The 72,089-nt window shown below is 38.6% G+C and overlaps 1 protein-coding gene across 1 annotated transcript; it reads left to right on the forward strand.

Moving 5' to 3' along the window:
• Positions 1–3,104: 3,104 nt before the first annotated feature.
• On the forward strand, positions 3,105–41,691 carry GASK1B (golgi associated kinase 1B; the record flags this gene model as incomplete). Its single annotated transcript, XM_079713046.1, has 4 exons — positions 3,105–4,014; positions 20,558–20,772; positions 38,237–38,463; positions 41,484–41,691. 4 exons carry the CDS (start codon positions 3,105–3,107, stop codon positions 41,689–41,691), a joined length of 1,560 nt encoding a protein of 519 aa, XP_079569172.1.
• Positions 41,692–72,089: the final 30,398 nt, after the last annotated feature.

A 72,089-nucleotide genomic window follows, 5' to 3' on the forward strand; every position in this document is an offset into this window, starting at 1 on the left:
GACAAACATTTTGGGGGCGAGAGGAGGAGTCAACCAAGTTTACTAGGTCAGACAACTCTTATCTACTTCCCAAGCATCTTGCCACTAAAAAAACCTGCTTTGGAAACAGCTAGCAGAGTCTTCTGCTTAGTAGAAACTGGCCTTGCCAAAGACTTACTTTTACTTTTTAAAGAGTTCAGGTCAGTTATTCTTCTGAATACTGAAAATAACAAGATAGTTTTACAAACTGGCTTGGTTATAGTTTCCTTTCAAAAAGTTAATATTTACTATCTAGAAAATAATTCTGGGCTCATGGAAGTGTGTTTTAAGAGTATTGCTACCATATGATCCAGCAATCCCACTCCTGGGCATATATCCAGAGGAAATCATGGTTTGAAAGGATACATGCACCCCAATGTTCATTGCAGTGCTGTTTACAATAGCCAGGACATGGAAGCAACCTAAATGTCCATCAACAGTGAATGAATAAAGAAGATGTGGTACATATTTACAATAGAATACTACTCGGCCATAAAAGAGAATGAAATAATGCCATTTGCAGCAACATGGATGGACCTAGAGATTATCACACTAAGTGAAGTAAGTCAGAAAGAGGAAGACAAATATCATATGATATCATTTATATGTGGAATCTAAAAAAAATGGTACAAATGAGCTTATTTACAAAACGGACTCACGGACTTAGAGAATGAACTTATGGTTACCAGGGAGGAAGGTGGTAGGAGGGATAGATTGGTAGATTGGGATTAACATATACACACTACGATATATAAAACAGACAACCAACAAGGACCTACTGTATAGCCCAGGGAACTCTACTCAATATTCTGTAATAACCTAAATGGGAAAAGAATTTGAAAAAGAATAGATACATGTATATATATAACAATCACTTTGCTGTATACCTGAAACTAACATAACATTGTTAATCAACTATTCTCCAATATAAAATAAAATTAAAAAAAAGAGTATTGGAGAACAAAGGAAATCAATTTGATGCTTAAGTTCTCATGCAGTTTAGCCAGAATCTATGGGTGCTTCTAGGAAGAATCGTCTGAGTTTGAGTGCTACAGGAACAGTTCTAGTATAATTTTTGGTATTTGATCACTTGGAAGTTTATCCTTTCCCTCTATACATATTCCAAAGCCTTGATCTTTTCCACATTGTTAAATATAGTCTTTTTACAACTACACACCATACTCTAATTCCCACTCCCTGCCCTCACCCCCCTATAACAACCTTCTTTTCCTGTGGGGAAAACATTCCCTGTCCCCTGCCTGCCTGCGTGCCTTCTAGACTCTATTTGCTGTAGAAGCAAAAACAATAAGTCTAAGTGAGACCCGGAGGTCATCAACCCCTGCCTTTGTGCCCGGACATGCAAGCCACCTAAAGCAATCACTAACCTGTTTTTAAAAGAAGCCTCCAATCAGGGAGAATCCACAACTTCTTTTTCTGAACTGTTGCGCCGAGCAACGGCACACTATAAATGTCTCTTCCCACCGATGTGCACTCTTATCGGCCTGTTCTTTTTTCTCCCTCATTTGCATTAACCCTTTCTTGCCTTTTTATGAACTTCTGGGCCTTCTCTTCTCAGAAGCGGTGGGAGGCCAGTGTTACTCTGGACACAGCCAGGATGGAAAGGTAAGTCCCTGGCAGCGGTGGTGCTCTAATCCCCGGTGGCTGGGATGGACAGAGAGGTGAATGCATTCACCTCATGAGGTGTTTATTTCACTGCTGCTAAGCGAACACTCTCTAATGCTTTGTAACACCCAAAAGACTGACAATTCTGAGTCTGTTTCCATACAGGACACTAGAGGGCTCCCAGGAGTTAAAAATAAGTGGAAAAATACGGCATTTGCTTTTTTTTTTTTCCCAGAATTTAAAATTAAAGTTTATTTTTTCCAATATTAAAAAAAAAACGCTTACACATCTTAAAAGTGGGTTGTCAGCAGCCAGTGAACAAGTACCCGTTTTGCTTTGCAATCAGGAATTTTCAAGGGAGCTTTGAAAGCAGAGCTGAAATATTTGAAATGTGGAACACTCTTGACCATGAAATATGCTCTACTTACATGCCTCAGCCTTTAATAGTTCTTTGCATTAGAGTCAGGGATTACATTCTTCCTGGAGCCAAGCACGGGGCCAGCTGTGTAAGTAAGGTTGCTTACCAGTTCTTCTTTTTAATAATGTGAAAAAGTAGAGCTAGAGGGCTTTTGGTTTTCTTCTTTCAGCTGACTTTGGTGAAAAGAAAAGGAATAAAAAGCAGTTAGATGTGTGTTTATGCGTGTGTGTGTGTGTGTGTGTGTGTGCGTGTGTGTGACTGAATAAATGTAATTGCTTCCAAGATACATGGGCATGTATAGCTTTATATTATGATAACCCTTAAAGTAAGATAATGGAATATATTATGAAGAAAAGGCTGTACCGTACGATTAAGAGAACATGTTTCTGAATTTGAATGTTAATACTTGGTGCTTCTGTCCAATTAGTTAATGCAGGACTTTTAAAAATAAATAGAAGATAGCTACAGATTTCTAAAACCTTTGGTTACTTTTCTTAAATTATTTCTGAATTTCAAAACGAAAAGCCTGAATTTATCCAATTTTAATGCTTTCCCTTCAGGATCAAATTAAATGACTCTAGCTACAAGTTATAAAATAGTCTTGGATTTTGGTGGTTGGTTTTCACTAATTGAAACTGAATATCAAATCTATACGTCTATCTTGTTTCTATTTTTTTTAAACCTCACTTAAAAAATCATTTCGTGGTGATAGTGATGAAAGGAAAAGGTTCCGTGTTTTTCTTTCCTCTTGTGGAGGAACTGACCGAGTTTGAGACTGTGACTCAGTTCGCTCTGTTTCCATTCATTCCCAGGAACTAGCCAGACTTCTCCTCGGGGAGACTGGCGGGGTTTAGAAGGTTTGTTGTGGCCAGTGTCAGAAGCCTTCCCGGCTCCATCAGCAGACCTTAACTTCCTCCTCGACCCACTGGAGACCACTTAGACACCTGAGTGGAGGCGACAGCTGCGTTCAGCAAACCATGCATCATGCCAGAAGGAGCCAACGGCAGACTTTAAACTCTGTGCAGCATGCGGACGAGGCTCAGAAATGAGCTGTCCGGACAAGCCAGGGCAACTCATAAACTGGTTCCTCTCCTCCCTGTGCGTCCCGAGGGTGCGGAAACTCTGGAGCAGCCGGCGCCCCAGGACCAGGAGGACCCTCCTGCTGGGTACGGCCTGCGCCATCTACCTGGGCTTCCTGGTGAGCCAGGTGGGGCGCGCCTCTGCCCCGCACGGAGGGCGCGCGCGCAGGGGGCCGCACTGGAGCCGGGCCACCGCCGAGGCCCCCTTCCCTGAGATACCCCTGGACGGCACGCTGGCCCCTCCCGAGTCCCAGGGCAATGGGACCACGCTGCAGCCCAACGTGGTGTACATCACCTTGCGCTCCAAGCGCAGCAAGCCCGCCAGCATCCGTGGCACCGTGAAACCCAAGCGCAGGAAGAAGTATGCGGTGGCTTCTCAAGCCCCGGGACCCGGGGCTTTGGTCGGACCGTCCCTTCGGCCTCAGGAAGCTGCAAGGGCAGCTGATGCTGAAGTGCCCGGGCACGTCCGGGGAGGAAACCTGGCCAAGGCTGGGGAGCGACCCTGGGGGTGGATGCAGGGTCTGGGAGCGCAAGGTGGGGACGCAGATGTGCAGCTGCCCCGGGCCAAGGGAAGCAACATCAGGATCTATAGCGAGAACGCCCCGTCGTGGCTGAGCGGAGAAGACATCGGCCGGATGCGCCTGCTGGCCGACGGCGCGGTGGCGGGTCTCCAGCTGGCCTGGCCCAGGAGCAGAGCGCACCTGCTGGTGCTGCAGGGGACCGGCCAGCCCGCGGGGCCCTCCTGCGGCCCCAGCCCCTGCGGGCTGCTCAAGCAGCCTCTGGACATGAGCGAGGTGTTTGCCTTCCACCTGGACAGGATCCTGGGACTCAACCGGACCCTGCCTTCTGTGAGCAGGAAATCCGAGTTCATCCAAGGTAACCGTTTCCTGGGCTTCTTGTTTGCAGCTGTTGGAGACTGGGCTTGATTTTCTCTTTTCCCTCAGCCTCTTTTTCTAAATGATTTTCTCCACCCGCGTTTCCCATTTGGACAGCAGCAGCGTCTTTCCATACGCTTGGCATCCTCGATTTTCTCAGCTTTGGGAGGACACGAGAGTGCCCGGGCTATGCTGTGCTGTACACGCGAGAGAAGCCCCCGCTGTGCAATCTGTGCTCTCCGTTTCCCTCGCAGCGCTTCCTGGAGGCTTATTACATCTGATGAAAGCCAGTGACAATTTGTGTGATGAGGGAGAGAGCCGGGGTGGAGGCAAAGAGCTTGCTGACAGTCAGGCATATTAGTAACTGGGTTTGTATGGAAGTAAGTAGAATCCTGTGCACTGGAAGTTTTTAAAAATAAAGGCAAAGAGGGTTATCTTTCTTCGGCAGATGGAATCTTTTTAAGAGGCCCAGGGCCAGACCATGTTAGATTTGACCTCTTCATCTTTCACGATGGACGTAACCGCTTTAGTTTACAAAGAAAATGAGGCCAAAAGAGGTGATTTGTTCAGTGTATATACCAACCAGCCACGTGGTCCCTCCAAGTCCACGACTATGCTTTACTGAGCCTGAGTGCCGAGAGGTGCCATCAGGTGACAAACATTGTGGCAGGTTCTGGGGTGTGCAGCCTGCCAATACAGCTGCAGGCGTCAGGGCTGGTGTGTGACAATGCTCATGCCATAGAAAGGATTTTCTATGAATCCTAAGGCTATTCCAGCGTTCCAACACAAAGTAGGTTGGGTCCTTGGCTGTGTTTGAAAGCAGAGTGATCCCAGAAGTTGCCACTCTGAATCCAGGCTGGTCCAAGAGGCTAAAAAGGACCCCAAAGAGATTATAAGCTCAAAGGCTATTTCCTTACCAAACGTAGCATTTCAGCCCAGTTCCCATGGAGTCTGGACTGGAATGGATTAAAGCCTTGGCAGTGGCCAAAAGCCAAACTGCATTTTCAATGGCTTCAGGGGTATAATTTAGTCTTAGAATAGGTACTTCTTGAAGTACCACTGGTTTATTTAGAAAGACTTGGCATTCCCTACTCATCCTGCTTTGTGGCTAAGTGCTGCAGATTCACAGGTGTGTTTCGATGCCTCAGATTCACAAAGTCTTCCTCCAGGATGATGCTGATGTGAGAAAGCCTCTCAGACCTTCTATCAAATGGTGGTACAAGCTCATTTCTAGAGGGTGCTCACTATCTGCTAAGCACTATGCTGACTGAGACATAGAGTCTCTATACATCTTGACTCCTGTGTTTCTCATAGCAGTACTAGGAGATAGGTGCGATTCTTATCTCCACTTGGGAGATGAGAAAGCTGAGGCTTATTTAGGCAAAGTAACTGGCCTCATGTTAATGGGTAAGCTGGGTTTTGCGCCCAGGCCCAGCAAACTTCAAAACATCAGCTCTTAGCCATTGGGCTTAGGTGACGCTACCACTTCTGTCCAGACAGGTGCACCCTGGAGAGAGGGAGGATGTGGCTGGGCATGGAGAAGCAGGCACACACTGAGCCTGTCCTAGACCAAGCAGGGCAGAGGGTCCCCCTGGAAGGCTCCCTTGCCATTCATTCATGTCCTAAAGGCCCTGAGAAGAGGTGATGCGTGCTTGAATGTATCCTGAGGCACGGTACTCTGATCTGTCCTTCCAGCTTCCCTGGGAGCTCCTGGACGGAAGTTGAGAGAGGAAAGTAGTGGTTAGGAGCCTGGGCTCTGGAGCTGGACCGCTGGGTTTGAATTTACCAACTGTGTGACCCAGAAACGTCACAGTATCTCTCTGACCCTCCATGTTCTCAGCTCTAAGTGACAACAGTACCCACCTCATGAGTTTGTTGCTAGATAATACAGGGAACACACGTAGACCTGGTGCTTGACACACAGTAAATCTTCAATAAATACTGCTATTTGTGTTCCTACACGAAGCACATGAGGTTCCATGTTCACTGAGTTACTCATATAGCCTCCAAGCCTCACCTATCATTTCTTTTTTTTAAATTGAAGTCTAGTTGATTTACAGAGCTGTGTTGTTTCAGGTGTACAGCAACGTGATTCAGTTATACATATATATATTCTTTTACAGATTCTTTTCCATTATGGTTTATTACAAGGTATTGAATATAGTTCCCTGTGCTACACAGCAGGTCCTTGTTGTTTATCTATTTTTTATATAGTAGTATGTATCTGTTAATCCCAAATTCCTAATTTCTCCCCTTCCCCTTTGGTAACCAATTTTGTTCTGTATATCTGTGAGTCTGTTTCTGTTTTGTAAATAAGTTCATTTGTACCATTTTTTTAGATTCCACATATAAGTGACATCATATGATATTTGTCTTTCTCTGTCTGACTTACTTCACTTAGTGTAATAATTTCTAGGTCCATCCATATTTCTGTAAATGGCATTATTTCATTCTTTTTTTGGCTGACTAATATTCCATTGTGTATATACCACATCTTCTTTAGCCATTCATTTGTCAGTGGACATTTAGGTTGCTCCCATGTCTTGGTTATTGTAAATAGTGCTGCAATTAACACTGGGGTGCATGTATCTTTTTGAATTAGAGTTTCCTCTGGATACATATCATTTCTTCATGTGACAGGGCTAGGATTAAAACCTAGGTCTCCTGCTGGCTTAAAATTTTTGGTGTCAGGATACCTCTTAGGTATTTAATTCTGTTCTCTGAATATCCAGCATCTTTGGGAATGAAAAAGGCAGTGGCACTAAATTTGAAGGAGGCATTTCTAATTCCAATGTAGACTGGTGTTCCTCTCTCTTTGCAGAAGTAAGTGATGATGGAAAGAAACCAACAAGGTTGTATTGACATGACTCTCAATATGATGAGTTAAATAACTAAGACTGTATCTCAAGTAATACCAGAACTTTCTTTATTCTCTCTTTGATACTTTCTACTAGAATGTAGTTATTGAGAGTCATAAAATCAGACCAGTTTCCTCAGGAGGCTAGGACATTATTTATAGTTTAGAGCACTCTACACAATATAATTCTACTCATGCAGACATTGTACTGATGTAAAGTACATAAATAGATCAGTTCTGGTCATGGTAGAGGATTAACAGTCTTAGGTTCTTGGTATCTCTCTTCACTCACCTACCTCTAGTCTTTCCTGACTTGTGTCTTTCTTCCCTTGATTTCCACAGATGTGTGGCTCTTCCCTCTAGAGTCCTCCTAGTCTTCCCTTGGTCCAAGCTTAGCTTTATTTGCGCCTCCCTAGCTACCTAAGGGGGTGATAGATCTTATCTTGTTACCCAGCATCTGTTTCTGGCTCATTCTATATCATTGCTTTATAATTATAATTGCTTATTTAATCATCTCTTCTTTCCCACTAGGCTCTAGATCTATGAAGGCAGAGACATTTCCTGTCGTGCTCATCATTGAATGTCCAGATCCCAGTGGAGCGTCTGGCACATAGTAGTTGCTCAATAAATATTTTTGAATGAATGCAAGAATGCATTTTTGGTCTGTTTCACTGACTCCAAACAGTAAATCTGTACTTGCTTCTGGCTTCAAAAACTCAGGACAAGTGCTACCATTTTAGTCCTAAATCCAGGCTGGGATTTCTCCTTGAGATTCTTATAAATAACTCATTGAAAAGGTAAAGAAAAATATCCTTGACAGCCTCTGTATTATGCAAATAATAAGGTTTATGGAGCTTATTCTTGTGAGGACCATAAATATAATATGGTCTGTGGCTTCACACTGCAATGTAATTTGATAATGAGTTTTCTGTAGGAGGAAAAATAGAACTCAGCTTAGGTAATGCATTTCTCTGATGATCTGGCTTGGTCTGGGAGGAGATCTTTTCATATCTGGGAGAGTGGATAGTCAGCCAGTCCTGTAAATAATCTGCCTTAAGTGTTGTTTCTGTTCTCTGACTTTTGATGAATGTTTGTGAAAATAAATTCATGCTTAGTACCAAGAACATTGCTAGTCTCTTGTGAGTCGAATATAGATATTTGACTTATCGCAGTTAATCTTTCAAAGAAACCTATGCAGGAGACACTTTCTTACCTCAATTTTGAGAAGAAAGAAAGATAAGAAGAAGGCAGCTCAAGGTCATACAATGAGTTAATTGTCCAGAAAGAATTCAAGCCCTTGTCTTGTAACTTCCAAGACTCCCCTTTATCAATCTGCTTTCCTCACCAAATCCTTTTGGGGGGCCTTAAGGTGTGTCTTCTTTCTCCATCACCATGACCTATTTGTATACCTGGTTATCTCACACAACTAGACCTTGATGACTTGTGTACTGATGCACAGATACGGGCTATGGGAACCTCTTATTTCTCAAGGAGACAACAACTGTAACCATAGCAAGAGTAATATTGAATGTTACCATATACTGGCACTGTTTTAAGTACCATGCACCTATTATCTCAATAAATCCTCCTAAACTTTTTATAAGATGGGTACTCTATGAGAGACCTTTTGTGGATGTGGAAGTAAAGGCCCAGTGTAATTAAATACCTTTGTTGAAAGTCATGTAAATTACCTGGATGTAAAAAGGAGACATATGATGCAAAGGGAGATGTAAAAGAGCATCAGAGGCTGTGACTGAATGATATGCCTGCCCCAGCCTCTCGGATGAAACTTTCTGTTCATCCAGACCAAAGACAAAAGGTCCCAATGATAAAGCTCATCTTCAGGTATTTATTTGTTTGTTTGTTTGTTTGTAAAACTGACACAGGTGATCCTATCAGCCCAGAGCCACTAGCTCAGGTTCCTCTGGGACAGGTTCTTGGTTGTATAACTTGAATTCTAGATGACTCTCCTTGAATCCAAAAATATATATGTGAAATTAGCAGGTTTACTGGCCCTGAACTGTATACTGGACCATTTTCTGACAGGTGTCACTCCAAAGATAGCCCAGAAAATGAGAAGGTTGTACTTGGGGAAGGACAAGGTTGTAATTAGGTAGGGAGGGCCAGGAGGGTACCACCCGACAAAATCCAGCCATGACCACTGGACCAGAGTCTCATCCTATGCGTATCTGTGTGGGAAATACAAAAGTGAATTGAAATATAGCATCAAAGATCTTGTAAAGAAATCCATGTTTGCAATAATGATGTATTTTTCAGTTGTAAACTTATAAAGAATCTAGTGTTATGCCTCACAGCATGTCTATACTGCATTTGATGTCATTTGACTATTGCATTACTTAACAATTCCACACAGCAGATAGTATTGATACTTTATATATGGGAATCCTGAGGCTCGGTGAGGTGTGAAATTTGCTCAAGGACGCATAGCGGGTGAGCAGTGGAAGTGGAATTTGTACCGAGTTCTGTCTGATACTAAAGTATCCTCACGTTGCTTCTCTTGACCTACATGACCTCTCAAATATAACTTGATATACTCATGGGATAGTGACAACATGTGATTTCTGGTTTACCATTATGCCAATCTTTCTATTTAACTTCTTTTTTCAACTCAACCACTTAACATTGATAATATTTTCACTCAAAGGAAGTATGGCCATACTACCCTGAACACAGCTACAAGGGCTGTTGTTGTTGTTTAAATACAAGCCAACGCTTCCCAGATTTTCTTGTTTTACCGTAAACAGTCGTGTATATGCAAATACGACTGAATGTATTAGTATGTTTTCTGCCAAACCGTCCTTGCAAAAATCATCAATCATGATAGAGGTCACCAGATACTATGTGATACTGATACATTTAAATACTTTTTTAAACAAAATATTTAAAAATATGTATCTAAGACAAGACAAAGCAGACTATGTCTATGTAGAGAGCAGAAGAACCCCAGCCCCCCTGTGATCGTCAACTGAGCACTTTGGCCAAGCTCCCCAGCAGTCTGCACAGAGATGCAAATGAATCCCAAGGGCTACCATTTTGGTAGCACTTAAGCATCCTACTGTCTTTCATGCCCAGCATGGGAGATGCATTCTGTGTGCTTTATTTTTAGGATGCCGCTTTACGGCCATAGAGCTGTCAGACCGGATTAGGTAGCCTCGTTCCAGGAACTCTGTGTGTCAGGGCTGCTTGGATGACAAACTGCAGGCCCCTCACCCCCTTCCATTTAAATTCAGTGTAGATTCCAATGTGCTCACTGTTCTCTGAATTGTATTACCTCGTCTCATCACAGAGCAGGAGAAATACAGTGGGTGCTTTCCTCTCTCCTCTTGAGTCCGTGTGAGCCATGCGGTGAGCTCCACGATGCTGGTACGGCTGCCAGAGCAGGGGAGTGGCAGCTGCACAATTCATGTTGTGCCAGGCTCTCAGGTGAGGACAGAGCTTTTGCACAGCAAAGGAAGCCATAAACAAGACAAAAGCGCAACCCTCAGAATGGGAGAAAATATTTACAAATGAGGCAAATAACAAAGGATTAATCTCAAAAATATACAAACAGCTCATGCAGCTCAGTATCAAAAAAACAAGCAACCCAATCAAAAAATGGGCAGAAGACCTAAATAGACATTTCTCCAAAGAAGACATACAAGTGGCCAAGAGTCACATGAAAAGATGCTTGACATCACTAATTATTTGAGAAATACAAATCAAAACTACAATGAGGTATCACCTCACACTGGTCAGAATGCCCATCAAAAAATCTACAAACAATAAATGCTAGAGAGGGTGTGGAGAAAAGGGAACCCTCTTGCATTGTTGGTGGGGATGTATATTGATACAGCTACTATGGAGAACAGTATGGAGGCTCCTCAAAAAGCTAAAAATAGAACTACCATACGACACAGCAATCCCACTACTGGGCATATACCCTGAGAAAACCATAATTCAAAAAGATACATGCACCCCAATGTTCACTGCAGCACTATTTACAATAGCCAGGACATGGAAGCAACCTAAATGCCCATCAACAGAGGAATGCATAAAGAAGATGTGGCACATATATATAATGGACTATTACTCAGCCATAAAAAGAAGTGAAATTGAGTTATTTTTAGTGAGGTGGATGGACCTATAGTCTGTCATACAGAGTGAAGTAAGTCAGAAAGAGAAAAACAAATACTGTATGCTAACATATATATATGGAATCTTAAAAAAAGTTTAAAAATGGTCTGAAGAACCTAGGGGCCGGACAGGAATAAAGACATAGATGTAGAGAATGGAGGTGAGGCCACGGGGAAGGGGAAGGGTAAGCTGGGACAAAGTGAGAGAGTGGCATGGACGTATATATGCTACCAAAGGTAAAATAGATAGTTAGTGGGAAGCAGCTTCATAGCACAGGGAGATCAGCTTGGTGCTTTGTGACCATCTAGAGGGGTGGGATAGGGAGGGTGGGAGGCAGACGCAAGAGGGAGGGGATATGGGGATATATGTATATGTATAACTGATTCACTTTTTTATACAGCAGAAACTAACACACCATTGTAAAGCAATTATACTCCAATAAAGATGTTTAAAAAAAAAAAGACAGGTAGGGTAAAGACCTCCAGGAGATATGTTTAGGGAAGCCTGCAGGCACAGAGAGGGATGTGTGTGTATAGGGGGGTGGGTAGGGGGACTGCAGAAGGTTCTAGAAGTGGTAATGTCAGACTAGTTCTTCAAAGTCACTGTGGGTGGGTACAGAAGGGTGGAGAGAATCGAGGTGTGAGAAGCTTGTGAAGGCAGCGTGTGTGTGGAAACTGCAAACCGTTCTGGAAAAAGGGGAATAGGGGCTGGCGGTGGTGAGTGTAGAGTGGGTGGGTTTATGTTATGGAAGGACATGGACTTCATCCCACAGATAATGCGAAATCATTGAGGGGTCTGAAGAAGAGAGGTGATGTGATGAGCTTCCGACTGTAGGAAGCTCACTCCAGTCAGGAATTCATGGCTTCTTCAACTACCTTAACCAATATTAAATGGCCCAGGACCAGGTCCCCCTGATGTGACCAAGACTTTACTGGCAAAATGCAATCGTTTGTGGAGTTTGGCAGCGACTCCATCATCACAACCCTCTGAAATCAAGGTCGGTTCCTGTTTTTCTAAAGGGAATATTGAGACAGGAAGTGTCTGGGAGCTCCCATTTTTACAGCGGAAGTCCAGGGCAGACCTAGAAAGCAGAAGTTCCCGTCCATTAGTCAAAGCTTCAGAACAAAGAAGGACACTTTGTTTTTATTTATTTTTTTTAACATCTTTATTGGAGTATAATTGCTTTACAAGGGTGTATTAGTTTCTGCTTTATAACAAAGTGAATCAGCTATACATATACATATATCTCCATATCTCCTCCCTCTTGCGTCTCCCTCCTACCCTCCCTATCCCACCCCTCTAGGTGGTCACAAAGCACCGAGCTGATCTCCCTGTGCTATGCGGCTGCTTCCCACTAGCTATCTATTTTACGTTTGGTAGTGTATATATGTCCATGCCACTCTCTCACTTCGTCCCAGCTTACCCTTACCCCTCCCCATGTCCTCAAGTCCGTTCTCTACATCTGCATCTTTATTCCTGTCTTGCCCCTAGGTTCATTAGAACCATTTTTTTTTTTTTTTTAGATTTCATATATAAGTGTTAGCATACGGTATTTGTTTTTCTCTTTCTGACTTTCTTCACATTGTATGACAGTCTCTAGGTCCATCCACCTCACTACAAATAGCTCAATTTCATTTCTTTTTATGGCTGAGTAATATTCCACTGTATATATGTGCCACATCTTCTTTATCCATTCATTTGTTGATGGATACTTAGGTTGCTTCCATGTCCTGGCTATTGTAAATAGAGCTACAATGAACACTGTGGTACATGACTCTTTCTGAATTATGGTTTTCTCAGGGTATAAGCCCAGTAGAGGGATTGCTGGGTCATATGTTTTTAAAGTAGAACCGATGGTTTGGATTGTTTCAGTCGTCTGTGGCAGAGGAAGTCACAAATGCTTCATGCTTAGCTAATGCTTGAGGAAACATGGAGATTATTTTAACAGTCCAACCTCGAGAAAACCAGTTAGTGAAACAGTTAGGAAAGTAACTAAATACATTTATATTTTTGTTGGAAGAACGGTATTCGAAATCACCCAGAAATTGGATTCCTAAGACAAGCCCTTGTATTGAGGATTTGGTTGGCTGCATGGAATCTACACGTATAAAATCTATGGAATTCTGCTTCTCTGCCACCTTCCCCTTTTAAAACCAAGTATAGGTTGATTCTTTCTAATATCTGACAGTGCTATATTTTCAGTGTCTCTGGATCTCACACTTTTCATGCCTTGGGGAACCCGTTGCCTCAGTCAGGGTGGCTGGTGGACTGGGCTTGAGTCCTCTGGAGACCAGAGATGCAGTCAAGAGTAGAATCAACACTCGTGACTTCTTTTTCCACCCCACGCACTCAGCTCCTCTTCAGACATGGCTCTTCTCCTTGTTAATGGCCAGAGCTGCTCATTTTGCTATGCTGGGGCCCGGCAGTTCTTCGTTGCTTGGCTTGACTCTGAGAGCTCAGCCTTTATTTTAGTCCTTCCTTCACTTGGTCCCTTTAAAGCACTCTTCAACTGGCAGACACATAACCTGATTGTCATTACACGCGTGCTTGTCTGTTTCCACTAAACTCCCAGCTGTGGCCCAGGCCTTGCCTGGGACTGGGATCTTGCCGGGCCTCTGTTTCTGGTATGCCTCACTCTGAATTCTTTCTATCCCAAACACAGGAACCAAATGCATCCAAATATTGGGGGACAATGGTAAATATGTGCTTTGGGAATAAGTGAATTAACAATGTTTAAAAGCCTGAGCATCTTATCCTCCACATTTCCTCCCCGGCCAGACTGTCACAGCATCCTATTTCACCCTCCCTCACATTGACTGACTTGTCCACATTTTCACCATCCTTAAGCCAAGAGATCTTACCTGCTTTCTTCACTTTTAATAGCCAGAACCCTACTGTGAGAGGCACAGTAGAAAAATAGAGCAGATAGTACTTAAGGGATCATTAACAATCAGACACCTGCTACCTTCTCAGTGGAGTACGCCCACATCAACACTTGCTTTTAGATTAGAGATCTGCAACATTCAAGTTTTCCTTCAATGCATTGGACAGTTGCAATGGAACATGACGGAATTTGTTTCCCATAACAAAGATGAGCCTCAGGTTTTGGCTGGTCTTTGTTTTCTTTAGAGGGTTTTGGAGTCATTTTTAATGAAGGGCTCTGAGCTGAACTGTCACTTTCCTTTTTGTCTTGTTCACAAGAAGCTTGGAACTTGGCCCATGTGATAAAATAGGCTTGTGATTTCAGAGCTCAGGATGTTTTTGCCCAGTGATAGATGCAGACATTCACTGATAACTCCCCCTGTAGTTCAACAAAACTGGTCATCGGTTCAAGGTGAAGGACACCTGATAAACCAGGGCAAAGGAGATTGTGTAGAGCATTCATTCTTAGTGGACTTTCACGTTCGTCTTCCCACAAGAATGTCTTCTTTGTGCTTTTGAATAAAGAATGACTTGGGAGAACATCAAAATTCAGGGGAGATGTTCAGATTTTGGAAAAAAATAAGTTTTACTGGCAAGTCTCAGGTTTTTAAAAGACAGCTATATAACCATTAATTCACATGAACACTCACATTTCTTTTAAAACCCCACTTCCTCCCCATTCTGACAGGTAGAATTTTCTCTCTTCACCGTTAAGATTTCTCTAGAGAGCCCAGTACTACCTCATTCTGACAAACCCACATGCGAAGAGATGAATGCCCCTCATCTCTGAAACACTTCAGGTAAGTTGCTTTAACCTGTTTGCTGCTTTCAGAGGGTACTTTTCCGTCATCCCTTCAGATCTATCAAGGTTCCTTTAATTCTGTTATCAGCCATATTTTATACAAAGTGCAATGCACCTCACAGTAGTTGCTCACAGCTCTGAGATCTGGAACCAGCCTGGGCAACGTGCACAAAGACTCTGCAAGGAAGGACATCCAGCCTGGCTCAGCCTGAGAACTGCCTCTTAACCTGCTCTCCGGAAGCCCCTTTCCCTGCGGTGACTGACGCCAGGCATGGCAGGACAGAATGTGTTTCTGTGGCAGTCAGAATATTTTGCTGAGGGGAGATGCATGTGGAGGAAAACAGAGAATGTTAACTGAAAACCAATGATTCCTACCTGTTGAAAGCTCCCTGTGGCAGTTTGAGAGCCATGTAATAGAAAATGTATCATTCAAAAAAATTTTAAGATTTAAAGGAGAGAAATGGTAAATGAAACACAATAAACCCATACACTAGATTAGGGGTTGATTCACTACAGTCTGTGGGTGAGAGATAGCCCACAGCCTACGTTGTGTGGTCCCTGAGCTACCAATGGCTTCCCCAATTTTAAATGGTTGAAAAGAATATCCAAATAACAAAAATACTACTAGGACACTTGAAAATTACAAAAAATGTAAATTTCAGGGTGTGTAATACAGTTTTATTGGAACATAGTCACCACCATTTTTTTATATATTGTTTTGACTGCTTTCGTATCACAATGGGGTTGAGTACTTGCTAGTTGACATTGTATGGCCCTCAAAGCCTGAAATACTCACCGTCTGCCCTTGACCAAGTTTGCTACATTATTGTATCACAGTTAAAGTGACACTGTTTAAGAATATTTAATTGTAAGAGAAATGTTTGCAATGTAACATTTAGTGAAACAATTATGATAAACTATATACATAAGGTGATTCCAAATAGCTTATTTTCCTTGTGTAATTTTTGCCTCTTTTCCTTGCTGGAAATGTAAACTCTATGAAAGCAAAAAATCCCACAGAACAACAAACAACTGAAAACCTGGCATGTATGTCTGTATGCTTTAGGCCTAGAATAGTGCTTGAGACATAGTAGATGTTCAATAAACAAATAAGGGCTAGAAGGCTGATGAATTATGTGATTGTATAATGCATGCATATAAAAATAGTCATAGCAAAACCTTTCCAGGATATGCATATATGTTAGTCACAAGGCTGAGAACTTTAAACGCATGTTTAACAAAGTTTGTTTTGGAAAGTACAGTATTGCCCACACTTTACAGAGGATGAAAGTGAGGTTTGAAAAGGTTATATAACTTGTCCAATGTTACAAAGCTAAGAAGTAGTAGGATCAGAATTCAAAAGGTCTGTTGGGTTCTAGAGTCTGAACTCTAACCATAAGCTCTACTCCTTAAATTTCTAAAAACAATTTACTTTTTCAGGTGGGAAAGAAAGGGATGGGAAAATACCAGATGTAAATATACAAATAACAGGGGCTTCCCTGGTGGCGCAGTGGTTGAGAGCCCGCCTGCTGATGCAGGGGACGCGGGTTCGTGCCCCAGTCTGGGAAGATCCCACGTGCCGTGGAGCGGCTGGGCCCGTGAGCCATGGCCGCTGAGCCTGTGCATCCGGAGCCTGTGCTCCGCAACGGGAGAGGCCACAGCGGTGAGAGGCCCACGTACCGCAAAAAAAAAAAAAAAAAAAAAAAAAAAAAATATATATATATATATATATATATATATATATACAAATAACAGAACTGGTTACTAGGGTAGGAGATTGTAGATGAGTGCTGTTTCTAGGCTAGACATTTTTTTATGTTTGTTTATTTGTTTTTTGTATTGAAGTAGAGTGGATTACAATATTTTATTAGTTTCAGGTACAACATAGTGATTCAATATTTCTGTAGTTTTACATTCCATTTAAAGTTATTAAAATCACAGATATATTTTCCTGTACTGTATATCTTTGTTGTTTATTTGTTTTATACACAGTAGTTTGTGACTCTTAATCCTATAGCCTGTATCTCACCCCTCCCCACTTCCCTCTCCCCACTGGTAACCACTAGTTTTTTTTACCTGTATCTGTGAATCTGTTTCTGTTTTGTTTCTGTGTTCCACATATAAGTGATGTAACATAGAATATTTGTCTTTCGCTGTCTGCCTTATTTCACTAAGCATCATACTCTCTAGGTCCATCCATGTTGTTGCAAATGGCAAAATTTCCTTCTTTTTTATGGCTGAGTAATATTCCATTGTGTACATATACCATATCTTCTTTATCCATTCATCTGTTGATGAACACATAGGTTGCTTCCATATCTTGGCTATTGTAAATAGTGCTGCAGTGAACATTGGGGTGCATGTGTCTTTTAGAATTAGTGTTTTTGTTTTCTTTGGAATATACCCAGAAGTGGAGTTGCTGGGTCATATAGTAGCTCTGTTTTTAGCTTTTTAAGGAAACTCCGTACTGTTCTCCATAGTGGCTGCACCGATTTACAGTCCCACCAACTGTGGAGGAGGGTTCCCTTTTCTGTACATCCTCACCAACATTTGTTATTTGTAGTCTTTTTGATGTTGGCCATTCTGACAGGTGTGAGTTGATATCTCACTGTGGTTTGATTTGCATTTCTCTGAAAATTAGCAAGGTTGAACATCTCTTCATGACCTGTTGGCTGTGTGTAAGTCTTCTTTGGAAAAATGTCTATTCAGGTCTTCTGCCCAGTTTTTAAGGGATCTTTGTTTTTTTTGATATTGAGTTGTATGAGCTATTTATATATGTTGGATATTTACCCCTTGTCAAACATATAATTGGCAAGTATTTTCTCCTATGTAGTAGGTTGTCTTTCCATTTAGTTTATGGTTTCCTTTGCTGTGTAAAACTTTTACGTTTAATTAGGTCCCATTTGTTTATTTTTGCTTTTATTTCTTTTGCCTTAGAAGACAGATTTTTAAAATATTGCTACAATTTATGTCAAAGAGTGTTCTGCCTGTGTTCTTTTCTAGGAGTTTTATGGTTTCAGGTCTTACATTTAGGTCTTTAATGCATTTTGAGTTTACTTTTGTACATGATGTAAGGAAATTTCTAATCTCATTCTTTTACATGTAGCTGTCTAGTTTTCCCAGCACCAGTTATTGAAGAGACTGTCTTTTCTCCATTGTATTTTCTTGCCTCCTTTGCTGTAGATTAATTGACCAAAGGTGTGTGGGTTTATTTCTGGGCTCTCTATTCTGTTCCATTGATATATGTGTCTGTTTTTGTGCCAGTACCATGCTGTTTTGATCACTGTAGCTTTGCAGTATTGTCTGAAGTCAGGGGGCATGATTCCTTCAGCTCCCTTCTTTTTTTTCTCAGGATTGCTTCGGCAATTTGGGGTCTTTCATGGTTTCATATGAATTTTAGGATTATTTGTTCTAGTTTGGTGAAAAGTGTCATGGGTATTTTGATAGAGATTGCATTAAATCTGTAGATGACTTTGGGTAGTATGGCCATTTTAACAATATTAATTCTTCCAATCCAAGAGCATGGTATATCTTTCCATTTCTTTGTATAATTTCCAAATTCCTTCATCAATGTTTTATAGTTTTCAGCAAATAGGTCTTTTACCTCCTTTTTTAAGTTTATTCCTAGATATTTTATTCTTTTTTATATGATTGTAAATGTGATTGTTTGCTTAATTTCTCTTTCTGAGAGTTCATTTTCAGTGTATAGAAAAGCAACAGATATCTGTATATTAATCTTATATCCTGCAACTTTACTGAATTCATTTATTAGCTCCAGTAGTTTTTTTGGTGGAGACTTTAGTGTTTCCTATATATAGTATCATGTCATCTTTTAGCTATACATTTTAATGTTATTCCACATTTCCTAAAATGAGTAGATTTACTCTTAATTACTTTTAAAATATGAAACAAATGTTTCTAAAGGGAAGGAAAAACAGCACAGAAGTTAACTGTTTCAATTGTTTATGTGCATAATTTCCTCATTTCTCTGAGGGCCTTGTGTACTGAGGAAACTGGCACTTTGTCTGTCTTGTGTATTGATTTGTGTTGTTGCATTTCAGTATTTTTCAGCTCCCTTTGAATACTTCCCAGCCTTGAGAATGCAAAGTGCTAGCTGTGTATCAGTTTGTTCCAAAGACACTGAGTGATAGAGCCTCTTGGTGTTGACAGTTAGAAGTCTGAAGTGCCCATATCTTTGAAAGCTGTGTTGTGTCTCTTACATTTATTTGGTTACACTGGTTTATGTGTGTCTCCCACTATATGATGGCCTGTTTTTACCTAGAATTTATTATTATTTTTTAAAAATTGGCATAGTATTTGGAGCATATACATTTAACATTATATTTATCTAATACCTAAGAAGATAATTGGGTCCCAGCAGCCCCAAATCATTTCGTACAGTAAAAGGAAATAAAAAGGAGAGAGATAACAATTAAGTTCTTTATATATGGCTCATGTTTCTTTGTCTATTTTTCTTTCAACTGTACATCAGTGACTGTGGCCTATTTTCCACAATCTAAAGGACTTGCTACTGGCCCTGGCCTAAATTGCAAGGCTAAAAGGAGAAAGATTTTTCTTTTGAACAAAACTGGAATGTAGGTGATTAGAATGAGTAAGTGAATGTTATTAATATTATTAAGGTCATTGTAACACCACGTTCAGGAGTAGTTAGAGGAGTGACTGTCCTTGCATTAAAGACCAGAGATTAGAGCTCTACATGAAGACAAATAAGCAAGGTGGGAAAATAAAAGTCTTTAACAAAAAACAGTTATAGATTGAGAACCTCTCAGGTCATTTGAAAGAGCTTTAAAAATCCCTGTGATGTGTCTTGACATTCCAGCCATAGTTTCAGAGGATTCAAATGCCCAGGCCTGTTAAGAATGAGTTAAATGGGATTTTTCAGACCTTTGTGACTTAGTGGTTTTTTTTTTTTTCCCAAGAGATCATTCTGAGTTTTAAGTTACAAGAAAAGCTGCTCTTCATCATCTTTCAGTGACTTTATTTGACAGACATGGAGCTTGAGAGGGATGCTTTGGCTTTAAGCTTACAGTGTCATTTAATGTACAGTTCACCAATGAAATTTCTAAACTATCAAGAATGAGACAAAAACATTCGAATGACAGATGTTTTTGAAAAATATTCTATGCACAGGAAGTTGAAGAAATGACATTTGCTTAAATACACTTTGTGAGGTTTTATGTGAATAAATGACCCATTACCAGGAGTGCTGTTGTTTCTATCAGAAAAAAAAAAAAACCCAAAAAACCCCTCTTGCTTCCTTTTTCTTTCTTTGGAGATTATAGTGACTGGTGTGAAACATACAATTTCACTTTTAAATTTGCAACTTCTAAAAATTCTTTTTCTTCCTGACATCATAATATGGCCTCAGAAAATCAGACAGTTGTTATAACAAATAGAGAGCCACTCCACTCAGACACTGAATAGATAATTATAAATGTCTGGATTCTTTCCTTTTTCATGGTGGCTGCTTTTAGATGTGGAATAAAACCACATTAACCAGAGGACGTTGTTATTGGTGGTTAGTGGCCTGTTACTGCCACATCTATAAAGTATCTTGTTTAAAAAAATCTTCTCTTTCCTTGTCTAACAATAACTTTCCATCTTATAAGACTCCTATCAGGAAGCATCACTGAGGTATAAAAACAGTAAATATTCAGAAGGGAAAGTGATCATAAATGTCATCTAATCAAACTTTCACATGTGACAGATGAGAGTGTGAAACTGTGAAAGACTGAATGACATCCAAGAGTACACACTGAGTCAGTAACATTCTAAAAGTGTGTTTTTTTGTGTTTTTGGATTCTATAGATGGCCGCCCATGTCCTTTCATTCTCTGGGACTCATCTTTATCTCCAACGAGTAATGAGACCCACTCTTCTGTTAAGCTCACCTGGGGAACTTATCAGCAGTTGCTGAAACAGAAGTGCTGGCAGAATGGCCGCGTACCCAAACCTGAATGGGGCTGCACTGAAATACATCACCACGAATGGTCCAAGATGGCTCTCTTTGATTTTTTGTTACAGGTAAGTTCAATCAAGTAAGTGGTTATCTGAGACTGATGCAGAGTTACAGAAGTCTGCCACTAAGGAATTTTCTGTACCTTGGGTTTTTATAAGCCAGAGTTTAAGTTCTATAAAGCTGTATCTGGCAAGCCCGGTGTTCTATAAGGTTGTATTTGGCAAGCCTGGTACCACATCACGAGATGTTATATCCTTTTGGGAAATATTCAGAAATGTCCCTTGGCCCTCATATTAATTTCTGAATAAGTAATTCTTCAGTATTTTACTCATGGAATAGTCATACCCGTCATAGATACAATTTACTGAGATAACCCATCAACAGCTCTTCAAGATAGAGAGTCTTACCCCACTTGGGAGGTAAGTAAACCAAAGTTTTTTGAGGTTAAGTAACTCACCCAAGTTCTCACAACTACTAAAATCTGGGGCTTGGAATCCTGGGATCTGTTGACAGTAAAAGTGTCTTTTTTCTATTATTCCACACTGTTTCAATGGTCACTTGGCCACATACCTTACAGCCACCATTTCCCCTGTTTTTTTCCAGTAATTCTTTGTAAATATGTCATTAAGATTAGACATTGGAGAATAATAAATATTGGCCATCTACATAACTGAGTGACTTGATGTTTTATAGGTTTTTTAATAACTCTTACCTCCGTGTGATGTAGATCTCATGACTCTCCCTACCCCCTCATTCCAATTCCTGCCTTCCCCTTCTTCCACCTTAGAAAAACTGGTTTTCTGTTTTTGTATTGTTAAGTAGTATATTTGTGGCAATTTAGGACTACCTTCCTACAAAAACGTAGGAAGAAAACCAGTTTAGTGCAGGTTAGGGTTTAGGAACTTCGAGAAGAAGAGATGATCTCTGGTGTCTCTGCCTCAGAGCCACCAGTGGGAACTGAGCCGAGAGCAGGCCACTTGGTTTGGCAAGGAGTCACCGAATATTGATGAAAAGGGCAGCGGCGAGACTCAGGCTGGGCTCCGTATATGTATACCCTCATTATTCCATTTAATTAGCACACTATCTCTCTGAGGTAAGTACCCTCTCTCCATTGTACAGGTAGGGCAACTAAGGCATAAAGAAGTTCCTGTCAAGAACTGTGAAGGGTCTGAGGTCTTGCCCTGCTTGAAAGTTAACAAGTTAACCAGCCATAGATGCTAGCAGAAGGCAAAAGCCTCCCGGGTCAGCGACAAATGACTTCATCACTCACGTTCCTCTGCCCTCAGGTCCCACTGGGGCGATGTGGAGTCGCCCCACTGAACGCTACACCCAGTGGGGTTTTGTACTTTTTTTTTTTTTTTTTTTTTTTTTTTTTTTTTTTGCGGTATGTGGGCCTCTCACTGTTGTGGCCTCTCCCGTTGCGGAGCACAGGCTCCGGACACGCAGGCCCAATGGCCATGGCTCACGGGCCAAGCCGCTCCGCGGCATGTGGGATCCCCCCAGACCGGGGCACAAACCCGCGTCCCCTGCATCGGCAGGCGGACCCTCAACCACTGCGCCACCAGGGAAGCCCGGGTTTTGTACTTTTTGAGGAAACCTCCAGTCTTATAAGAGGCTGCTGACACAACTGCCCAACATTTGCCCCAGAAGGAGACATTATCTTTATTATCCTGGTCAGGAAACAAATCAGTCTTCCACCCCAGAGGGAGACACACTTTGTATCTTCCAAGGCTGTTTGCTATACTGACATCCTTGAAGAGATAGTGCAGAAGAAAACTTGATATGAGATGTGCAGAAATGCCATGGAGAACTGTTTCTCAAGAGTTAACTCTCTTGTTTGGTGTTACTTAGCTAGTAAGTTCCCAAATAGAGATTTTAGCAAGTTTGGCTAACTGTATTTTTCATATTTTTAACTATTATTACATAACAACTACCAAGTTATTCTTAGTTTAATGGAAGATGTTGGTGTGATAACATGTAGTAGCAATACAGTGGAGAATGGAAGAAGGTTGCTAGGGTGAAGTAGGTAAGGGTATTCACTATGGGGAGTGGTCAGTATAGATGTTGAAGGTCCTGGGGATGATGACTATGGTAGGGGGTGGGGGAGGGAGAGGAGATTCATGAACTTCGTGGTGAAGTCTACGAGAAGGGATAGACCTTGAGGTTTGCAGCTGATGAACAGAAGAGCTAACCGATAATGATTAGATGGCAAACCCTGTTAGAAGTTGTCTCTGGTGACATTTGTTTTAATTTTGGAACCTTCAGCTAAATCTCAACCTACCATCTGTCTTTATCATGCTGCTTTCTGTTAAGGGGAGCTCCAACCATCGTTCAACCAATGAAGATATATTTGTGTGACATCTGCTGTGCATTAAACCATAGAAAACCACCGCAGGGGCAGCGAAGTAATATGAGATGGTTATCCCCACTGCTGCACGCCAAGTTTGGTTTTTAAAACATTACTTAGTTAGGAGACTATACTGTATAAAGCAAAAATATAGATCAATGTAAGGATGGCTGGCCGAAAATAATATAAGTTCTTACTGTTATGCAGTCAAAAGAAGAAGAAACTTTTGCCATAAAATAGTGAAGGAGAAAGTTCGAGTGGGATCGTAGGCTGGGAATGATAAAGAGGTTGGGGAAACCATAAGAAAGAACATGGGATTGGCAATGTTCCTATGATACTTAGTGCATCCTAAATACAGGCATACCTCAGAGAGATTTTGGGTTTGGTGTCAGACCACTACAACAAAGCCAATATCACAATAAAGTGAATCACACAAATTTTTAGGTCTCCCAGTGCATATAAAAGTTATGTTTATAGTATATTATAGTATATTATAATCTCTTAAGGGTGCAATAGAGGGAGGAGTCTTTCTCATCCCCCATAATTCATGAGGATAAGACATTTGCAAGACTTTAACCTGGAACCATCCAAGATAAGACACCAAGATTGGAGTTCCCAGTTTTGGCTCTGGTTAAAGCACTGAATCTAAAAGTCAGAAGTTAGTTTGACTGTTAAGAGTTCATTTGGTCACTGTTTACAAAAGTAGATCAAACTATATATACAAGGGTGGCATCTGTGAGAATGGATTTACATTTTTGACTCATCCAGCATTTATTTGTCCCAAAGTCACAGACAAAGGCTAATTTTCTCTAGATGTTGCAGTGTTTCACAATTCTACCAGTAATGTGCGAGAGTGTCTGCTTCCCTCTCTCTTACCAACTTTGGGAAGTGGAAAACTAATAAATGTTTTTGCTGATTTTATGGAGGATAATGGGGTCTTGTATATATTTCCAGGTCCTTCATTACAAGTGAGGTTGAGGATAACATATTTTCATACATTGATTAATTGTGTTTTTTTCCTGTGAATTGCTTGTTCAAATCATTAATGTTTTTATTGCATTCCATAACTTTTTTCTTATTGATTTATAAAAACATTTTTATGTGATGAAAGTTAGCCATTATCCAACCCTAAATGTCTCAAATAATTTTTCTTACTTTGTTGTTTTTCTTTTGACTTTTTAAAAAATTTATTTATTTTTGGCCGCCTTGGATCTTCGTTGCTGTGCACAGGCTTTCCCTCTAGTTGTGGTGAGCAGGGGCTACTCTACGTTGCAGTGCGTGGGATTCTCATTGCAGTGGCTTCTCTTGTTGCAGAGCACGGGCTCTAGGTGCACGGGCTTCAGTAGTTGTGGCATGTGAGCTCAGTAGTTGTGGCTCATGGGCTCTAGAGCGCAGGCTCAGTAGTTGTGGCATGTGGGCTTAGTTGCTCCACGGCATGTGGGATCTTCCCAGACCAGGGCTCGAACCCGTGTCCCCTGCATTGGCAGGTGGATTCTTAACTACTGCACCACCAGGGAAGTCCTCTTTTGACTTTTCTAATAGATTTTACTCCAGAGAAATTTTACATTTTTTGTAAGATCTTATTTTATTTATTTTTTGCCTCTTATATTTAGCATCATACAATGTTTATAGAGAGATGTTTATTGAAAATGTTTACTGAGCAAATAAATGAACAAATGAACAAGCTTAGGCCATTTTTCATGAATACCATAATAAATAGTTATTTTTTATACAATAATGCTTCTCATCAATTACACTGAAATTTTTATTTTAAAGTCAAATATATGCCTTATTTAAATGGTGTTTGGGAATATGTTGGATTATACTCGGTGGATTTTGTGAGCAGTCTTAGAAAAGTTATGCCTGAAGCAAACTGAAATCACTTGCTCTGATGCTACAGCAAGGGCAAGGGAATACAGAACGCAGTTGTTAATTTTCTGTACACAACATTCTTTCTGTTTCACCCAGTTAACAAATCGACATTCCCAAAGGCTATGGCATTTTACTGGGTCTGTTAAATATGATAGAGGCACAAGTAACCTTTTATTCTTGAAGCGTGGGTATCTGAACTGAGTGGATAAAAATTCTCCCCCATTAGGATGACAAAGGGTAGTATTCTAGAGAGCATTTGAGTTTCCAAGATTTGGTCAAATTCCTTTCAAAAGATTAAATAAAATAACAGAAGAAGATTTAGGAGGTATAAAACTTGCTTTTTGACCTCAGATATAGTCTGTATAACAGTTAGAAACTGAGATTCTGGAACCAGCCTGCTAAGTTTGAATTCCAACTGCCAATAACTAATTTTTGAACATTGAGAAGCTACTTAACCTCTCTTTGCCTTGGTTTCCTCATCTGAAAATAGGAATAATAATATTGTTTTTATAGAGGGCTATTTGAGGATTCAGTACTTCTATACACATAAAGGATTTAGGATAACGCCTGTTACACAAGAGGTGTTCAGTGAGCATTTCATATTAGTTAAGAAATTGATCATCCAGAAATAATAGTAGAGGTAAATATAGATATAAGAATTAAGTAAAATATTTTATCATTATTTTTACTTATTAAATTATAAGTTATTCCCAAGCCATTTCATTTTTTCTCCCGTGTAATATTTTCAAACTTACAATTAGATTTTAGCCTATTAAGTTTTAATTATTTTTGACTAGTCTGTCTTCTTTAATAAGCTATGAATTTCTCAAGGGCAAGTCCCTGCCTTATTCAACTTTGTAACCTTTCAATTAGCAGCAGTGTGTCTGAAAATGTCACAGTTACTCAGGGCATTGTTTTTTTTTGATCAAAGAAAACTTACCTAGTTATATCAAAATATTAAATCCAAAGTGCCAAATGAACCAAATACAAAGTGGATAGCTAGTGGGAAGCTGTTGTATAGCACAGGGAGATCAGCTTTGTGCTTTGTGACCACCTAGAGGGGTGGGATAGGGAGGGTGGGAGGGAGAAGCAAGAGGGAGGGGATACGGGGATATATGTATATGTATAGCTGATTCACTTTGTTATACTGCAGAAACTAATACAAAATTGTAATGCAATTATACTCCAATAAAGATGTGGGAAAAAAAGGGTTAAAAGTGAAAGAAATAAAAGCGTACTTGCAGTAAAGAAGTAAAGTTTTGTTAAAGGCAGATCATGAGATGTTTAGAAAATGAAAAATCAACTGAATGGAAAATATTTAATTTTTTTTCTATTTAATAAAGTTCTCCCTGTATTTATATTTTTTGTTTATTTGATGGGAAATTAAAGGGTATTTCCATAGAGAGGGACCAACAGAGAGGTGACTTGGGAGTTGTTTACAGAAACTAACACTACATTGTAAAGCAACTATACTCCAATAAAGATGAAAAAAAATTCTACAAGTTTTCAGTTCACTAAATTCATAGAGAAATGGCATAGAATAGCATTTATAGAAAACAGACTTGGGTTCGAATCTCAGCTTCTGAAATAGACAGCTCTGTAACCTTGGACAAGTTTATAATGTCTCAGAGCTTTAATTTCTTTATTATATGAAAACAAAAATGATTTTACTTCTCTTGGAGATTTGTTCTGAGAATACCACGAATTATTGCACATGAAGTACTTGTCCTGGTATCTGGCTGTCAAGGGCTGAATGTTTGTTCCTCTCCAAATTCTGTGTGATTCTGAACCCCCAAGGTGTTAGTGTTAGGAGGTGGTGCCTTTGGTAGTTGAGGAGGTCCTGAGGACAGAGCCCCACGAATAGGATTGGTGATTTTAGGAGAGAAGCCCAACTGGGCCCCCCAGTCCCTTCTGTCACGGGAGACCCAGTGAGGAGTCGGCAGTGTGCAGCCCCGAAGAGGGCCATCACCAGAACCCGAACACACTGGCACCCTGATCTCAGACTTTCAGCCTCCCGAACTGTGAGAAATACATATTTGTTGTTTATAAATTTGTGGTAACCGCTCAAGGGACTAAGACACTGACGGAGAGCAAGTAGTCAATAGACCAGCATCGTTATTGTCTAGAACCACCCTGTTTGTAAGAATCTGAATTTACTGTAAGTATATATATGTATATATAGCTATGATTTCCTGAATTTCTGAATACTGCAAGGCTTTAGTGGTAGGGACCATGTAAGTCTGTCTTTGAATTTTCTACAGCATAGAGCTGCCCATGGTAGCCTTTGGTGCTGTAGGAAACCATGAGGGCGTGGAAGGCAGTTTCCATGGACTTACCATCCCGGTCAAGTTGGGGTGAAGGGTATTTTTTGCATAGATGGGGGAATTGCAGACAATACCTTCTTCTGTGTTTGTTAACTGCAGGGTCCTCAGCTGACAGAATTTGAGAAGCTAGCTGGGATTTTATTCTCAGATTCTGTTCCGTGAGGTCTCCTCATCAAGACATATAAAACATACCAAAGAACAGCAATGAACCTAACAAATATCATGTTTCCAACTTCCAGAATTATCCTGTCAACTTCCTGTGCATATTTGCTTTAAGAATTTCCTTTAGAGATAGAAATACATTAAAGTCAGTTAAGCTCCCTTCGACCATGTCTTCATGTTCCTTCCTGCACTTTCTCCCTGAGCTGGTCACTGTCATGAGATTAGTATACACCTTTTCAGCCAATTTAAAAATTATTTTACACACATAATAAGTGGATATCTGTGTATGTGTTTTTTAATTACATTCTGTAAATGCAGTTGACTACATGCATTTTCCTGTGACTTGTCATTGCCATCTTTTAAAAATTGCTCCTACTTTTAACAATTAGAGAGAGGCAGGGTCCAGCCAGTCTGTAGCTTTAAGATGCCGGAAATGGGGGGTGGGAGGTGGAGATTAGAGGGGCTTCTATTCTGGAGAGTATAGGTCTGCAAGGCAGCAGCCAAGAAATTTCCCCAGGATTGGAATTGGAGTCTTAATGCGACAAATACCACATTAGTGCTTTTGGACTCTTTAACATTATATGAAAGGCTTTGTTTGGCTTCATAGGTGTTGTATTTAAATAATTTGCTTTACAACCATCTGTTCTATTTTTCCTATGAGCATATGTTAGTACTTTTCATTTTACTTTATAAACAAATCTAGGAATTATAAGCATACAGGATACTGCTTACAGGGTTCAATTAAATTCAACAAACTTGGACTGAGGGATTTCTGTGTTCTAGCTAGAGAATTCCCACCCAATCTGTGGGCCTCAGGCATCATTTCAGATTTTGTGTCTTGAATCTGACACAATGTCATCTCCAGGCCTGGGAACTATTGTTCTCTCATTTCTCAGTGTGATTCTTTCCCAGAAAAGATGGCCCCCTTTGTTGATTCACACACCCAGTTCCATCTAGGAAGTTGGTAAAGTCTCCTCCTGCAGAAATAGACCTGTTAGATCATCCCTCCCACTAAGAAGTTAGGCCATCTCAAAACCTCGTGGAGATTAGGAAACCAGCACTATTTCAAAAGGCAAATAGTTTCACTTTTTATGGCCCTTACACGGAATGTACTTCTGCTGCTAAAAATTCTCTACAAGAACATGACAGGATGGAGAAAGTAAATACAAAGGCCCTGACCTTTGTCAGTCTGTCTTTTGGGCTTCGACATCTTTTCTCTGGTGGAGACGTCTTAGAGACCACATATTCTCACTCCACAGAATTTAAGCTATTTATTTGATTTTTCAAGGATGCAACTTTGAAGATAAAGAGCTGCCACACCAACCCTAGTCCGTGACAGAGGTGTAGCTTACTGGCAACGTGGCCTCTACAGCAGGAAGGTATTTCTCTGGATCCTGGCCCACTTCCTGTTAAGGGTTCTCTGTGTCTCAAAGCATCTCCTTCCTGGGAAGAAGCACAGAGTTGCTCAGACGTCTGCTTCCAACTTCAAAGCCTTTAGAATTTTATGTATCCTTTCCACCTACTGTCTAGCATTTATTCTCAGAGCTTTCTGGCATGGATTATGCTAAAGCCTCATTTGTGTAAAATGTGGGCTGGTTGACATAGGTCTTTGCTCTTGTATCTGTCGGAATCAAAGGAGAAATGTCTGGTCAAATACATTATATTCATAAACTTCATATTGCCAAGTGACAACCAACTGAGCATTTCTGGGTCAATTCTAATGTAATTGTTAATCAAAGCACAGTCTATTTTCCTCAATTACAGGTCATTTTTGCTTATTTCAACCCTTGCCATGGAATTTTTAGGCTGTGCTGAAATTGATTAATGCATGGTCAGTACACATCAATCCTAAATCTTGTTGTATCCATAGCTGGGCTGGAGAGATCAGGGATTAGAGGAAGCCTGTGTGATTCCATAAATAATCTTTTGAGACTCAAAGATTGTTTAATGCACTGTTTGAGCTAGCTTTTGGGATTGGCTTCGCCACTGATCCTATGCCATGGAAACACAGACAGTTTGAAACCATCCTTGACTGCTGTTTTCCAGGAAAACAGGAGGTCTAAGCATTGAATCTAGATAAATCTGCCAGGAGGTAAATAAGGAAACAGTGGAAAAAGCAAACCAACAGTATTGCCATGTCAACAATGAGAGGGCAAGCAACTATTTATCTGGCTCAATATATATATTTTTTGTATGTAATTATTTTTAAAAGATTCATGGTTTGTTTTGCCCAAGGAAGTAGACTCAGAGAGGTTTAAGGGAGAGCTGGTCCATAAACATTCTATTAGTGCCAGGCTCTTCCCAACCATATTCAAAATGTTTATGGACACAGATAACTAAAGATAAATGGGACTTTTCACATTTGTTACTGATTGTGGTCATATTGAATGGGAATGTTTGGGGTGATGGCTTTTCTGTGGCCCTTTCAGGGGGGTCTGTGAGGTCACAAAACTCAGAGTTTTTGCTTTTTTTTTTTTTTTTTTTTTTTTACAATATTTACAAAATTTGCAATCATGGGTGAATCTGTTGGTGCCTTGGGATGAATCGAAGCTGGCACCAGACTCTACCAAGAGTTGTTCTCCTTTCGTGGCCAATGGACCCCTGTGAAAAGGCACATGGAATGAATGCCTGATGCGCTTAAGAAAGTCCTTGATGAAGCAATTAAAAACTGTTAATGTTCTTAAATCTCTACCTGTAAGTGTACATCTTTTTAATATTTTGGGTGAGCAAGTGGAAAGTGTATATAAAACACTTCTATTGCTTCCCACAGTGCAGTGGTTTTCTTGAGGAAAACTGCCTATACAATTGTTTGAATCAGGAGCTCAACTCATTGCTGTTTTTTCTGTTAATACCATTTTAACTTGCAAGAACAATTCCATTTCTCTTATTATTTTTTTAGAGATACAGCAATTTCTTGTAAAAATATGTTATGTTAATATGTAATTGGTGTATCTGTGTTATTTTTAAATGAGTTAATATGTAACTATTCAATATTGTTCAGTTTTAATTTCTATATGATAAATAACCCACATAAAGGAGGATTTTGGGGGGCTTCAATACTTTTAAGAGTGCCAAAAGGTTCTGAAATAAAAAAGTTTGAGAACTATGGCTCTAGGGTAACTTTTCTGAAATAAACTCACTTTTGCCTGTATAGTCTCTGGTAACTTCAGCATTATGACGTTTCTGTAATTCTAAGATTCTTTGATTTTGATTTTAACACTCTGAGCTTTTTACAAGACACTGGATCAGGAAAACATGGAGATCTGGCCTGATTAGAGGTCTTTTAGTAATTAGCTATCTGCATTAGACAGATTTCAGTAGGAACTGGCGTTCATTCCTTCATTTTTTCCAACAGACATTTATTGAGTATTTTCATTGTGCAAATCATGGTGTTGGTTGATGTGGAAGATACACAGTGAATCATACCTAGAGGCATTCGATTGGAATCTCTGTGAAAGCAGGAATCTTGTCTTCTCCATGATGGGAGGCAGTGTGGAAAAGGCAGAAGTTAGTAGAAATCCACATCATTCTCTAGCTGTGTCACCTTGGACAGGTTACTTAGCCTCTCTGAGCCTTTTCTTTATTTGTAATGTGATACCTAACCTTTTGGTTTATTTTGATAATTAGTAACTGCATGATATAAAATGCTGTTGCAGTATCCTGGGATTTCATATCTAAGCTACATAAACGGCTTTACTTTATAGCTATTTGCCAACCCAGGGAGCATAGAAACAAATACATTTTCAAACAGGAAATTCTATACATATGTGTAAAAATAATCTTTTTTTAAAAAAGTCTAATTTAGTAAAGCAGAATTTGTTTATTTATTTTCTCTTTTTTTCTTCTAGTTTTATTGAGGTATAATTGACAAATATAATGCATATACATAAGTGTACAATGGGGTGATTTGATTTACATATACGTTGTGAAATCTTTACTACAGTCAAGCTAATTAACACCTCCATCACCTCACAAAGTTACCGTGTGTGTGTGTGTGTGTGTGTGTGTGTGTGTGTGTGGTGAGAATGTGTAAGATCTACTCTGTTAGCAAATTTTAAGTGTACAATACAGTATTATTAAATATAGTCTGATCCTAAGAACTTATTCATCTTCTAACTGAAAGTTTGTTCTCTTTGACCAGCATCTTCCATCTTCCCGACTCCCCAGCCCCTGGCAATCTACATTCTACTCTCAAGCAGCATTTATTTTTAAAGAACCAGAAAATAATCAGTCTATCTTTCTTATAAAGAGAGCTGATTTCCATAAAAAATAAGTTTCAATAACTTTGGGGTATGTTACATTAGGTTGTGTTAATCATTGTTAAAGAAAAACTATTCTATGGTGCTTGTTAAAGATGGTAAATCCGCCTTTGTTCAGGACCATCGCAATCCCGCACTGCAGTGGGATAGTACAGTGGGGAGAGAGATGGGGCTGAACCCAGAATACAGCAGTGCAGGTGGGAACTTATAGCCAGGGGGCAGAGAAGGGGTCATGGGGTGAAAAATGGCTAAGAGCAAACATCCGGGGGAAGGGGAGTTCCAGGTAAAGTGGCCTAACCAGATTCTTGCTAAAGACAGGTACTCAGACAGCACCTTTGGGATGGTGGAAGCTGAGGACCCAGGTTAGGTATTGAGCTTGATAAGGTAGCTGTAAGGGTGAGGGCTTCTGGTTAAACTGACTTTGCAGGGTTCTTGCTGAAACTTGATTTTATAAGGAAGTGTGTGAAAAGCCTAGGAGAAAGTTCAGGGGCCTGACTTTTGTCAAGCAAAGAATCTTTGTCACCATAATCAGAATTGTGTTTTAGTATAGTCATTTAGTTTATCTTTATTCATTTTTGTCACTATCCTTATAATAAAATACTACATAATAGAGGAAAATAAAACAGATAGAAATTCCATAAGAATGCTAAAAATGAATACACATCAAGTCAAGCAAGGGAAAAGCTTTGAATAAACTGTTCCCTGAGATGTAAATATACATCATTTAAAAATTATTGGCAACCCTGTTTAATGTTAAATCATTAAAAATGCTGTTTCATTTCATTGAAAGAAAGTATTTTTAAGAATGTGTACTTATATTAAGGTTATTTTATTGCTGTTTTAAATATTTGCTTCATATGGATCCATTCTATAAATCAGAATTTCATAAAATATTTACTGTTTTTCTTAGTCCAAGTGCTCTTTGTAAATCTTTACAAGAAGGTGGGTGTGGCTTGGACAGGCTATTTTCATGCAGCTCTGCTTGTGCAAATTACAGAACGTGAATTTTCTTTCTCTAAAAATAGATTGTCACTTGCCTGGTGACAAGTGACTCTTTCCAGAGTCTTTCTGTGGCAGAATGATGTTTGACTTCTGGTATTTATTCAGAGGTACATGAATTCAAATATTGCATCTGTAGAAATAGATCCAAATGTATTGTAGCATTAAAAATAGTTTTACTTATATATAAAAAGACACTGTTAGTCTTTATTTATGATTCAGTAATGGGACAGAAACTGGAGAGTCTGCATAAAATTGGTATACACTGCTAGTTATTTTTAAGTGTGGAATTCTGGAGTATAGGTGGTGTAGAGCCATGACTGCTGTTTACAGAGGCCGAGGCACAGGGGAACTGATGCCCGTAGTTAGATATATGTACCGCAAACGATTTTTACTTTTCTCATCGTTCACCAGCTACTCTGCTGGTCAGATTTGCATGCATACTCATTTAAAAGGCTACCTGCTGCCATGGTAGCACAGAAGAAAAATGAAACCTATTATTTCATGAGGTGAGAGTTCCCTAGCTATACAGGTGCAGACTGGTGAGAAGGCTGCTTTTGCTTTGTTGAGCTCCCAAGGTATGGGCCTAGGTCTGTGATCACAAGTACCATAGGGGCTGGGGTGCTTGTCTGAGGTTGCCCTTCTCTGTGATCTAGTAGAGATCCACACACCCACTAGACCACAGGGATCCAAATCTGGTTCCACTGATAACATGGCAACAGTGCATTGACTGACATCAAGACAAATCCAAGTACAAGGATTTTCCAACGTGAGTTATTAGCTGGCAAGTAAGGAAGTCCATATGCTTGTGTTTCTCTTCCTAGGGTGGGGCTGACAATTCTCACTGTTTTTTTGCCTGTTTGAGATAAAGTAAGTACTGAAAGTTTTCTCTCCGTGAATTTTCTAAAAACAAATAAGGTGTCAAGTGAGATCACTGGAATTCAAAGGAATCTTCCAAAAAACTGCAAATTACAATGCTATTGTTATTTCTGTCACATGTGTGTGTTGTTTTTCAAATGCCTCTTGCATGCAGCGTGTTCCATGGACTCCCCGTGAGCTGTGAGACTCCGTGGTCCACAGTTAGTGAAACTGAACCATGTAAAGACGCCAACCAGGAGCAAACGAGGAGCACAGGCAGTGCTGCTCTTTGCTCCCTGCCCATCTTTCCCACTCAATTCACTGGATGCTGTTCTAAAAAGACCCACATCTTACTCTGCCAGAATCATTTTGTTTACTTGAGTCTTCCCAAAGAAGACAATGTTTTGGAGGAGCTTTGTAAATAGTCAAATGCAAAGTGGATGCTATCGGGAGATCGAATCTCCATGTAAAGATCGAATAATCCATGTAAAGAATTAAGTGGACAATTCCTGGCACATACCAAACACTCAGTAAATGACTGCTATTATGTTTTTCATTATTAATATTAGCAGCATGTTTAGAATATTTTTATTGCCTTTGTTCAGGCAATAAAATTAATCATTTAATTGCTTTGCTCTGAGGAAAAAGAGATAAGAAACTCCCACAGAGCCACTTTTTGAAGACACAGGTAGAAAGGGTGGGGTGCAGAAGTATGGAGAGTGATTGATTGGATTTCTGCATATTTCTACTGGGCCTTAGAGAGCTAGTCAGGGCAGCTGAGGCATCCTGGTTTGGGATCTGGGTACATAACTTGAGTCATTCTTATGATACTTTTTCTTACAGACAAAACTCACACTACCAAAAGGAAAATGGGATTTAAAAAAGAAACTTGAGAAGAAGGCAAGGTATCTAAAAATATCCCCATCAACAAAATATTTGGCAGGAACACCTGAATTTTCTGAGTATAATTTTAGTTAGGTAAACTTTGAAAAGATATATTTTCCTAAAGGAGGAAAGAGTAATTTTATAGAAAATCATCATTGGCAGGAGTCTTCAGATTCAGAAGATCAATTTTGCAAAAGATTTTCCTTGTTTTAAAGAGTAAGGAGATGCGAATTTGAACAAGTTGCAGTAATGGTGATCAACACCTAACTGCTTAACTGACAAGATTTACCCCCAAATAGGCTTCTTTGTAGGATTATTATCTAAGAACATAGACATGTAGATGGTAACTATGGTGCTTGATCATGCGACACTTAAATGAAATAATTGTTTTAATGTGTGGACTAAACAAGTACATATATTAAAACCATATCTATGGATATATAGATGTCTAGGATGTGCTTTATTGGGCCTTAAAAAGTGGGTAAACTCTCCTCAGTGTAAGTGGAAATATATTCAATATATAACTAAATTAAATGCCAAGCAAAATGGTGTTGAATTTAAGGGAGTGGATTATGGTTTTGTGGTCAAATTATTTTAGGTATATTGAATGTCAATTTGAAAGGGAGACTATAAACAGAATTCTGGGAAGAGCTAGGAACAAGATTTAAGAGCTGCTTGAGCCCTTGCTAGACAAGGTTATTAATACAAAGACATAATTTACTATAGTTGGATGCTAAGAAAAACAAAGTAAAACTCAGAGTATTTAAAGCATTGCAGTCTGATTTTCTATCTGTAGGTGTACACACACACACACCACACACACTCAACATGTGTTAACATACCCACCAGGTACATGCATAGATCTGAATAAAAGGAATGAGAAACATTTTTGGAAGAGAAGTTAAGCTGAACGCACACACCCACTTTCAATAACAAGGTCTGTGAGACTTGAAGGGCACAACAGTCTGACAGGGAAGTGGTGAAATCATCACAGACTGTTGAGTGATTCAAAATGAGATCAGACAAAACACTTTAAAAGTGCACTGTTTGAAACAGTCCAATGTTAGAAGATAGTAAAAAGATGCCCTAAGTCGGTCTATCCCACTTCTAACTTTTAATGCTTTATTTTAGTTTAAAAATAGAAAAGTATAATATTTACAGAAGTACTAAATTTAGGCCTGAACATTAAAGTGCTTATTATTTAGCAATAGCATATATGATACTCATGTCCTTGTTGTAGAAACAACAGAAATACTGCTATATGTCTTGGTCCTTTCCCGCTGCTAGAAATAAAAAATGAAGAAAGAGCTTAGGGTTCAGAGCACCATTTAAGAACTGGCTGGCAGATCTGTTGTTAAAATTTAAGTTCTATTCTAAACACACATATCCAACACAACACACACTGATTTTGTAGCCAAAATGAAAGAGGATTAAGTTTTCCCCCCTGTATATAATGTCATTATAATTGGATAAAAACATATGAAGATGATGGGAAAAGTGTAAAGAATTCTTTGAGAATTATTAGCTAATGTATATCAAAAAGAGACATTGGAAAGTGACTGGCAATATATTTTTATAGACAAGCCCTCAAAATTGGTCAGCCCACTCTCAAAAATCATCTCGAGTCCAATAAGCAAAGTTTTAAAACCCCACCCCAAAAACGGGGGACATCGGGTGAGAAGCAGCCTCCAGAAGAGTTAATTTTACATTCCCCTGACCCCCCTATGGTAACTTAAAAACTGGTGAGCACATACAATCTCTCTATATCGTTTGGTTTCTCTTATATTCAAAGGCAGTCAGGTTGCTACATAAAATAAATCAAATTGAGAAGAAAGTGCTCAGGACATTTTTCTAATAGTTTCCAACTTATACTTTTTTCATTTAACCTGCAGTCATGTGGTTGGGCATTCTTGCCCACCTTTGGGAGACTTTGAACCAGCCCTGGGAACTCATCATGCCCTGGAGTCAGCCGATGTGACATTTTTGGATAAACCACTGGTTAGGTTCATAACCCTATGGATTGGCTGCCTGGAGCCAGCTCTGCCAGAGCCCTTCCTGATCTATAGACTCTTTCTCAACCAGCAATGTATCCTCTGAACTGTGCAGGTGCTCGTGGTTCATGGGCCACCCCATCCCATGTAACTGCTTTTATATAAACCTCATAGAAAATTGGCCTATGCTAACTTCTCTTATAATTCCTGCTTCCCAAAGTGTGCTATTTGATACCAAGTCTACTTACCTGCAGAAAACAGAGAGGAGGGTACTTTGTCCAGTTCTCAAAGTTTGCTGTGGTAGTGAGACAAGATTAAACCACTTCATTTTCCTCAGGAAGTAGTGCTGGTGGAGGGGTGCTGGCCATGGGTGACATTTGCCTTGGTGCCTGGCCCACTGCTAGGGCGTAGAAGATGTTACATAAACATCTGTTGCATGAATGAATGAAGAGTTGTTTCAAAGTAGGCTCAATTTTGGTACTACTCTTTCTGCATCTGTTCCTTAGCAAGTGGCCACAGCCCCACAGGATCTGCAAAAACCCAGGAAGAAGAGAAAGGATGGGAGTTTAGTGACAAAATAATAAAAATGATACTCTGTGTTGAGCCATCTTTTGAATGTTGAGCGTATGTACAATCTTCGACTAGCCTTAAACTATTCAATGTGACGTATTGGGGGAAAATCGTGGCATTTTGAAGACAAACACAACTGTGTCTGAATCTTAAATTTGCTACTTACTAATATTTAAGTAGCAGAGCAGATTATTTAACCTCTGTGAGGCTCAGTTTTCCTTCACTGAAATGGAGAAATTACCTTTTGCCTTGGAAGCTTGTTCTGAGGTAAATCACTTCATATAGTGTGTGCGTTGTGTCTCAACAATAGCAATGACAGTTTTCTTTTTTTTTGGAGTATCTTCTAGATGCCTGGGTCAGGGCTGGTGTGTATCCAGACACTTTCATTAATCTTCCCACTAAATGCACAAGGTGAATAGTTTCATTCCCATTATGCAGATAATTAAACTGAGAGTCAGTAACGTAAAGAGATCTATACAAGGTCGCGGAGCTGAAGAGTGTGAGAGAAGAGACTTGAGTTTAAATTTATCTAACTCCTGAGCCTAGGCTTTTCTCTACCCTGATTAATAAATATTATTTCTTCCCTTGCCCAAAAGAAATGGAAATAACCCAATTCTCCCTTTCCTAGTTAATCTGTTTGCCCTCTTCTAGAGGGTAGTAGCCCTATTACCCACAATAAACACCAATAGGCCCAACTGTTCTGCTCATTCTGCTTACTTATTTAAAATCTAATTGTGGGCTCCATACATAGAGTGTTCTTGGCTATCATTACTGGATCGCACATCTTTTCAATAGATTTCTTCTCTGTTATTTCAGGTTAGACACTGCAATACTGAAATCCAGAGAGGTTAGGGGGTGCAGTAAACTTTTAGAGCCTCTGAGATAACTCAGGTTCTCTGGATGTGTCAAAGTACAATCGTTTCTCTCTTCTGTCCCGAGTAGCATCAGAGCAGAGATTGTTCTGGCCATGCATCGGTGTATGATGTCAGTGGGAAGTCTGAATATTAAGGGTGGAGATGCTTAGCTTGGATGATCTGCCTTTGGAGCTGTTAGCAGATCTGGCAATGCTTAGACCCATCGCTGAGTCAGAAGGATATGAACCTTGGACTTTAAGTGTTGCCTTTAATTAAATGAGCCTGGCCCCAATTAGATTCTAGCAAGTCAAGCTATTTAGAAAGCACTCATTCTTTGGAAATCTTCTGACTTTCCCAAGTTTTGTTTTTACTCAGCATCTTGGGTTTGTTTCTGTTTTCCCTTTTCAGATTTATAATCGCTTAGATACAAATTGCTGTGGGTTCCGACCTCGTAAGGAAGATGCCTGTGTACAGAGTGGACGGAGGCCAAAGTGTGACAACCAGGATGCCGTGGCTCTAGCCCACATTGTCCAGCGAAAGCAGGACCCAAGGCACTTGGTCTTTATAGACAACAAGGGTTTCTTTGACAGAAGCGAAGATAACTTGAACTTCAAACTGTTAGAAGGCATCAAAGAGTAAGTTTCTTGATGTAGTAACATCTGCAGGACATTACATTTCTCTTGAATAAGTAGTAAGGTCTGGAGAAGACTCACATCCTGTGTCTGATCAATTTAGCCCTTAAAGAGAATCTGGGGATGGAAGCCCAGAGAAGGGAACAAAACCCAAGGGGAACAGAATTAGGGTGCCGCCAGGTTTTACCGTCACTGACCTGTGCAACCTACAAAGGTCCTGTTATGTTTCACCTCCATCATGTTGCTTGACCCTCACTGTGAAAATCCATGTGGGTGAGGTTGGAGTCATGTGGAGGTCTGTGGAATAGGAAGCAGCAGAGCAGGGGTGAGCAGGTCACAGGGCTCCATTACCAGGGCACAGGACCGGGGAACTAACAGACGAGCTGATATTGACAAGGCAGGATGTCCAAAGGCAGAATAAACTCAGTGACTTTGATCAGCGCATGGGAAGTCAGAGCCAGTCAGCTGAGTAAGACATGGTAGTCAAGGATAATGGCTGTTTAATTCAAGTAGGAGGGTTTCTGAGCATTTGAAAATCCTTCCATTGACATAGATTATGGGGGAAAGTATCTTGAGCTTACACTCAAGAAGTATTTGGAAATATAGGAAACTAAGACACTCCATAGTGGCAGGAATCTCACTGCAGAGTCTGAGCTATTCACCCCCAACCATGGAAGTTGAGGCTACATTTCAGTGCTCCCCCTAATAAGCACACTTCATAGTCTTTGTACCTTAGTGAGAAATCAGGGTCAGTAAGAAACTGGGGTGTGTGTCTGAACTTGAAGATAGAAGGGTGCTTTAGTGAAACAGTCAACCAGCCTTTTGTGAAACTGAGTGACTGCTGGGGACACATGAGCGAGCCTAAAATTGAGGGTAGAAGCCAGGTCTTCCAAGTCCAAGTCCAGTAATTTTTCTGCAGTGACTCTTGGTGTTTCTGCTGTTCCTATTTCTGTTGTTAATAAAACTCTGAAGCATATTTCAACAATTCTTCCTAGCTCCATGAATTAGGTAATGTGGATTTTATGGTCTTTTGACACTAGAGACAATGAGAGTTTCAGGAGCCCCACTTTCATGAGTTTTTGTTGTGTCTTTTCCTGTTAATACTTATTCTTCGCATCTCTTTGTGGATTGAAGGTAGAATATGTGGATTCTCTTAGATTCTCTCTTCTAAGTGTCTAAGCTCAGGAAATTTTATGTGTAGGAAAGTTTACATACCGGAGGCATCACTTAGTGAGCTGGTATTATGGGGTCTTCTTTAAATCCCTGCATTTCCTCTTAGAATTAAGTGTATGCCTGGAGAATCCATCTATCCTATACATTCATAAAAATATGAATAACGTTTTATTTATGCTTTCAAGGAGGATTTAATCTTAAATGCATTATGAGGAGTAATGAGTTTAAAGTTAAATCTTCTTTGAATATGTAATTTACCCATTCAACAGCAAAACTGAAGACTTTGCTAACCCAGATTTATGCATAGAATATTTCTATTAATCAGTGTAATGCAAAGTCAGGTAATTTTTTTTGATTTTCCTTTATGTAAAGGATTAGTCGCTAAAGAGATCCATGGTTTTAGCAGTTTCATCTCGTACATTCTGCCACAGCTAAATTAGTTCAAGGGCCATAGAATTTATAAATCATGGATTATTAGTACTTCATAGAGCAAAAATTCTTACTTAATTAGTACTATGGTCACTCAATTATATAGGACATGTCTTTGGGGAGCTCAGAGCATCTGATTAGCATCCTTTAAGCATGTCCAGCTCTGTGGCCTTTGGTCTCTCTGCAGCATCAGAAATGCTGGAACACGTGGATTGCTGTATTCCTGCTTCCACAGCTTGCTCCACTGACTTTTGGAGAAGGTGCTTAGAGGTCTGAAACTCCTGGCAGACTGTACTCTTGAAACAAGTATATGTACTGTTTTAGTTTTTTTTTTTTTTCTGTATGCGGGCCTCTCACTGTTGTGGCTTCTCCCGTTGCGGAGCACAGGCTCCGGATGCGCAGGCTCAGCGGCTATGGCTCACGGACTCTGTTTTAGTTTTTATATGTTCTGTTTTAGCTTTTAAGGAACAACTAAGTTTACTGTTACACCCCAATATTTGTACTGTGCTTTCATCAGCATTTTAATGAAAGCTTGGAGAGAGGCCAAATTGGAGATGCAGCAAAACATTGCAGGTAATTTTGAACCAGAAATTTTACTAAGTCCTTCAGATAATGTATATGCTAGACCCCTGGCTTTATTCTTCCTAAATGAAGAGCGGAAATCGCAATGCACTCTCTTTAGATAATTCAGCAAGGATCCTTCTAAATTGACCTCAGGTTTTCCAGAGAGATGCTTCATTGTGGAATGCCCTGGGTCTCAAACTTGAGTTTTGCTAAATTTATTTGAAAACAATTTAGTATTCCGGTTTAATAGAATGTTCCCAGATTCTTAGAAATCCTGAAGTATTATCTGAACCAAGGGCAGTTCTTTATTTAATTGGGCATTTTGGAATGATTTCTTTCTTTTTACTACATACATTTTGGATTATTTCTCATTAAATTCAGTCATGCATCTTCTCCTCTAGAAGAGTACTTTACTGAAATTGTCAGCATTTTTCTTCTTATATTTCCTTGCATAAAACCCCATGTTGACACTTATAAGGTTACGATTCTACTTGACTGATTAAAGTGGTTTCTATGGGTGTAGTGGAGCTTAAGATTGAGCAAAGTATTTTTCCAGGTAATCAGAATCCATTCTAATTCCATGCCTCTCTTTGCCTACATATTATAACCTTAAGTTAGACATTGGTATTTATGTCAAGTTCTCAATGGTATAGAAAATGAAGTCCCCTTGAAACCTATTCTTCTAGTATGTAATTATTAAGAGATGTGTCAGCTTGACAGTGACAAAAAATGTTTTGATTCTCAGGGTATTATCTGATAGTGTGATTTCTGCCAGATTAATGAAGGACAGAGCCATTGGGTAAGGCATAATATCTCCAAGCAATTACGAAGAATGAAATATCATTTTCTCGTTTTAGGTTCCCTGAATCTGCAGTTTCTGTTTTGAAGAGCCAGCACTTACGGCAGAAACTCCTTCAGTCTCTGTTTCTTGATAAAGTTTTCTGGGAGAGTCAGGGAGGTAGACAAGGAATTGAGAAGCTTATCGATGTAGTTGAACAGAGAGCCAAAATCCTGCTCACCTACATCAATGCACATGGGGCCAAAGTGTTACCTATGAATGAATAGCAAAAGGTCTTGTGGCCAGAGGTCTACATATATTTATGCATTTTTGTTTTGGGGTCAAGTACACAAACCTCAAGTCCTTTTAGGGATGAGGCAGTAGTGACGAATAAACAAAGTAAATGAATTTAATCAAGTATATATGATGAGCCTGAGCACTATAAGCAGACTCTAAAAGCTTTTACAATTATACTGCGAAAAAAGGTGTACATTTCCCTTTAACACCATGACCTGTCAGTCGCAACATCTGAGCACAGAAAGGTTGCAATTATTATCCCAGCTAGTCGTGTTAAAATACCTGTCGTGTTGGTTAATAGGACAGTGTGAATCAGAGGTAGTGACTCCTTTAATGATTTGCTGCTCTGATGGGAACAGTTCTGGACGTCCTTCCGTTGCTAATTGTTAGAACATGGAGCAGTCTCAACACTACCCACAGGCAACTCTATGTTGGAAAATGGAGGCATATGATCTGCAGAAACCTCAGAGTCTACAGTAATTCTTAGGAGAAATGGTGGTTTATTTGTAAACCCCCCAGTGTATATTCTATTGTACCTATAAATGATCAGCCAGCTCTGTGATCCTGAGCTCAAGAATTGCATTTTCCATTCCTTTTTAGAAAGGTATTTGTTGCCAGTATAGAAACCATCCATATCTGAAGATTTATACGTTAGGTAGTTTTGCTCTCTCAGTTTTGCTCCAACTTACATCTAGTGGCTTAGACATTCAACAGTTATAAGGTATTTACACATGTGAAACTATACTTATAGAGTATCTTTTTGTTAAGTGGATGCTCTTTTTACACTTTTTATCATCTTTACCAAGGATATACTATAATTTCTGTATATTTCATTAATAACAGTGGGTTTCTTCTAATTTGCTCTGGGTAATTATTTTTAAACCAAATTAATTGATATTGTCCAGATATTGACCATAGGACCGGATACTGAATGTGTTTAAATATATTGTTTGGCTTATTCTAATATGAAAAATATGAACAACATCAATTAAAACCCCACGCTGATCAATTCTCCTCAATGAAAGCACATGACTAGAACTGAAACAGCCAAAATTATTTAGGCTCAAATAATTCTCTCCGAACTCTACCCACTTTTTAATGAGGTAGAAGGATGTGAAGGCATAGTATTCCTGTGTTGAGTCTTCATGTCCTTGAAGGTGTCCACATAATGGTGTTTGATAGATGGTCACATAGAGATTTCAAACCCTGAACAAATCAGTATTACCCTCCCCCCCATCCCTTATTAAGAAGCTACTCTACTGACTTCTTTCAGTTTAAAAATACAATTTAAGAATGTTTATAATGCATTCTATCCTCTGTTTTCTCAGTTCTGCATGTTATTCCTAAAGTGCACTCCATTTTCTGTGTTCTGATCGAGGGTCACTCAATATCACTGTAAATTAGAACTATTGAAGACATTTTGATAAAGGCTAACATATCTATAGATTATAATTTACACCAATGAATGGGGCAGAATGTCAAAATAGCGTGTTGAACACAAGAGAAGACAGACCAAGGGAAAAGGAATCATTCAATCATCTAATTATAACTTTTCTAGGGTTGCATTCAAGCCCTATTCTCAGTACCTTCCCTTGCTGGCTGACCCTTGGAGAGCAGGTCTTCAGACGATCTTCTCTTCACTGTCCCCTCTGTAGCCCTGAGTGCCTCCCCTGGTCCTAGACATTCAGTGTATGCTTGGACGCTCATGAGTCTCCACTTCTACCTGCTGTATTTGGGCTTTTTAAGATTGCTTTATGTCTCAGTAATCAGCACATTAATGAAAAATTGGCCTAACAGAAGTCTGGAGATCCAGACTCTACTTTAAAATAACTCTTTGTCAAGTTGTCTTATACCTTGTCTTATCCATGTGGCATATTTGCATTTTAAAATGCTTTTTATGGAATATACCATCTTATGCATATTTGTGAAATCGATGCTGGGAATTCCATGTTCCTCAGAAGCGGCTTTAATTTTGCATCTCAAGCTACACCATTTCAGGGTAGCTTGGTCCTCCCACTAGTGGGTCTTATTGTAAGGTCCAGGAACACATGTTTATTTTAGTCACCTTTGCTTTTCCACAGTGTATTTTGTTTTGGAATCAGTGAATAATTCATGCTGTATTATTTTTGAATAATAGATGACTGAAGGCCAGGCTTTTCATTCTAATAAGTAATACTCTGCTCTTACTGAAACTAAGGGAATACTCTGTGCCTTTCAGGTATACTCATTATGCTGTGGTTTGGTTCACATAGCACATTATGGGGTTTATTTGTAACTTGAGAAATTTAAAATAGAGCAATTTACCTGGGCAGACATACAAAAGCTTATTCTTATGTGATTATTTTTTAAGCTGATATTATGAAAATAAATATCTAAAAATGTATAATAAAAAATATTAGAAATTAAAGATGTGTGCTTTTTATTTTATAGGTGGTTTTTTTGTTGTTGTTTTGTTTTGTTTTTGTTTTTGTTTTTCTGTAGATGGGTTGCTTTTCAGAAGTGAAGTCTAGGAGAATGTTTGCTGCCTTCATCCATGATAAAAGAAAAAATTGAATAGTCAAAAATTATACTGGATTGTGTTTGTGTATGCATGTATTTGATATCATTAACAGTGATTTCATGCCTTCTCTTGGTGTACATTTAGCATTGTTTTACGTGGTATGCAAATTAGTTAACAGGTATCATAAACTAGAAGAAAACACTAATTTGGGGTTTTCTTTGCTTTGGGTGAGTCTTACCATTATGTTTAAAGTTTTCTTCATAGTATTCATATTTATTAAGCTTATTAGGCACCTGGGGAGCTTATTGAAATAAAAAATGTTTTAGACTTATGCTCAAAATATTTATAATCCCTGAACTTGTGTAATAGCCTGTTTATACCATTGTACTTTTAAATATACATTAGATTACAGCTCATGACTAAAATAACCTAGTTGTAGATTCATCTACACACTGTCTTATGAAATTCTAATGTTTATCTTAGCACAGAACAAATAATACCCATTTAGGACACTAGTCTGAAAATATGATATGGGAATTGTACGTGGGTCAAATAAAGATGATGAAGACCTTTCTCTAAAAACTAAATAGTGTCATCAAGAATTAAGAACTTTCATGAATGAAAGATGATTCGACTTGTCAGAGAAGTTTCTGGACACTTGGAAATAGCCAGAAGTGTTCTTTCAGTGCAAGGTTGGGCTTGATTTTTTATTGAATGGACTATTTAACAGTGCTCTAAAGCAGAGGTTAACTTGTCAATTTTTATCCCAGGGAGATGCAAATAATTTCTGTCTGGTAGAAGAGACAACCCTAATGGTTTTACAGTTTATTACCCTGTTGGACATTAACCAGTTTTTATATCTAGTCCAACAATCTTATCCTAACATAGCCTGTAAATATTTAGCTTTGAAATACTCTTTGAAATGATTTTACCATCTTACTTGTTCCCTTGTTAGCTAATTATTTGAATAAAATCTTTGACATATGTTCATTTTACATTTGCATAGGAGTTGCAGTTCTACCTTTTTGAAAGTTTTGCTTTAATAAATTTTTGACTGCAGAGCCAAATAATTGTATTTTCTTGAGAGTCATGATTTAAAAATTTTGAAACTTTAACAACTTTCAAAACATAATAAACATAATTTTAAGAACTGAATGCTACCATTTGATCAACAGCTTATTTTCATTTAATCCTTTAATTTATTAAAAATTATTACTTGATCATCTATTGAAAGGTCTGACTCAGACAATTTACTGGCAGACTTTGTTTTGTAGCCTAAAAATTCACATGGTATGTGAATGAAGTCACAGAAATCCTTTCTTACATCAGCGTTTCATATGGTTAAATTAGTTCAACATTTTTTTTTTACCTTAGAAAGGTATCTTTTTACACTCATGTTTCCAAAGTGTATTTAATTTGTTGATAAAAATATGCACAGTTTTGCACGCATTAAGAAATCTCTATGCATCTTCTTTCTAAAAAAAAGTAATGTGTATTTCTTAGCAGCACTTGTCAAGATTTCTAAAGCTTTTGAGACAAAGAGCTAAAAACAAAACAAAGAAACAAAGAAACCCTCCCTTGTCAGGGGCTTTTATCACATGCTGCAGAATAGCTAGCTGAGCTATATTTCAAAAGGCAAACTGGGCTGCAGGGAGTGGACCAGTAACTAAATGAGACTGAAACAGCTGTGATTTTGCAAAACGTGCCAACATTTTCTTTAGCTCCAGGACACGAGACATTATCTGGCTCATAAAGTACTGTATGTTATTGGCTCAACTTCTGTTTAGGAGAACAAGAGATCTTGTTCTGTATCCTCATTTCAGGTCCTCAGGAGTATTACAAATTGAGGTCAACATTATTATTTTACCTTTTAGTACTTAACAAAATAAACTGTGAGTCAGATATCTGCTCTAACTTGGTGAGAATATGTTACAATGAAACTTGCAAGATTCAGGTCTTTCATAAGAGAATTTTGAAATAATTTATAGCATCTCCTAAGAGAGAGTCAATCTTCCTCTCTCTTCATCAGGTAACAAGTGACAGATAAAATATAAGACTTTCCCAAGACTTCTGGTGACAATTGTGGCAGTACCATTTATGTCATTTCCTTAGTCTTACTTTGTTGTTAGTTGCAAGTAGAGATGAACTATGTTTAAAGAGGAGTGACATGGCAGCATCCAGAGCAGGAACTTCCTGATTAAGGACATAGATTCCTAATTAAATCTTGACCTTGTCCCAGGCTACCTACGAGTTGCCAGTAGTAACATGCCTTCAAGTTGTGACAACCATAAATGTCTCCGGATATTTTCAACTAACCCCTGAAAGGCAAAATCGTCCCCTGGTTCAAAACCACTGCTTTAGTCCATTGATAAAAGGCCTCCCATAGAAGGTAACCTTTAATTTTCTTTTGTCTTCTTACGTTCAGTTCATGAAGATGTTCTCTGTCAACTTCCTCATATTAGAATGGATTGCCATGTTGTATGACATCAATCAGAGCCCCAAGAGGTTTGATGGTTTGAGGAAAGGGATCTTGAAATAAGCCACAGGAGAGTCAGGAGGAAGAGACATTTTAGGCTCTGAAATACAAATTTTAGGTGAGGAATAAATCTAGGAGCACACGACAAATTAAACATCAGCGCAAACATTTTGGAATGAGTAGTGGTAAAATTGTTTTACCTTCCTCTGCCCCCGAGGCCAGTATCTGTATCCTTTGAGAAGAAGACAGGTCTGTAAAGAAGGCATGCTCTCATCAGGACTCTAACAGCCCAGGGGACCATCCCTCCACCACCTGACAGAAAGTCAAATATTGCGGAGGGTGTTTCCTTACAGCAGGAGGGGAAGAAGAGTAATGAAGTGCATTAGAAGGGAATTGTTGGACCAGCATGCAGTTAGCAGCCAATGGACAGAGCAGAATCACATGGGAAATCCAAGAAAAGGATGGACTATCAATAAAATAGGCTAAGTAATGTCACAGGAACAAAGTACCATCAAATCTCCGTGGCTTGAAACCACAAATGTCGATTTCTCATACAAATGCTTATCCCGGCTTGGCAGGAAGGATTTGTGTTTCCTAAACACTGGGACCCAAGCAGATGAGCAGGCTGGATGTATCCATCGCTGTGCCCGAATGAAGGGAAGTTCTGAAGGGCTGCTGTATCCAGTTACAAGTCACTGGACAAAAGCAGGCTGGATATATCCATCGCTGTGCCTGAATGAAGGGAAGTTCTGAAGGGCTGCTATATCCAGTTACAAGTCACTGGACAAAAGCAGTCTGGAAAGTGGGAAACGAACTATTTGGTGAATGAGTGGACGGCGAAAGGTACAAGTGGTGGCTCAGATTATACTTGAGGTAAATACAACCTACGTCTACTATTGTCCATTCAATAACCATCTTCTGCTGGGGATCCCTCCCATCCCCATTTCACTTCCCTTCTCCCTGGGCCCCCAGGCCATAGACGAGAGGTTAAGGGATGTATGTGTGACTTCCACTTGGCAAACACAGCCTCTTTATTCAGCTCTCTTTGCTATCATCATTGATTGGTTCAGAATTGAACACCTGACCGACTGGGTCAATCAGAAAACGTGCCTCAGAATTTTAGACCTGAAAAGGAAGAAGACCGGGACTAAAATGATAATGGACAATATTCTGGAGATCTTACTCAGACTTTACATGAGCTGGAGAAATCTGATTACAGAGAAAGGAGGAAAGATGGAAAGGAACCCGCAGAGGAGCTGACAACTGACAGGAGGGGTGGCTGGTGCCTATGGTCCTGTTGCTGCCGTTGCCTTAGTTGCCCTGGAGATGCCTTCCAGTTCTTGGTTTCCTTGAAATGGCTCAGTGTCTTTAATTAATTCACCTTTTTGCTTCAACTTAATCTGGGTTGGTTGTTTTTCTGATACTTGCAACCAACAGAAACTCTCTGATTGGTTTCTAAGGTAGTTAGGTCTTCTTCTAATACAAAGTTTAGAAAGCACGTCTTGATTTCTTCCTATGACAGATGAAGATGTCCGTGCTCTCAAGTGTTCTTCCCCCACTTCTTTCTTTCCCAAACCAACCTGAAATATGTATCATCGTGCTCACATTGTTGATCTTCTTACTATTTACCTTCTGGTTTCCACCTGTCACAGGTACTTTACTGCTTTGTGTGCATGGATTTCCTGCCCACCATCAGTTACAGCTTCCTCATTCCTGACGTCTTTGTTTTTCCTCCTTCATCTGTTTGCTGACAGGTTTCTTCATCAGATGATGTTTACAGACTTACTCATGAGTTCTATATTCACAGAGACCTGCTCATTTGTGAATAACACTCTGTTTTATTGATGTGTTTGAACAACAGCCAGGTGATAGGAAATTTGGATTTCATATATGTTTTTTCAAAACAAAATGTCCCTGGAGGTCTGTAGACATTGCAACCCTATCATTTGACATAGAACATTACAGATAAGATTTCAGAGGTCAGCCTGTAGTTTTTTTGTTTTCCATCTAACTTTTAGGTGATTTGCTTTTCCAGTTTTGATGCACACTGAATTCTTTCTTTATTCTTTAATTTTAATAAATTCTCAGGACATGTCTTAAAGTTGGTCATTCTATATCAAATTTTCTTGGAACACAATAAGAAATCAACATATTTATATTTTTCCTCATTTCAGAAATACTTTTACAATATATATTTGAATATTCTTTTAGTTCTATTTGTTCTGTTTTCAGGTAAGGAGATATTTATGATGTGTGTGTGGAATCTGCCTCCGAATCAATTGTATTTTCCTTATTTGCTTACTTTTCTATATTTTTTTCCTTCACAAAAGGTACTATTTTCTCAAGGGTTTTCTTTACATCTCTGACTTTATTTCAGGGGCATCTATTCTACTTCTTACTGCTTCTCACTGTTAATTTCCACTAATGAATTTATCTTCAACTTTCCTTTTTAGAAAGCTCAGCTTTCATCTTTTGCTGCTTTTATTAACTCTTTATTGATTTTTAATTTTTTCATCCTTTTTAGTCGAACTAGTTTTTCAAAGGGTTTTAAAAATATCCTTCGAGACTGTAGGAAATAGTTTCTGAAACTATTCAAATTAAATTCAAATGAAATAAAATTAAAGGTTTATTTCCTCAGTCACACTAGCAATATTTCAAATGCTCTGTAGTCACAGGTGTTTAATGGATACTCTATTATCATATTAGCTCAGATGGAGTGCATTTCCATCATTGTAGAAGGTCTGTTGGCCAGTGTTGCTGTAGAGCACAGGCCGCCTCTGTGTATTTTCATTGCCGTCCTCAGCAGCAGCTGCTGTTCCCCGATTTCTCCCCCTCTACCTCATCTGTCAGGCAGCACATCTAGGTTAGGGTTTTGGTCTCTGTCTTAGTCAGGCTAGGCTGCTGTAACAAAACGCCACAGTCTAGGTGGCTTCGACAACAGGAATTTACCTTTTACAGTACTGGAGATGGGAAGTTCAAGACCAAGGTGCCAGCAGGGCCAGTGTCTGGGGAGGGCTCTCTCCTTGGGTTCCAGACAGCCACCTCCTTACTGTGTCTTCACATGGCCTTTTTGGGGCGTGCAGGTGGAGAGATAGGAAGCAAGCTCTCGGCTGTGTCTTCTTATAAGGGCACTAATCCCACCATGAGGGCTCCACCCTCACGACCTTGTCTAAACCTCCCAAAGACCCCATCTCCAAATACCATCACATTGAGATTAGGGCTTCAACATATGAATTTTGGGGTGACACAATTCAGTCTATAGCACTAGCCCTTCAAAGTTCACATCCTTCTTGCATATAAAATACATAAATTCCATGCAAAGAGCCCCAGAAATCTTAAACTGTTTTAGCATCATCTCTAAAGTTCAAAGTCTCATTTAAATACCATCTAGGTCACATATGCAGGAGACTTGAGGTATGATTCATCCTGAAACAAGATTCCTCTCTAGCTCTGAACCTGGGAAACCACACAAGTTGTGGGCTTCCAAAATACTGTGATGGGGCAGGTCAAGGATAAACATTCCCATTCAGAAAGGGAAAAATAGGAAAGAAAGGAGGGGTGACAGGTCCCAAGTAAGTCCAAAACCTAGAAAGGCAACTCTCATTGGCCCTAAAGTCTTGAGAATAATCCTCTCTGGTTCGGTGTCCCACGTTTCAGGGTCATAACAGTGGCAGCATCATCCCCCCAGCTCTGCCCTTGTGGCTCTCTGAAAGGTCCTGCCCACATGACATTTGGGATGGCAGTGGGTTTGGGGTATCCTGGCCAAGTGAGAACTGAAGGAACTAGTTCTGTCCCTTGGGCCTGTGGTGAGAGTATCAGCCCTGATGATCTCTGAATCACCCTCAGCATCATCCTTCTGTTTTCTTGAGGAGTACTGCACATTCATAACTGAAGAGATTTATGGTCCTGTCTTGTAGAATCATGCAGGCTGAGAAATCCCATGATCTGCAGTTAGTGAGTTTGACAGCATTTCTTCATTCTGTCCTGCTTTCTCTGCCTGTTTCATTTCAAAATGGCAGTGTCTTTGCTGGTATAATCCCATCTTCTCCTTCTTAGGTTTCTTAGAACCCTATTGTTTATTTTCAAAGAAATCAACGCACTGCTTTCTGCTTTCGGTGTTGGTCATCTTATAGCTTTATACTAGAGACATCATTCTTTCTCATTTGCCATCTTCTTTATTCATTTTAGTGGTTTCCAAAGAATAATTGTATGCCTTTCTCCCCTTTCTCGTTCTTCAGAAAGAGAACCATGTGAGAAGAGAGTCTGTTGGGGTAGACTGGTGAGTGTGTTGGGGAGGAGGATGGGAAGGACACAGAGAAGTGATCTGAAAGCTCTAGAAGTTACTTAGGCACAAGGGAATCAAGGAATGAAGCAGGATGTGTCTAATTTTGAAGTGTTTTTCATACATAATTGTGGGTCATTATATATTTTAAGGTTCAAAGTGTATTGACTAACCATTCTGAGAAAACTCATGACTATGGGAGATAACTTGAAAGGATATTCTAGAAACAGTATGTAAAACAGGCTGCTGTGAGCTTAGATGCATTTTCTGCACCTGTAGTCATCACACCAGTAGTAGTCTTTAAAGGGAACTATGTCAACCAGAGAAGGTTACCTGCATTTGTATCACTGAGAAAGATTCAGAGCAATTGATGGACACACACACACACACAGACAGACACACACACACACACACACTCCACACCACACACATGGGACAATAAATCCAGATAAAGAGCTAGATTGTTTTCTTTCTTTTGTTTCTTAATGAACTGGTTGATTTCTTTTCACAGTTGATTATAAACTGAGTGATTTACTATTATCAGAGTTGAGACTTTGAACTCAGGTTAGGATGCCCCAAACCATGAGATTAAACCCACATCTCAGGACTTTCTGGACCAATTAGCTCTGAACTGGTAGTGACTACAGAATTTATTTTAACTTGATTTCTTTAAAGTTTTATTGGTTCATTCATGTAATAAATAATTCTTGAGTGCCAACTCTGTGTCAGGCACTGCCTTAGATCTTGGGATCCAGCAGAGGAAAATAAGGGAACACATTTTTCTTCATCAGCTTCCATTTTCAAATCTTTGATCATGAAACTGTAAAAGTTAATATGTGTCTATATGTGGTATAATGGAAATCAGAGGCGTTAGCTAATTTTTTTCATACATAAGAAAAACTAATTTTATAGAGAGTTTCTTAAGCCTTTCCTTTCTGTTCTTCAAATGTTCCTACTAAAAAAAGAAATATTATTTTTTCAGATATATTTATGAAACAGAATCTCTTACATAATTTCTCAAATATCCTTCATGATAGCTCCAGCCAATGCATTTTATTTTCAGGAATTGTGTTTTGTGCACTTGATGTTCTGTTCTTCTTCAATTTTATCTTTGGTAGAAAAACACTTCTCCTATAAATTCTGACAAGGACTCCAGGAAGAAAGAGCTTGGATTTTTGCCAATCTTGGTAGTGTGCTTTCAGATCAAGGAAATGTTCTAAAATCAGTATTTAAATAGCATACTTGGCAAAATGTTCTGCCCTGAAAAAAATGGATGACTTTTTTTTTTGAAGAGGAAGAGTAATGGGAACCAGACAGTGAAGTTCAAGAAGCCAGTCCCGTAAGTCTACTTCCCTTTGTCGCAGAATAATCCCCTTCAACTCCCTTCAACATCTCAGATCTCTTTCTCCACTATCAGCCATCTTCTTCTCTTTCTATTTTGTTTTTAGTGAATTGCAGAATTGCAACCTTCTATTTTATTTTGTCTAAAAGCCTCTTCAATGCAATATCTGACTATCACAATACTTTTATGCCATATACAGCCATTTCATCTTTGTAAAATCTTCATTGGTTCTTCCCCTTTTTCACTAACGCTGATTTATCCTCCTTCTCTGAGATGGAGAGATACAGCCTTTGATATTATGTCCTATTCTGCTTCCCTCAAAGCTCTATCCTTTTCCCCCCTACGTTGTTGCTCTTAAGAAATTTATAACTTTGTTTCTACTGGCTGGGCTGATGACAGCTAAATCAGCTTTGCCTTATGAATACTTCCACAAACCATTTGCTTGTCTTATCTTTCAGCTCTTTAAAAGTTTCTTGAAAAAGTACTGGGCACCATTTAAATCAACTGAAAAGAGCATGAGATAAAGTAAAAGACAAATAATGGGAGAATGATACAGTTGGAGATCTGGTCATCATGTAGGCTCATTTGGTACAAATTTTTCATTTATATTTTGAAAATAATAACTTGTGAGTTCTAGAGGGTTGTGGCATGAAACAGTATGGTAGATCTCCTAATTTAATCATGATAGCTACCCACCATGGCCATCATTAAAAAGTCTACAAACAGTAAATGCTCGAGAGGGTGTGGAGAAAAGGGAACCCTCCTACACTGTTGGTGGGAATGTAAATCGGTGCAGCCACTATGAAGAACAGTATGGAGGTTCCTTAAAAAACTAAAAATAGAGCTATCATATGATATAGGAATCCCATACCTGGGCATATACCCAGACAAATCTATAATTCAAGAAAAAAATGCACCCTAATGTTCACAGCAGCACTATTTACAATAGCCAAGATGTGGAAGCAACCTAAGTGTCCATTGACAGATGAATGGATAAAGAAGATGTGGTACATATATACAATGGAATATTGCTCATCCATAAAAAGGAATGAAATAATGCCATTTGTGGCAACATGGATGGACCTAGAGATTATCATACTAAGTGAAGTAAGTCAGACAGAGAAAAATAAATATCATAATATATCACTTATATGTGGAATCTAAAAGTGATACAAATAAACTTATTTACAAAACAGAAGCAGACTCACAGACAAAGAAAACAAACATGATTACCAAAGGGAAAATGGAGGGGGGGAATAAATTAGGAGTTTGGGATTAATATAGACACACCACTATATATAACATAGATAACCAACAAGAACCTATTGTATAGCACAGGGAACTCTACTCAATATTCTGTAATAACGAATATGGAAAAGAATCTGAAAAAGAATGGATATATGTATATGTATAATTGAATCACTTTGCTGTACACCTGAAACTCACACAACATTGTAAATCAACTATACTCCAATATAAAATAAAAATTAAAAAAATAAGATAGCTACCCATATCAGGTTCACACTATGAGGCTGGCATGGTGTGATACGCTTCAAAAATAGTAAATACTTTAGTCCTCTAGACTCTGTCACATGAGATAAAGAAAGAATGGAGAAGTTAATAATTTGTCTAAGAACAAACAGGAAGTGACAACCTAGTATTCATATCCAAACCCACCCAACTTCACAGCTTGTGCTTATGACAGACAATTGGGCCACACAGCTTTCCCAAGTTCATCCAAGGCCTCTCTCCACTCTGTCGCAGTGACTCACTTCCTTGAGAGAATTCTTATCTCTTACACACACCGAGATAAATTGCAGAAACCATGGCCAGGTGTTTAAGTGGAAACATTGACTAAGAGCCATCTAATCGAGAAAAGCATCAGCTGGTCAAGTTTGCAATAGCCCTCACATGTCTGGTTCTACTCATGTGTGTGAAATGGTCATTATCAGTGTTCCCCAAGATGGGTACCTACTCTTTAAAAGTGTTATCATCTTGGGCCATGTGTTCAGGCTTCCTGATTCATAGGAGACAAAGAGAATTTCAACTCAGAATTTCAATCTCAATCTATTTGCCATGATGCTGAGTTACACAGGACTGGGGCACATGTAAAATAAATACCTCTTTCTGTTCCAAGCCTTGATGAACATTTTTCTTGATGCATTTGGATTCCTCGGGTAAGAAAATCACAATGTAAAGCCATTCTTTACATTCGATGTTGTGAGTTTGAACAAAGGGCTGTGAGACCGCTATGGTGTGAAAGCTGGTGAAGTTCACAGAACAAAGGAGGATTAAGCCCCCTTAAAATCACAGCATTCCACTTCATTTTACTTTGTGTTGTTATGTCGAAAATTGAATTTGCTAGTTTGCAAGTACATATAATAGCCAGTTAGAGCTTTGTTCAACTGATTAGTTAGTGTGTTTTGAAGCAAGAGATTGAAAAAACAATGAACAGATTTGATCTCATATAAAATCAGCTCTGTGCTAGGAAAGAATTTTTACTTTCGCTGAGAGTCATATAAAAAAGTCTATTTTCATGACCAAAAACTGATCCTTTGTAAAATTTTTGTTACCATTGCTTTGATTGAAACATTTTTTTTTTGTATTCCTGTTGCCAGTTGTATGAGTGACAACACTCTTAAAAATGGTGTTAAGTCCCCAATATATACTCAACAATCCAGTATCTATCTGGTTGGCTTATATGAAGTCATTGAGGATTGTGGAAGATTGAGAGGTAAAAATAGACATCTCTCCCTTTAGATTGTGGAAGATTGAGAGGTAAAAATAGACGCCTCTCCCTTTATCATCGTGAACAGTTTTTTAAGAACCTGGACTCTCCAGGCAGCCATGTATGTCACTGTGACCATGAAACAACATCAAAGCTCATGGCCAGTGGGATATCTGAGCACCAATGCACAGAGTAATATGAAATTCATGGCTCAGGCCAGTGTTTCAGGGGGAGATGAGGTGCTTTTTTAGAATACCACGTTCTTTCTTATGAAGCTGATAGACCATCAAATCTGTTCCATCACCATATGTACAAATGAGAAGCCATTCCCAAAGAACTGGTTAGTACAGGACCCATTTGACAAGAGGTTATTGTTGAAAAGTAAAGCTCTCTAAATACCTTCTATCAAGGAATCGCATCGCACAGGGAGATCAGCTCGGTGCTTTGTGACCACCTAGAGGGGTGGGGCAGGGAGGGTGGGAGGGAGACGCAAGAGGGAGGGGATATGGGGATATATGTATACGTATAGCTGATTCACTTTGTTATACAGCAGAAACTAACACAGCATTGTAAAGCAATTATACTCCAATAAAGATGTTAAAAAAATAAAATTAAAATTAAAAAATAAAAAATAAAGAAAAATAAAGTGCTCTTCACTTCCTGCAGAGATTGGTGATAGCAAAATAAATGAAAAAGCATTCTTGAACTGTTATTGTTTTGGCCATCATTCTGAAATTTTTACGAGATCAAATGCAGATACCTCTGAGTAGGGAAGGTGAGACAGTCAGAGATTTATGCCCATCTAAGAAGCAAATGTATGATTTATGAATTTTTTTTTTTTTTTTTTTTTTGCGGTACGCGGGCCTCTCACTGCTGTGGCCTCTCCCGTTGCGAAGCACAGGCTCCGGACACGCAGGCCCAGCGGCCATGGCTCACGGGTCCAGCCGCTCCGCGGCATGTGGGACCCTCCCGGACCAGGGCACGAACCCGTGTCCCCTGCATCGGCAGGCGGACTCCCAACCACTGTGCCACCAAGGAAGCCCTATGAATATTTTTCATCTCAAAAAATAGAGAACAAGTTTTTCATTAATTTTTTTTAGGGATACTTTCTTTTTTATTGAAGTATAGTTGGTTTACAAAGTTGTGTTAGTTTTAGGTGTACGGCCAAGTGATCCAGTTTTATATGTTTACACACACACATATATATTCTTTTTCAGATTCTTTCCCATTATAGTTATTAAAAGATACTGAATATAGTTCCCTGTGCTATACTCTAGGTCCTTGTTGTTTATCTATTTTATACATAGTTGTCTGTATATGTTAATCCCAAGTTCTCAATTTATCCCTCCTCCTCCCTTTCCCCTTTGGTAACCATAAGATTGTTTTCTATGTCTATGAGTCTAAGCCTGTTTTGTAAATAAGTTCATTTGTATCATTTTTTAAGATTCCACATATAAGTGATATCATATGGTATTTAACTGCAAAACATTCTCATTCCCAAGAACTCTTTTTCTTTTTTAAGGATTTATTTGCAAAATGTTGAGAAACGCGTCTTCTGTTCTTGGCAAATAACTTTGACATTAGCAACTGCAGAAGCAGATGCTTGTCCACCCTGCTATCCAAAAAGAATAAAGAAGCACGCCAAGGTCAGAGCTCTCTGAAAAAATCCAGTAATGACAGATGAAGAAAATTACAGAAAATGAGAGCCATACAAGAACGGCAGGAACCAATGATTCTGTTGCTGGATTACATTGACCTCAGTGGAGAAGGAAAGGCAGCCCACAGTGTTTATTAGGGTTCATTTTACCATGAGTTCCTCACCTGTAATTGTAAAATTCTAGCAAACTGATCTCTAATTAGGGCAAAATCATCCCACTCAATTCCAGGTTCGTGAAATGTTGCAGAAGTTTTCCCACTATTCGTTGAGATAAAATATTTTTTTAAAAATATGAGTAAATCCAAACTCCAATCTGCAAAACAGACTATTTACCTTGAGTAACAAGCAACAATAGAAATTCATCCAATATCAAATGGCTGGAATTAAATGAGAGACCTTTGCTGTTACAAAAGATATCCCTGAAAGGAAAGGTGACGTGTGTTTCCTCTGGCCGCACACATCAAAGGAAATGACACACAAATGCTGCTTTTTTGCAGGTTTGTTTAGGTATGTCTTCAAAGGACTTGGATTTAGGCAAGGGTTAATCCTTAGCAAAAGAAAAAAAATGAACATGTGTCATAGTTATGGAGGATCAAAGCTAAAATCTACCAAGTGATTACTTTGTTCTAATGAAAAGTAATTCTGCAGAAGCATTTGGAAATCCAATGGTCTATAAAAATGGTAAATAAATGCTTCCCAACCAACTGTTGCATGGGATTTAACTGTGATTTTAGCACTTTACTAATGATTCCTTATGCTGATCTGATACTGCTCATGTCAGCTTGGCTATGAAGTTCCAGGTTGCAGACCAGTCTCTGTGTTTGGAGATGAGGGAGAGAAAAGCCCACATGGAGACAAGTGAACATGTGGATGAGCCACGACAGAAGCACAACTTGTATTTCCTGCTAGTAAGCTCAGGCAGGCAAATATCCTGACCCAGATTTAAGAGTTCTAGGAGGTGGCTGTCACCATTGGTCCCCCAGTCAAGGAGAAGTTCTAGTTTGCACAGGTGGTCTTGTCCCTTCACCTCTGCTCCAGGGTGTGGGGATTGAGGCCGCTGTGGGCACAGGCCCAGCAGCCAAGGCAGGAGAGATTATTGCTTTACTTCTTCATACCCCTACCTCCTCCTCCCTGGACTGAAGGGAAACCTCATTTTCTCCAGTTTGGCTGAGAAATGACCAGAGATATTCCTAAAAACTTAAAGAAAATAAAATATTTAACAAGGAGGCATTTCATAAAGTAAAATTTTGACCCAAATGTAACTAATATTTTGGCTCGTATGTAATACCTAGTCCCTAATTATGTTTATTAGGGAGTCACTTGATATTTTAGCTCTAGTTTTTAGAGAGACCACTTAGCACTAGATCCTAGACTTCTCAGTGGTAGAGACTTGACTTTATCCATTGCTGTAATCTCTGCAGTGTCCATCCAGAACAGGGCCATAAACAAGGCCCGTTCCTGTCCTCAGTTCTCAGCACCATACTGCACTGACATTTCCTCACCTCTTATAATATGGAAAGCAGATCCCATATACTTCAAGTGGACATAGTCTATTCCAAGTGTCCCTGCGCAGGATTTACTTATTTTCTTTTAGTCCCCACCTCCATCCATCTTCTCCAGCCCAATTCTTTTCTGTTTATGTTTTTTGTGGTTTTTGTCAATCCTACTACCATTGAGTGATTAGGTGGGTAACAGAGAAGATGCAGGCATGAAGGGCAGCAATAAATACATGTCTTTGGGTTGATTGAAAGTCATCAGAGGTGGCAGAACAAGAAAAGTCAAGGAAGGTATGGCATATAGAACATAACCCAAAGTGGTGCCTCAGGGATGTTTGATCACCCACTAAACACAGAACAAGAACCCCTAATATGACACACAAAAATCTAAAACTTACTGTACAGTTTGGCGTTTATTTTTCTGAGGGCCAGAAACCTACCACCATGTGAGGTATTTACAGGCACTAGTTAGAGAGCAGAGCACAGCCTGAGGCTTTCTGCTGGGAACTTCTCTACAATATCCCCACCAACGTTAAAGGAGATTTCTCATTAAAGCCCCAGGAGTTTCTGTTTTTAAGGCCAGAAATAAAAAAGAAAATTATTTTTCAAGTTTGACTCTTCTTTTTGCCAAATAAGGATATCCTTTCATAGGATACACCGGAAGATTGGTGTGTTAGGCTCTGAGATTTATGAAATCTTCAGTCAAATTTCAGCTAGGAAGGCTCATTAGGAAAATTGCAAATCAATATTGTTTAAGTTATTAAATATAACTTCACAACATTAAAAGTCTGTACCATGGTAATAGGTATCATCTGAAAATGTATAACTTACCTAATGGATCATTCCATTAACTACGATAGGAGAAGAATTCAAGGCACTCTTGACTTTCCTATTGGTTTGGTCATATACTGTTCAAACAAGTCCTAACGCATTAGTTATTCTTCCTTGTCATGTATAAATCTTACCCCAGGGCTGGGGTGGGGAGAAAAAGAGGGAAAAAAAAATCATGGAGTATTAAAAAATCCAAAAGATAAGGTAAGAAAATTAGATTTTCTAGGTAAATTTCAAAATGAATTCATTATCTTAGACCATGTTTCAGTATACACTTGCCATCTCTAAGTTATCTCCACACATTTTTTAAAAACCACTCCAACTGAACTTTTACCCCCACTACTCCAGTGACACTTTGCTTGAAGGTCATTAATAAGTGGTCAGTTCTCAGTTCTCAGACACAGTTTCTCATCCCTTTGCAATGTCTTGTTTTTTTACTTTTTTTAATTAAAAAATCTTTTTAAATTTTCATTTCCTTTTAACATCTTTTTTAGAGTATAATTGCTTTACAATGGTGTGTTAGTTTCTGCTATATAACAAAGTGAATCAGCTATACGTATACATATATCTCCATATCCCCTCCCTCTTGCGTCTCCCTCCCACCCTCACTATCCCACCCCTCTAGGTGGTCACAAAGCACCGAGCTGATCTCCCTGTGCTATGCGGCTGCTTCCCACTAGCTATCTATTTTATGTTTGGTAGTGTATATATGTCCATACCACTTTCTCACTTTGTCCCAGCTTACCCTTCCCCTTCCCTGTGTCCTCAAGTCCATGCTCTAGTAGGTCTGTGTCTTTATTCCTGCCTTACCTCTAGGTTCTTCATGACTTTTTGTTTTGTTTTGTTTCTTAGATTCCATATATATGTGTTAGCATACGGTTTTTGTTTTTCTCTTTCTGACTTACTTCACTCTGTATGACAGACTAATGCACCTCTTGAGTACACATGCCTTCAGGGTTACTTACACTTTGTATTCATGTGGTCCTGTTGGGAGTTTCAGGAAGATAGATAAGGAGGTGGCTCCTCTTTGCAGGTGAAAAAAAAAGACGTCATGTGCAGCCAATGCTTAAAACTACGCTTACATTTTCAAGAGGTGTCTACGGCCACGTCTTCTTCTCACAGATTGTGAAAGATTGAAGAGGCTTGGGGCAAAGTCCCAGCAGGTTGTTCGATTTCTTTTATGTCTTATTTGTCACCTCATGACATTGTGGATGCTTATTTTTACCTCGTTTCACCTCTAGAGAATGTTGCCAGGGGACACACTGAATGCTTGCTAGCATCCTCCGTGTCTTCTCTGTTTACCCATCTCCAGAGAAGCTTATGCAAACAGCATGCTGATGTTTTATGATTTTAAATTCCAGGGGAGCAAATAAGTCCCTTTCTTAGAATACTACCAGGAGAAAAAAATAGAAAATAAACCCAAATTAAATTTCACCAGTCATGGCCAAATTCTCATCTTTTGTAACTTTATTAGGAAATTTTATGAAAAGCCTCTTAACCACTTTTATGTATAAATTTTTCCCCTTTTTAACAAAATATTGCTTCAAAATTCATAAAGGATAAGAAATCAGATGACTAGCTTTGACTTGTTAATGATGTATGGCTTTTACATACTTTTAAAATGAACTATTCATAAATCCACTAACTGTAAGTTATAAATTGGCTTTCCAAACAAGTTTCTTTTATGTGGACATAGTTGCTGTACTAAATGTCTTTACACAAGCTGCCATAAATTATTTCTGAATTACTTATTGTTAAAAAATAAACAAGCAGATTTACCCCCTTTCTCTCCACCTAAAACCACATATTCTTTAGTTAGACTTCAAAATATTGAACTTGACATGAATAATCTTGACACTGAAAAAGCTAACCCCAAATTAAATATTTATTTTCTCAGTTCCTTAATGCAATATTCAATCAATAGCAGTTAATTTTAGTAAAATCACATTTGGACAATATATTGCAAGGAAATGGTTAATGTAAATCCAGAATTTTGATATGATAACATCAATATGTATTTTATACAAATGAATCAGCTCTATTTTTCTTGAGTTCTGAAGAACATGAGTTTCTAATTCTAGAGATGTTTTAAAGCTGAACTCAATGGTAAAGGGCTGCTGAATCAATGCCATGCTATGAGTTCTCTGCATGTGCCCTGTGGGGTGTAGACTTTGGTAAAGCCATATCTTGGAATGAGAAGTGTGTGTTGCACGGGCTTGGGGGTAAGGAGGATTCTGGTTTCTAGAGACTGAAAGTTTCCATAGAAAAAATATTAAGAATAACTTAAAGTTTTCCATTGTAACATATTTGCCCTAATGACTTTTATAAAATCATATTCCATTTTAAATATAATATAATTGCATTTAAACTTTGGGGAAGTGGAAAAAGAAAAAATCAGTCATAGCTGCACTGCTCTGATGTTAACCACTGTTAACATCTTGTTGCATTTTACCCATTATTTGTCATTTTCCATATTTTATGCTCCAAATGCCTTATTTGACACAGCTTTTTCAGGCAGATAATACTGAATTATCTATGGAGAACTTACTACAAGTACTTTACATACATTATCCCCTTATGTCTATACAGCATTCCTGTGAGGCAGGGACTATTTATTACCTCTATTTCACGACAAAAGAAAATTGAGGAAGGCTTATGAAGGTTAATTAATTTGTCCAGATCATACGGCTAGTAAATTGCAATGCCTGGCCCCAACTCAAGGAAGCCTAACTTTAGAGCTCTTGATTTAAATGTTATGCTACATTGTGTCTCTACAAAGTTGCTTTTGGTGGAATTTATGTAGATTGAAAATAAAATTATCTGACTATTGCCAGAAAAAAACTTTACCATGTTTCTCTGTTAAAGATACAAGTAATGGGCTCCAAGCCAATTTTGTAGATTGATTATATTGTTAAAATTTATTGGTCTAATTTTTCTTATAAAAATTATGGTTGGCAATAACTTTAAGGGATATTTGGTTCAGTAATTAAGTAACTAACTGAATTACCTTTAATTTTGACTGAATTTTCCCTCCTCCCCTGTAGGTTCTCAATCCTTCCCTTTTCTGTTTTTTTTGTTTTTTCTGGACTGTGCACGCTGAAATTCGTATTTCCTCTTTGGCTTTAAAAAAGGGATCAAAGCAAAATTAATCACGCTTCCTTTTAAAATTTATTTCTGCAAGTGCAAAGCCACAATAGTGCTTGAGATTTTGGATTGTATAGAAAATGAAACTTGGAGAAAGGGTGAGTGAATTGCAGGCAGGAAGGCATAACTTACAAAAAATCAGTCTGAATTTTTACTGCCCAGTTTCAAGGGCATAAATCACTGTTGATTAAGAATGTGATTGTTGTTTGTGTAACTGTCTTTTTTATATCCAGATCTAGACATTAGCAGCTGCCCAAGCAAACCCTTCAGTGCTCTTTTGAGCAAATTGAAATGCTGAGAATCAGGACAGTTTTGGGAAGAAAGCCGACTTTGAGATGGTTTAAGCAGCTGCATAGAACCTGAATGAGGTTTTGGCTTTTCCTATCAGCTTATTTATTAGATAAAGAGTGATAATAGCAAAGGTTTGCCATATTGACATATTATCATGTACTCTAGGTCCTCAGAGTGAAACGCAGAGGGGAGAATTCCTCTCCTGGAGACAAAATCAGGAGCCCTCTCCTCCACACTGTCTGTAATGAGGGATGGAGATCAAAGGAGAGTAAAAATTGGAAAACACTACCCCATATGTATACTTGTGAGTTATACAGGCATCGTGGGGTGGTAGTGAATTGAAACCAGCACTATTTACAATAGCTAAGACATGGAAGCAACCTAAATGTCCATCGACAGATGAATGGATAAAGAAGATGTAGTATATTTATACAATGGAATATTACTCAGCCATAAAAAAGAGTGAAATAATGCCATCTGCAGCAACATGGATGGACCTGGAGATTATCATACTAAGTGAAGTAACTCAGACAGAGCAAGACAAATACCATATGATATCACTTATATGTGGAATCTAAAATATGATACAAATGGATTTATTTACAAAACAGAAATAGACTCACAAACATAGAAAACAAACTTATGGTTACCAAAGGGGAAAGGTCAGGGGGAAAGAATAAATTGTGAGTCTGGGATTGACATATACACACTACTCTATATAAAACAGGTAATCAACAAGAGACTAAGGTATAGCACAGGGAACTCTACTCAATCTTTTGTCATAACCTATAAGGGAAAAGAATCTGAAAAAGAATGGAATCATGTATATGTATATGTATAAATGAATCACTTTGCTGTACACCTGAAATTAACACAACATTGTAAATCAACTATATTTCAATAAAATTTTCTTTTAAAAAAAGGAAGAAAAAAGAATAGATTAGGTACAATTGATACCTGGAGATGTCTGTCTCTGTCACTAACTAGAGGGTTAACTTAAGAGACAACTAACCTCTCCGGGTCTTAGTTTTCTCCTCTGAGCACCGTGAAAAGATTGGACTGGTTGACCCCTTCTCATATCACATTCTTTGCAATTTCAGTAGCCTCATGATTCTTAGTTGGTGTTGAGCACATAGGAAGCCATTACATAGCTTCTGATTAACTGGCTCTTGAATCAGATGTCGGTGAACCTGGGGGTGACCACATAATAGAGGACAAAAAGGAATACAACCTTCACATGACTGATGAATAATACATAAGTGGTACTGAGGAAGGGAGGGTTATACATTTCATATTTTAATGGACAGTGTTTGAACTGGACATTTTCCTTGATTTCCATGAGGATTTTGATGCCTGAGGTGATGGTCTTCAGAGTGAAACCAAATCACCAAATTCTTTTCTTTAATAATAATTTTTAAATTAAATTAAATTAAATTAAATTTTTATTGAAGTATAATTGATTTACAACACTGTGTTAATTTCAGAGAGAGAGATATATATATATCTGGGGATGAATATAAAAGAATATATATAAAAGAATATATAAATATGTAATATAAAAGAATATACATATATTCTTTTTCAGATTCTTTTCCATTATGGGTTATTACAATAATTCCCTGTGCTATACAGTAGGTCCTTGTTGGTTATCTATTTTATATATAGTAGTGTGAATATGTTAGTCCCAAACTCCTAATTTATCCCTCCCCCCTTTCCCCTTTGGTAACCATAAGTTTGTTTTCTATGCCTGTGAGTCTGTTTCTGTTTTGTATATAAGTTCATTTGTATCATTTTTCTTTTTTTAGTTTCCACATATAATCGATGTCATATGATCAAATCACTGACTTCTGTAACGTATCCATATAATTAGGTCTAAGTGGAATCTTGGTTTAAGTGATTCTTTTTTTTTTTTTTCGGTACGCGGGCCTCTCACTGCTGTGGCCTCTCCCGTTGCTCCACGGCATGTGGGATCTTCCCGGACTGGGGCACGAACCCGTGTCCCCTGCATTGGCAGGCGGACTCTCAACCACTGTGCCACCAGGGAAACCCTAAGTGATTCTTAACATGTAAGTTCTTCAACAGGTAGGGCAGTGCCGTGGGTTGGATTGTGTCCTCCCCAAAACCTCTGTCGATATCTGACTCCCCATCATCTGTGAATCTGATCATACTTGAAAATAGAGTCTTTGTAGATTTAATCAAGTTAAGGTCATGATGAGGGACCTTAATCCAATATGACTGATGTCCTTATTTGAAGATGGAAAATTGGGCACAGATGCAGAAACATAGGAAAACGCTATGAGAATGGAAGCAGAGGTTGGAAGGAAATATCTACAAGCCAAGGAACTGAGGATGCTCGGCTGTGACCAGAAGCTGGGAGGGGGCACAGAGCAGATGTCCCCTCAGAGCCTTCAGAAGGAGCCAACCCTGCTGACAACTTGATCTCAGACTTAGGGCCTCCAGATCTGCAAGACAATACATTTCTGTTGCATTAATCTACTCAGTTTGTGATAATTTGTTTTGGCAGCTCTAGGAAAGCAGTTAGAGGTAGGAAATTTCTTCCAAGCCATTTAGTCCTGGATGATGAGGCTAAAATAAATCCAAGTTATAGAAAAAAACTTTAGGTAGTCAGCTAACTATTTCCTTCCTCACTGATGGAATCCAAGGTTTGAGAAACCTGAGGATTCTGGCCTTGAGCTAAATGTTCTCACTAATCGGCAGAAAGGGAGTCTTTTTTCCTCCTAAGTTTAGAAGCTGTTCACAACTGCCCACAGGGTCAACAGTTTGTGAACTTTGCGACTCTGCTTTCTACCATTCTAGTGAAAACAATTTCAAAGTTGAACTGCTTTAAGGTGAAAAGGTAGGAATCACGCCTAGTATTCCAGATTCAGGTGTATATACGTGTGTTTATGAAGACAAAGATCAGCAAATCTCAGTGAGCTATCATGAGGCTCTTTGTGTGGCTGAGTAGCTCTCACAGCAACCATAAAACATTATTTGTCTATTGTACCAACATGTAAACTAATGGCAGTTATATGCTGTGCTCTCTGTCACCTCTTCCTCACCCACCTCCTCCCAAGGAAATCAGGGGAGCACCTTGGGGACACCAAATCTATCTAAATTGCTTAATAATTAAAGACATGAAAGTAGTACATATTAATTGATCAGGTAAGTGTTATATGCTTAAGTGCTAGCTAGCACTGTGCCAGGTATTTGAAGCACTCTGCCAGATGCTTTAAACAAAATATTAAGGCATGATCCCTGCCTTCCAAGAACTTAAAATGCAGTGAAAATAGGGATCAAGAGTACAGACCCAGGAGTCGGGGTGTTGTGGTTTTGGTCTGACCTCCATGCAAACTGTTTCAGAAACGTTGGGCAAATTACCCTCTCTCTACTTCATTTCTTCACTCATCAAATGATAGCAGCTACTACATATGCCAAAAGAGTTATTTAGGTTAAATCCTTATATACTAGTAAGTGCTTAATAAATACTGACTATTGTTATATTACTGACATTACTTTTGAAATTAGTTTGAGAAGTAACATTAATGAACACAACAATTTTAGAGAAGACTCTCAGGAATAAATGCTAAGAAGCAAAACTCAACCGTGAAATATATCTATATCTGTATCTATATCTATAATATAAATATATAGAAAATGATATATAAATATATATACAGAATTCATTGCATGTTAGACTTCACTATTTTAATCTTGGTGACTGAGAAAGAACCAGTATTACGGGCCAATAAAGGAGGGCTTAGCAGTAGGTTGGGTAGAGAAAGCAGTCAGACCAAGTAATTTTTTTCATCAACTGGGTGGAAAGGAAAAACTAGCAAATTTCTTTCCTTAAAACTTTGTATTTGACTGAATGTTTTTAAAAGGATTTCTGTGAATGTCATTCTCATTGCTTAAAATGAATAGAATACTAAAGGCTTACATCACCAAATCTTAGTTGTGGTAGAAGAATAATGATCCCCTAAAGATATCCATCTCCTAACCCTTAAGTCCTATGAATATTTTACCTTCCAGGGCAAAAGGGACTTTGCAGAGGTGATTTTGTTAAGGATCTTGAGGTTGTCGAGAGAATGCTGGATTTTCTACATGGGCACAGTCTCACCACGGGTCATTAAGGGCAGAGAATCTTTCTCCACTGTGGTCAGAGGGAGACAGGACTCCAGAAGGACAGTCAGAGAGGTTGCTGTCTTGGAAGACGGAGCAAGGAAGCCGTGAGCTGAAGCATGTGAGTGGTCTTTAGAAGCTGGAAAAGGCAAGAAAATGGATGCTCTCCTAAAGCCTCCAGGATGAAATGCCGACATCTTGACTTTTGCTCACTGAGACCTGTGTCAGACTTCTAACCTGCAGAATTATACATAATAAAATTGAGCTGTTTTAAACCACTAAGTTTATGATAATTTTTAACTACAGCAACAGAGATCTGAGCTATCAGGTACTGTACCTTATCAAAACAAGCTAGGAAGAGGACATTTTCACCCTTTCCCTGCTCTCTCTTTAACTGTCTGTTGCTTTTTCCTTTGTTCCTTTAGTTGTTGTTGTTGTTTTTAATTGTTAATATTTATTTTTATTGATAAAACTCTAGTGACGATATAATCAACAGAACTACACCACTCAACACTTTCTCCCTTTAGTTGTTTTTAAAAGGTGAGGGATAACTTCGTCTTCTGCACAAGATATAGTATCAGTGACTGAATATTACCCTCCTGCTTGATAAAACCAAAAACCAAAAACAACAACCCAAAAAACAGACAGTACATAAAAAGAGTTTTCAAGACACTGGGCATCAGACTCAAAGCATAATGATCCCCGAAAAGAAAGTGAGTCCTATAATTTCCCCAGTTTACTGCCCCAGGTCGCAGCAGGGAGAGGGGGGAGACCCAGGTGCAGCCCAGTGGATTACTGAGTTGAAGAGTTGGATGTGAGGGTTGATCTGGGGAGACCAAGGAGGCTGGAGTTCTCAGGACAGAGCCCTGGAGACTACAGAGCTGCACAGAGTTCGCTCCCTGGAGATCTAAAGAGTAGATTTTCCTTGGAGTCGTCATCAGAGCACTGGTCAGTGCAGGGGAAGAAATAATCATCCAAGCCTAAGGAAACAACCAACCAAAAGTGTTAGCAGGAACAGTGATTGGCACTTACACAGCCTGGGAATAGTTCCCGTTTCCAGTAGCCATACTGGAAAAACTCATAATTCAAGATAGCTCCTGCCCAAGTACCAGGAAATTATTAGTCCTAGACTGAGTACCTCTCTGGATCTGCCTAAACAATCAGAGAGGCAAGCTCAAAAAGCTTAAATTATTTCCAAGTCCTTAACTAAATCCTAGAATAAAGCCCCAAACAAGGCAAAATTCACCCTTTTTTTTTATTAGAGTGAATCTTACCAGGCATGCAAAGAAGTAGGAAAACATAATGCAGAGTGAAGAGAATAATCAGAAAATCAAAAATGACCTAGAACTGCCACAGATGTAATAATTAGCAAAAAAAGAAAATTAAAATAGTTATAACTGTTTTCCATATGTTCAATGTGTTCCGTAGAGAAAGACTAAATTCAAAATTTTAGAGGCTAAAGCTACAAAGTATGATATTGGATGGAATTAACAATTTTCATCACAGAAGAAAAACACCAGTGAACTTAAAGCCATAGTAGCAGAAACTATACATAATGAAAAACAGAGAGAAAAAATTAAATGAAAACTATCAGTGGGTTGTAGGAAAATTTCAAGCAGGCTCATGTAATTCAAGTCCCTGATGGAGAGAAGTGTAGGGGCAGGAAAAACATCTGAAGAAATGATGGCCAAAATATTTCCAAACTTGATGAAAAATTTAATACTATAGATTAAGATCAGTTCATCAAAATCATATAAGAATTCTAAACGTTTATGCCTCTAGTAACAGATACATGAGGCTAAACAGATAGAACTCCAAGGAAAAGTAGAAATATCCTCAACTATGGTCAGAAATTTCAATACCCCTCTCTCAGTAAATAACAGAACAAGAAGAGAAAATATTAAGAATGTAATAAAACTTAACTGCACTATTTCCAACTTGGTCTATTTGACATTTATAGAATACTCTACCCAACAAAAGAATAATATGCAGTTTTTTCAATTGCATGTGGAATACTTACCAAGATAACTCATATTCTCAGTCATAAAGTAAGTCCCAAACAAAACCTCAGCAGGTGATTTGTAAAAATTGGTAGGCTGATTCTAAAATTCATACAGAGGTACAAAGGATTTAGAATAGCCAAAATATTTTTTAAAAAGAACAAATTTAAAGGACTAATCCTAACAGATATCAAGACCTTAATAAAGCCACAGCAATCAAGTAATGTGGTATTGCCTTTAAGATAGACAAATAGATCTATTAAAAAGATAGAGGTCCAGACATGGACCCATATGTATAGGGACAATGGATTTTTAACAAAGGTGAAAGTAATTCCATGGAAAAAGGATAGTCCTTTCAATAATTTATGCTGGAACAATTGAATATCTATATACAAAAGCAAAAACAAAAAACAAAATACATTGGTCCATACTATATCTCACCGTATACAAAATTAACTTAAAATGGATTATAGGCCTAAATGTCGAACCTAAAATGGTAATAATTCTAGATGTAAACATAGGAGAAAATCTTTGTGACCTTGTGTTAGGCAAAGGTATCTTAGCTACATTACCAAAAGCATAATACACAAGGAGTAAATTGATAAATTGGTCTTCATCAAAAGTTTTTTTAAAATCTGCTCTTCCAAAGACATTCTTAAGAGAAAGAAAAGCCAAGCCATATGCCAGGAGAAAATTCAAGGACTTGTATCCAGAATATATAAAGAACTCTCAAAACTCAATAAGTGAAAAGAACCAAGCCATCAAAAATAGGCAAAAGATCTGAAGAGTCAATTCACAAAAGGAGATTTAAAAATGACAAATAAGTACACACACAGAAATGCTCACTCATTAATTATTAGGCAAATGAAAATTAAAACCATAATAGGATGTCACTACAGACTGTGCAAAAAGGACAAAAATTTAAAAGACTGACCACACCAAATGTGGGCAAGGATGTAGAGAAATACAGCACACATACACTGATGGCGAAAATGTAAAATGATATAACCACTTTACAGAACAATCTGGCAATATCTTTAATAGTAAAACATATAGCTATCACATGATCTAGTCATTCTGTTCCTAGCCATTTATTCGAGAAAATTACCCAAATACTTGTACACAAATGTTCATAACAGCTTGATTTGTAATAACCAGGGACAGGAAACAATCCAAATGTGTATCACATGTGAATAGATAAACAAGTAGTGGTACATCCATACAATAGAACATAAGTAAGTAAGTAAAAAAAGTGATGACCTATTCATACATGTATCAGAATGTATGATTTCAAAATAACTCTGCTGAGGGAAAGAAGCCAGACAGAAAAGGAACATGCATGTTGTGATTCGACTTATATATAACTCTAGCTGTATTCACAGAAACATACTAATTTATAGTAATCTAATCTCTGCTAGTCTATAGTAACATAAAGCAGATCAGTGTTTACCTGATCAGGGGGAAGTGAGAAAGGGATGGCAAGTTTGGGAGCTGGATCTATGCATCATTTTGGTTGTGGTGATGGGCTTCACCATGTGGACATGTGTTAATATGGGCTGTGTGGATTAAATGCATTTGTACCTGGAAAGTCCTAAAAAGTGTGTTAAAAAAGGAGATGCTTGCAATTCTTAAATATTAACATAGTGTCTAAACTAAAGTATTTCCTGTATCAGAGTTTTATAATTTTCAACTCAATTTCTTACAATTAGAACCTTACTTCTCATCTTCTGTTTTTTTTTTTATCCTCTTCAAGAGTTTTTTTCCCCCCCTTTTGGTTACTCTTTTTTTTTTTACTTCTCTCTTTATTCTTATTCTAAAAATGCAGCCCTACTGCTTCTCTTGCTACCACTAGATTTTCTTGTCAGTGAAAGCAATGGATCTAATGAAGGGGAAAAGGTAAACTTTTTCATAATTCTAGTCCTCTGGAGTTAATGCAAGAAACAGTGGAATAAATCACCAGATCCTACCTATTCATAGATAGTATAACTGGGGCTCTTATAAGGAAATAAAACAGCATTTTAGTTCTCAATTTATTCAGGAATATTAGAGGTGGGATGGGGAGTAAAGAGAATTGCAGTGTGTCAACTCAAATGATCCATTCTTAAGAATGTCTTTTCTTTCCAATATAAAAAGGAGATTAGGCTAGAGAAATCTAAAGATGAAGCAAAATAGTTGTAGTAATCCTCTCATCTAGGAAGCGCTATGGTGGTGGCACAAAATAGTCCTGCAATTTTCTTTCCACTAAATGAAAGAGGAAAGTGTAGAGACCAGCAGTGATTATTTAATACAGGTTAAGAGTAACTAGCATCAAATAGCATTTCATCTGTGCCCTTTAATAATACCTTTTATTCCTTGTATGTATCACCATACATATAAATAAAAATGTCTTCACATAAGTTTAGTTTCATAAACTATTTTGTAGGAAATGTGTCCTGAAGACATAAGTACCATAGCAACAACTAATGTTGGTTTTATTCAAACACAGTGAATCATACAAAATATATTAAAGGAAAGAAACAGAATCAATAGTTTTATCAATAGTCTACACTTTAAGAAATATGGACATGTCATTTTGCATAGCAACTCATGAATGTTTGTGGTCTATTGCTTTAGAATATTGTGATTTATTATTTCCTTATTGTTAATAAAATGATTTTTCTATAGAATTGCTTGTGGCCATTATAGCTTAAGCTGTAACCACAATTCTAGACAATTTTGGCCATTATGTGGGTTAAGAACCTATAAAAATTGTTTCCATGTTGGGCCTTCTGTGTCTCCATGGAAACTCTCCATGAGTTAAGTGTTTATGAATGATTCGTGGTCCTTGATGAAGCAAACTTTCTATGAAACAAATGACTTCATGAGCCATTTTTGTGTGTGTGAATATTTCAGAATCTTTTCCCCTAAGATTCAGTGCCCAATTTACTTTTGTTGGTTTTAGTTCGTTCAGTTTAGTTACCAGGGTGCTTCTAATTTTTGTTTTATCTATTGCACTTGCTTTTTGCAAATTCCTCTGTTTCTGCTTTCAAACAGTTCTGTGGTGGTAGTGAAAGGCTGCCAGGTCCTGTCTCATAAGTGACTGTTCTCTTTCCGACATTTTATTCAGTGAAGAGTTGCAAATAGACAAACATGTTTTCAATATCACATCTGGTTAAGATGCTTCCCTATTTCTTAAATCATTCTTGGAACAGAATTAATTTTCCTTCCATTTTCTTTATAGCACAATTGTAATGACGCTAAGCAGACAGACATTCTTATTTAGGAGGTAAAGCCAAAGTATTTCCATCAAGTATTTAAAATATTAGTTTCTCAAATTCATACTACTCATTTTTATCAAAATATTTTAAACTTATACTGTTATTAGCCTATATATTTAGAATTTTACCCAGGAATACAGAGGTATTCCAATGTTTTTGGTAATAGCATTCTAATTGCAGTACTTTAACACCAGTATTAGAGAATACTAGCCCTAATAACTTAATATTTAAATAAACTTTAAAAAACGTATTTCCACAGAGC

The sequence above is a fragment of the Hyperoodon ampullatus genome, assembly GCF_949752795.1.
Source record: "Hyperoodon ampullatus genome assembly, chromosome: 1".
In the NCBI taxonomy this organism is placed as follows: Eukaryota; Metazoa; Chordata; class Mammalia; order Artiodactyla; family Ziphiidae; genus Hyperoodon; species Hyperoodon ampullatus.